General features: G+C 34.1%; 1 protein-coding gene across 1 annotated transcript; it reads right to left on the bottom strand.

The window, feature by feature from the left end:
• Positions 1-6,980: 6,980 nt before the first annotated feature.
• On the bottom strand, positions 6,981-37,215 carry LOC108368928 (protein rhomboid-like). Its single transcript, XM_017623896.1, has 4 exons — positions 36,007-37,215; positions 20,159-21,127; positions 8,773-9,202; positions 6,981-8,472 (listed from the first exon to the last, which is right to left on the bottom strand). The coding sequence occupies exons 2-4, from the start codon at positions 20,777-20,779 to the stop codon at positions 8,123-8,125; spliced, it is 1,401 nt and encodes a 466-aa protein (XP_017479385.1). The 5' UTR covers positions 20,780-21,127; positions 36,007-37,215; the 3' UTR covers positions 6,981-8,122.
• Between the last annotated feature and the right edge of the window lie 26,872 nt (positions 37,216-64,087).

Here is a 64,087-nt window from a genome sequence, read left to right as displayed (position 1 = left end):
AATAATACCCAATTGTTTATTTAACCATTTTTTCATCGCAACTATAATTGATAGGTCCGCCAAAAAACCCACAAAAACCCAGAAAAATGCAATAAAAAAAAATTCGTTAGCATTAAAAAATGGTTAAATAAACAACTGGCTATTATCATTGAAAGTCTCCTGAAAAGAACCAGAGCCTTCCGATCGAACAATATTGATTTTCAAGAATTCTATATCATTTCTACGAAAATTTTTATTTTTCGCATATAAAAATACATGGAAAACTTTGAGCGACCCCTAAATATTTTTTGATTTCGAAATAAAAACAATAGAGGTATACTTTTTTCGATATAGAACAATCCTAGGGGGTGAGAGCATTACAATTCCGACTTTACTGTTTTTGGACCACTCTAAGCTACATACATACATATCGTTACTTGAAATGCAAAAAGACGAAACAAACATCGTCGCAGAAATTCAAGAAGTCATAACTAATAAAAAATTCAAAATTCACTTTTTGATTGATATGACGGATTTCATTGAATTATAACTCCTAACATCATTTTATGAAAAAAAATAAAATATTAGTAACGACTTTTTCCATTTCATTTACGATGTTGTTACGTGTTTTTGCATTTCAGGTGACGATATGTACATATGAATTTTTTTGTTGTACTTAAAATATGTAGTCTCAAATGTGATAAATTTTAAAATAAAAGTCGTTTATTCATTAATTTACAGATACAGATCTGCTTAACGTACCATCAAACATTTGAGAATATTTTAAGTAGGAAAGTACAAACAAATTTTTTTTGGGTAAGGCCACTTCTACTCTCATGGCCTCATACATATGTATGTACATTACGATGATCCCTAAATGTATGAAGCAAATTTTAACATCAGATTTCCTAAGCCTCAACCCTTACGTCGATGCTGCTATAGCTGAAGATATCAAATATAAATTTTGGTTCCGATTGAAGTCGGTTAAGGCGTGTTGCACAGTGGTCAAAGTTAAGATTACCCTATGAAGCCGTCTTAACTGACTCCAATCGGGACCAAAATTTATATGTGATATCCTGGACTGTAGTTGTTTAATTGATGTATGTGGATAAAATGCGAGTATTTAGTATAATAAAAGGTCTTGGTAAAAAACATACAAAAACCGCGTACTTTGTGATCGTACTTGTACGCGGTAAGCAGATTTTAAGAGTTAAAGATGAATGCTATCTATTTTAATGGAGTCTATAGCTGCGAAATATAAACTCAAAGGCGTAGTTTCTCCAACTCAACTTAACTTAGCCATATTTTGGATTTAAGTCAAAAGTTAGCCTACTTTTTATTCAGCTTATTCTCGACTAAGTCCAAAAAATGGGCTAAACTAATTAAGTTGAGTTGGAGAACCAGCCCTAAATCATTGTTATAGTATGTTTATTAAGCACAAATAATTTAAAAACAATTTTTTGAGCGACAAGCTTTTACTGGTGGTTAAAGAAACAAATCGACCACCGCACCCCCCAGCGGATACATTTTTTGTTGAGGTATTTATTTCCAATTAAGTATCTAATATATGTCCTAAATATGAAACAAATCGGATCATAAACAAGGGTTTTCCAAATATCTCAACTCCTGCGCCACCTATCGGGTAAATTTGTTTATGTCTGTTATGTTTGTTATGTTTTTTTTTTAAGTCTGTTCATTAAATCTTCGTTTGTCATTTTTCGCGTAGTTGTTCTTGTATGGCATTGCCAAAAGGTTGTTATATTTTTATTATTCACATCGGCTGCCTCTTCAGAAAGTTGCTCTTTTCGACTACACTATATTGAAATGCTTACTACCTAAAAGCGGTGTAAAGTCAGTAGGGTCGCTCTTCCCAATATTTTTCAGCCGCCTCTTTTGGGTGCGAGCATAGCATGCAAATAATTTTTTTATAGACTAGTTACGTTTAATATGAAATTTTAAGAAAAAGGGATATAAAGAGAAAAGTAGGTAGAAGGTCCATATTCATCGGCGTAGCCAGAATGAAATTTAGGGGGGCTCGACCCTATTAAGCTGGCATTTCAGGGTACTATTTTATATACATATATATATGGAAAATTTGAAAGTTAGGGGGGACTCGACCACCCCCTGCCCCTACCTGGCTACGTCCATGTCCATATTTGTTGAAACGTTTAAATGCAAATACGAATGGGTGAAAATTGCGTTCGTGAAGGTACCAAGACTAATAACCTTGTATTTTGCTAAAAATTAATGGTTCTCACTATTTTCTTTAGCTAAATCGTAAAATATACCTGTTTCTTGCGTTTCCATCGTTTTTTGGATTTATTCAACACTTGAACTCAAAATATCGCGAAACTCGAATTGGCTTAATTTAAGCTCACTTATACTAGGTTCACATATAAGTAGATTATCCTCATTTTCGAGCTTAACATCCTAATCTGTAATTATAACAAGAGATTAGCCATATAAAATTCGTCCCTTGTTAATCTGTAATTATAAAATAATCTCAGATTTAACCGATAACTTTTCGGTGCCCATCCTAGTTTTATCGATTGCTTTTGCGAAAAAGAGGAGAAATACCAAATGTAAAAGTAAACAAAAATGTACGCTAGCAAGTAAAATAGGTTTGCAAAGGTATTTTTAATAAAATTTTAAGTTAAAATATATTTATATTGCTTATTATAGCAGAAAAACGTGATCACGGTGGCACAGAGAAGCAACATAACTTTTCTTTGAGATGTGAGAATAACAAGCACAACAAATTTGACGGCTAATAATCTGAGATTTGCCTGTGTAAACGGGGTGATTAAAAAACGAGCTTTGATTGAGATAATATTGATATGTGAACATAGTTTTAGGCTGCGTTTCTCCAAACTCATTAAAGTGGAAATTAACTTTTATTTAATTTATTGTTTAATTCTCATTTAAATTATTGGCCAGCGAAAGCTTTCATTAGTACTGAAAGCTTTCAAAAGCTTTGGCACGCTGTGTTGTAAAAGCAGGGCTGGTTTACAAGTAAGCAGATATACAATGATCAGGTGATTAAACGTGTAACACCTCTGAGTGTGGTTATTCTGATTTAATTTTTATTTAAGTGAAGAGCATAGGTCGCTTGAATCAAAATTAAAAACAAATTAAAATGGATGGGTGAAACCGAAAATTCGAAAATCAAAGTAATTTTCCTTTAAATGAATCTGGTGAAATTTTAAAGAATTCGTAAAGATCTCATCCGATTTTTTGCCGAATTTTTTAAAATAAAATAAACTGTGCACACTTCGTTTCTTTTACGAAATTTCGGAAAAAATTGGTAAAGCAATGAAAATAATGCTGCTATGTGAAGAAATTTTTCAGAATATTTTTCGTACAGAAATTTCTTTGCGAGTTTGTGTCAACCACTTCATATAATTTTCTTTGAAGGTTCGTAAAAAAATCTTTACGGAAATGAAATGCTCCTAAAGATTTCGTTCAGATTTCGGAAACATTGGTTTGCAGGACTGATAAAAAAAAAAAAACCAACAGTGAAAGATTTTCGTTCGATTTTAAAGAAATTTTCTGGAAAATTTTCCAGTAGTCAGATATAAAATTAATAACAATTTGCAAGTTCAATTTTTGATTAAAGAAATACATATCTAGAGTTTTAAGAATCTGGTATGTAAAAAAAAAACTAGGTGGAAACCCGGTTTATTCAAGATTACAAAAATTCTGGCTAAAAATGTTCAAAGAACCAGTTGAAACCGGTTTGGAAAAGCCGAGTCAATCAGACATGCACATGAACAGTAAGTGACGTAAGGCTTAGCGTTCGAACGCCCTCCGGACGAAGTACTTAACGTTGGTACCGGGAGATCGCTACAAAGACAGTAGGGGCTTAGTGGGTTAAAGTCTCGCACTGACGGGGTTGGACTTTCGATGCTTGCTCCTCGAAAAAAGAGAAACGAAGAAATATGAAACTCATTTTATAATTTGATTTCACTTTCCGTCAAATCTTTGGCCCTTGTACGATGCTTATTTGCCCGCATTAAAAAATATTACTTACCAAACCCGATATTCCGCTAAAAAGTAAAATGTTAAATAAAAGACAATATTTGTTTTAAACATTTAATTTTTTTTTTTTATTGATTTCATTGCTGCTGACAGGTGCGCACACATTTTTATAAAATGCATTCTTTTCACTTTTTCAATTTTGTGATGTGTTATTTGTGTTTTCTTCTTCTTCTTTTTATGGTATCTAATTTGTGTTTCTTGAATGAACAACTGACGGTATTTACTGTTTAGTTATTATATCATTCTTACGTATGAATGTATGTATATTTCTTGGTAACATGAAATTTTTTTTATTTTTATTGTAGTTAAATGTAATTATTAGTTTACAGATTTATTTGTTGGGAGATTTTTTGGCATTGTATTTGAATATAGACAACTTTTTATTGGTTACTTAGACTGTTATAAATACATATGTACATATTTATTTACACGGTTGAGAATGGGTGGTATGTATTGCGAGTTTGTTTTGTAGTGGTGGATTTTTTTGTTTTCTTTTATGATTCGCTCGTTTATTATTTATAATGGATTTGTGTGTGTTTGTTTGGTCCTGTTGCTTGAGTTTTGTGAACACTTAAGAAAATTTGGGTGATTTTTTCGTTTTCTGGACAAAAATAATTTTGGTAGTAATTTTGAAACTTTTTTGGGTGATTATTTTTTTTGTAAGTTTTACTGTTGTTTATCTTATTTTTTGTTTGCTCTTTGGTTTTTGTAAGTTTTCGTTGCGCTTTTTTGTGTGTTTTATGTACATATGTTGCCGGCCACACCTGATCTTAGGACAAACTAGTTTTGCCTAGGCTATACTAGATCAGGGGCTACAGTATTTTTGCGCAGAACACCTTCGGCCGCACTAAAAAAAAAAAAAAATAAAAATAACCCTCATCAGTCCAACTCCAGCTACGCAGTCGACAACTTTCTCCGCGTTGGACGGACATATTGGATCTACGCAGAACTAGTTTAGCCGAGGAAAAACTAGTTTGAACTAAGATCGGGCTTGGCCGATAACATATACATACTTTCATTTTAATTAAAATAGCTGTGTGCTTATATTAGAAGTAGTTATAACTACTATTTTGATTTTTATTTTTAATTACCTTTTTAACTACATAAATAGTATGCAAAAACACTATTGTGAGTATAATTTAAGTTTTAACTTAACAATAGGAATATTAAAAAGAAAAACATTTTTTGCAATATAAATAATGAAAGATATAGTATTACATACTAGGTAGAAAAGAAAATAATCTCGCAACAAATATTAGAAATATGTATATATGTACAAATCAATTTATATATATGTTCATATACATACATACATATGTACAGCTTTGTTTTCTCTCTTTTTTTTTTGCAAATTGGCGTAGTAAGGAAGCGATACGAAAGCCTCGGCTATGCGTGCGTATGTTATTAAGATTTTTTTTAATTTTGCAGTTTTAGTAATACAGGTTCTCTCCAGCAAGTTTAAAAATATATATTGCATACAAATTTTTCACAAAAAAAGTAATTTTGAAACTTTTTAACTTTTTCATTATTTGGATTTTTTTTTTTTAATTTTGAAAAATTATTTTTTTAATTTTCGAAAAATTTTAATAATACAGGTTTTCCCTGGTATGTTTTAAAAGGGAAACAAAAACAACTAAAAATTTGTTTGAAAATAATTTTGAAACTGTTTAATCTTCTATCATTTGATATTTAACTAAAAAACAACCATTGGAAAAACTAAAAAAAAAACGTAACCAAATTAGATTTTAAAATGCATCGGTTTCTGAGCTTTAAATTTTTGCAATATGTATTCAAAAATTATTGCGTTTTTATAATTGTGATTTATTTATTATCAGTATTCATGCGTATATGTATGAAGGTAAAACTTTCGATAATTTCAAAAATAAATAAAGAGTTTAAGATGGAAATGTTAATGAAAAAATTACTTTAAAAATGTTTAGATTTAAGGCGGCGTATTCATAGTCAAGATTAAGTCGACACTTAAGTTAGTTCGCATCCTTTTGACATAATTTTCAAACCCAATTTTCTATGATAATGTCTGTAAAAAATGCTGCTACTAAATTTATCATAATACTTTATTTCGACTATGAATATGCCCAAATTTCGTTTGGTATATTCTTCCTAAAAGAGGAACAATAAAAAAAATCAAACCAAAATGAAAATTAAATGTTTTTTTGAAATTTTTTAAGTCAAAAAATATTTATTTGCCATTTTTAAATATTTTGAAAATTTTCGAAAAATAATAGTTGCAATTAAAAAAAAAAATATTAATTTAGCGAATTTTTGTATTTCGACTATGAACATGCCCCAATTTCTTTTCTTTTATATTCTTCTTAAAAAATGTAAAAAAAAATTCATACCAAAATGAAATTTGAAATTTTTTAAGATATAACGAAAAATTATTTATTTGCAATTTTCAAATATTTTGAAGTTTTTCGAAACTTAATACCCATATTTTTTTGAAATGTTAACTGCGATTTAAAAAAAAATATGAATTTAGCGAATTGGTCAAGCGTAGACACATGTGAGCCGCGGTTTCGAAATTTTTCGAAGAAAATTTGGAAATTGAAATAATTGTACTTTTAATTAAAAAACTCTTAAAATCGCACAATTTTGGCTGTAATGAAAAATTTATCATTCGCAAATATTTATTAAATACATATATTGAAAGTTTTCGAAAATCCTAGGTTCGGAAAAATTTTTGTTTCAGTTGAAAAAATCTCAATTTCAGGTTTTCTGTTCAAGCGTGCAGATTTATGTTCGCACGGTGTGAAATTTTTAAAAATTTTGAAATTTTCGAACGCTCAATTTTTTTGATTAAACTTAAGTTTCAATTCACGAAACCTTACAGTTTTAGAAACTGAAATATTTTTCGAAAAAAATATTTTTATTTATTAGTGTCCCTCGAAAAAAACCTCGATTTCGCGCATTATTTTTATAAATTTTTTAATATGCTGAAAATTTCGAACATTAGATGCAAAAAAAAGAATTTGTTTTAATTATAAAAGAAACTGAATTTTTTATCCAAGTGTGCGCTCATTAGCCGCATTTCGGCTTTCGTCGCTCCCTTTGCCGGCCAATTGTCGACTGCGTTGTTTTTTTATATTTCATTAATTTTTGTTTTTGGTTGACTAGTGCGTTATTTTTTGTGAAAATGCGATTTTTAGCGTTTAATGTACACTTCAGTTCACATTTTAGTTTAACTATTATTACTTGCGGGGGATAACGAGGAGATGATTCCTAACTTTTTTCTAATACATATATGTACATACATTTATACAAACAAAGCGTTGTACATACTTGTATTCGCTTATATTTTTTTTTTTCGAAAAACCTTTAGGCTACTTCAGTTTGTATGTATTTACAAAAGTGCCAGAATGCACTTTAACCGCATTTACAATATTTGGTTTTGTATGTGTGTGTGTGTGTGTGACCCGATTGTGCATTGATGTTTACAATTTCATATTAAAAAAATATTTTAATTAAATAAATAAATGTTTTTTCTCTTCAATTCTTAATGCTATAACTAAATGTCATTCAAGCGTGCTTGAATGCACATTTGTGTGTGTGTATGTGTGTTTTATTTATTTATTTTTATTTTCAAAATTAATTCAGTCTTTGGTATTATCACAACATTTGTTTATACGATTTGGGGGTTTTATTTGCGTTCGATGCAAAATATTTGAATATGAAAAACAAGTAAAAAAGTAACGAAATCAAATGATAAATTAAACAAGAACTGTAACGAAAATATTTAGGTGCTTTAAACGTTAGAGTAATTGTTAAAAAAAAAAAAAAAACAAAATTAAATATAAAAAGGATTAACAAAAATGCGCAAAATAAATATATTTAGTAGGAGTAAAATTTGAAGTTTGCGATATTTGCTATTTTAACTTCCTAGCTGTTTGGTTAATTAACGCGCGCGCGGCACTAAATTCGAGCGTACTTTCATTTGAAATAATTTTTCCTTATTTTCTTCTGTGCTAACTGCATTTTTGTTAATCTCTCTTGCTTGCTCAGCCAAACTTTTTCACTAAAACTTTTTACGAGTTATTTTTTTTTGCATCCTCTTCGCTTAAATTGTCCATAATCGCAAACAGACTTTTTACGACACGCCCAAATCGTACAACAACTGCTGTGCCACAACTTCGCTACGCTCCTCTACCAGCTGCCCGGTCATCGTGTTGATCAGATTGAAAACGATAGCGAAGACAGTGAAGGCGCTATAGACGCCCAACGCCAGCCACCAAATAAGATTCTCATAAGCGCGATGTTCGAAATTCTTCAGCACCAGTAGGCCGATGGTGAAGCCCGCCAGCGCACCGGTCATATGAGCGACATATGAGACTGGTGGGGGATCGAGATTGGGCCAAGTGCGATCGATGTGTGTCGGCTTGATCGCCGCGTCGGCATCGAGATATTGTGAGTATAGCGCGTAACCCAGATCGCATGAAACTGCAAGAGAAGAGAGAAGAATAGAAAAAAGTGCGGAGATTAGCAGAAGTTTGTTTTGATTTGGGGTTCAGTTGCTTGAAGAAACTATATAGAAGTAAAAAAAAAAAAAAAAACTAATATGGGGCACACTAAAAAGCTTGTAGAATGAAATGTGCCCGTTGATTCAACTACACGCAACGCGTTAAGTAAACAAATCAAAAAAAGCTTACTTTGCTAGCTCTAATACCCATTGGCCCATTAGCTTCTTAGCCCCTTTATTAATTGTAAGTGAGAAAAAGAAAATTAGTTTTCTAAACTCACCAAATATCAACACCGACAACAATTGCGCCACCGCATAACGCATCTGCCTGTAATTGAGTGTTATGTTGGCCAAGTGTGCGGCAAGCATTGCGTATACGCCACCGCTGGCGCCCACCAAATACACCTCCGAGTCGACTACGCTGGTGCCCAGCGAACCGGCAAAAACGCCCGCACAGTAAATGATCGCCACACGCGCTGAACCGTGCATTACCTCCAGCGGGATGCCGTAGAAGAGTTGAATGACCACATTGAAGCCCAAATGAAACCAATTGGCATGTAGAAACATATAGGAGAGGAAACGCCACACTTGTAAACGACGATCGGGACGATAGATGAAAACCGAATCGGATGCGATGGGCATGTGTGGGATGAGTTGACGTGTCGTCGCCGTGCCCGGCACTGTGGCTGAGTCGTAAGCGAAAATTGCGATCTGTAAGGAGAAGAGAGCGAAGAGATAAAGAGGATTAGCATGTGTGTGTTATGAGTATTGATAAGACATTTATTACAGCTAAGATATGAATTTAGTTAGAGTCTATTTGTAAGTATAACACTAAAGTTTCAATAATACGAGTATAAGTTAATTTTTTATTTTAAGAATTGTACTGAAAGTAAAAAAGAAATCCTTAAAAAACTTTAAAAAGCAAAAACCGAAATTTTGGGATGCCGAAATCGGGCTTACGATCTCGAAATCCCGAAATTGATAAAACCCAAAATTTTGGGAAATCAATTTTAAGGTATTTCCTTAAATTCAAGCCCTGCATTTAATGATGTCAATAACGAAATTTCGGGATTCCGACATAATACTTAATCTATGTATCTCGAAATCCCGAAATTAGTAAGATTTTTTTTTTTAATTTTTAGTTTAAATTTAAATTTTTAAATTAAAGGAGGCCACTGCATTAAAAATATCTCAATACTTAAATTTGAGGTCTAAATTTATAAGAATTTCCCAAAAAAATATAATTCCTACAATAAACCAATCCCGAAATTATACCCAAAATATTCCGAACTTACAAAATTTATAGTATCCCTAAACTTCAGAGTCCTGATTTTTATGAATTTCCTTAAATTTTGAGTACTACATTGAACTACTAGAAATTATACTAAAAATATCGCAAAATACCGAAATACACATTCAGGTTCGTCTATTTTAGCATCCCCAAATTTTCTACCTCCCCTGCCAATTTTATGTCTTGCCAATGTTACTCGTATTTAAGCATTTTCCTGTCCTGCCAACAACCGCGCACAACTTTTTGCGTTGCTCATTACTCCTTCATAGTCTACGAATTTCACTGCTGATTAAAAAGTCAGCTAAAAGTCAAGTTTTTAAAACAACCATCAACTTGGCAAAGGAGCTAATATAAAAAGAGGGGATTATGGTTTTTGCAGGCAGAAGTTGAGGTGAAATTCATTTATAGAGTTCCTGTCCGCAGAAAATTCACATAAATTTTCTTCACATTGTGCGTTCACTTGTCACAAATGCGTGCAATGCAGTGAAGTAAATTGAAAATGCATGCTACGGTAGTAGAAAAAGAAAGGTATTCGGTGCCAAAAAAGCCAATACATAGTTCAGAAATGCAGCGTGACAACCAAGAAAGGCTATGCATTTTCAACGAAAAACATGTTTACTCGCAGAGACTGAGAATTATGAAAAATGAATAACTAAAAATTATAAAAAAAATTGTAGTCACCAGATTATATTTTTGTTTACTCTTTCTTGTCTTTGTAGTCTAATGCTTGTCAACCAAAAAGTTGTTTTCCACTTGTCGAGCGTGCAGCACAAACGAAGCGAAGTTGGTAGCGCAAGACAAATTGTTTATCCAAAAATTGCAGTAAAGTAGCAATGGGAATCTGCTTAAGATAGGGAAGCTCTGGTTTTCCAGAAGTGAAAGTGCGGAATTTTTGTGTTTTTTTTACAAAACATATTTAGCTTTACTGATAATGTTGATCATTAAAAAATGTCCGTGCCATTATGTTCACAAAAATGGTCATTATGTCTGTTTCCACATGACATTTTTGATCATTTCATTGCCTAGTGGAAATCTGGCATTAGTTTTCAAAAGTGATGTAATGCAGTATTTCCACAAGGCATTAATAAAATGAAAAAAGTTTTAATGACATAATTGGGAATTTCATCAAACATTTCAAAAATGTTTTCTATAATTAAAGGACCTTTGATTAGTATTCAAAATTGTTGTTATACCGCATTTCTACCAGGCATTAAATGACACAAGTTTTACTGACAAAATTGCGCATTAAAAAAATTTAAACTCGATCCCAAATAGTGTTTTTAAATCGCACAAATTCGTTGCTATTTCAATTCATATTGGAAATTCCGCATGCCAAATTTATATAAAAAAATTTAATAAGAGTTAGAAATGTTTTTTAATGTAACCCCAAAATTACTAAAAATTCAAATTCTTATGAAAATACTAGCATAAAAGATTTTTCTGAAGATAAATTTGTTTTTTTATATATGTGTTCAGCAAAAATATGTTTTTTTTTTTAACTTTATTAAATGTACTTTTTATTACTCAAAATAGAATATCAACTTTCTTACAAAAGTATTTTGAGTCTCTTGAAATCACATATAAAATTATTAATTTTCAGCCAACGACCAAAAAAATACCCAAATCTTAAACATTGAACCTAAAATTAACGGATTTTGAAAAACAGCTGCTATGTGAAAACGTGCCATAAGTAATTTGTAATCCGCCATGTGTAAAAGTAAAATATTGAAGTTAGTTTTTAAAAATATGTATACAAAATAAATTTATTAAATAAAATAATTTTCTTTTTATACATATTTTTAAAAATAATTTGTAACCCTTTAGCGTAGTAAGTTCCTCAAAAAAATCTTATAACAGATTCTTAAAAAAATAGTCATGTGAAAAGGAATTAAAGATTATATTTTAATCAGGCTGTGCAAAACTACGATTCAAAACAAAAACAAAAATTTCGAAAGATACTAAGAAGAAGAAAACCAATTTTAATCCATTACGTGTAAACGTAGCATAAAATAGATTTAAAAAAGTTAACAGAAGAACACATAGTTAAAAAAGTGAACCCATCTGTCTAAATAGCGCACATGTATTTAAAAAAAGATTTTAATTCATTAGGTGTAAACATAGTAAGATTTAAGAATAAATTGTAATCCACTGTGTGTAAAAATATCATTTAAATCCGGCAGTTAGAAAAAAATCTTTAAAAAAACTTTGTGATTCTTAAAAATCGAATGCCATGCTTTGATCTAAGTGTTAATGCAGTATTGGAAGATTTAAAAATAAAAATTTCAATTCACTTTTTCGAATGAAAATTTATAAGAAAAAAAAAAATTCATCCACTCAATGTAACGTAATGCGAGCCAGATCCTTATAATTAAAAAAATTCAAATATATAACGCACAATAGATTTTGGAAATGCTGTTTAATTTAATTCTAGAAAATAAATATAAAATTTGAAAAACTAAATATTTTGTCTACTTAGTGTGAACGCAGTATTAGGAAGTTTCAAAAAGTAACCTTTATTTTATGAAGTATTTAAAAAAAAGCTTTAGAAACTTTAAAGCTCTCCTTATGGTATAAGAATTATACAAAAACTTAGCACCGTAAAGGCTGGTAAAAACTCACAGTACCTTTTCTATTTTCATAACAACGACGCTTGGAATTTCGTGTGTGCATGCAGACTAATAAAATTACTTTTGTGGTTGCGGCAAAAATTTTCGTTTGAATAAAAACGCTAGTTGCCGGGGTGCTTTTTGCTATCAAAAAGGAACCGAATGCTAAGGACTAACAAAAACTGCCAAAATACAGTGCTGTTCATTAAAGAGAGTACAAGCCATATGTACTTGGCATGGCAAATATGTATGTATGTAAATGTAAATTCGTATGCTATGTATAAAACATTCTTCGCTACAAAAATCCTTGCAAAACTCGAATGAATGAATTGTAGGGGCGATACATAAGCTAATGCAAACCTTTTCCTATGTTCTGCACATGTAAGCCGCAAAAATTTTGGAGAACAAAAAACTAGATGGACATGCAGCTGTAGTTATTTTGCAAAAAAATAGAAATTGAAAATAAAAAAGCACTCACTTAAAAAACGACAGCAATAAGAATCGAGTCAAATAAAAACTATGAGAGTGGCCAATCTATTAGGACAAACAAAAAAGCAAAACAATAAAACTAAAAAACCTTCAAAAAAAAAAAAAAGTGTATGCAATTTTTTATGTCCCCTTGCTTTTTACTGCCATTCGCCGCTCCCTTTGGCTGAGTCACAATTGTGTGTTTGCATTTTTAGCTTTTTTTCCTTTCTCTCACTCAATATCCTAGTATCCCTTTTGTTTTTGCTCGCCCATGCTGTCATGCATACAATTTTCCTGCTACTTCGAAATTTTTGATTTTGGCATATTTTGAAAGGTCCTTTCCGCCTTGTCTACATTCATTGTTCGCATAGCAAAATATATGTAGCAATAAAAACACAAAAACAAAAAAAACTTTTGTTGCCGAGTGAATTGTGAAAATAGAAAAGTTTTCGGAAGTACAGTAAAATAAAATTAAAAATGGCAGCGCATAAATTGCACAGAAAAAGGTAGCATAGTTTATACATAGATAAAAAGGCGGCAAGGCGCGTGAGAAACACATACACGCAGAATCAAGCTCGGAACACTTTGACGACAGCAAGCGACAAGCAGCATCTGTCAAATTTTAAATACACACGTTCTTACGGACACAATTATTTTGACGACAGCACGACATCTTGGCTGCAGGACTGCAATTGTCGACGTCGCCAAATTAAATCTATTTCTAATTTTGCCGGCGACAATGAGTAGATGTAGTGCTGCAAAATTAAATTGTCGCAAAATTAATCACATATTCTTGATTGTTCATGTTTTTCTTATTTACTTAAATAAAAATACACAATTTGTGAAATAAATATACCAAAATGTCAAACTTTAAAATCAGCTGTTTGCTATGTCGCTGAGGTCTTCAAAATGTTTAAGAAGCTGGCTTCAAGGCGACATTTGTCGACAAAATGATGTCGCTGTCGTTACGTCGTGAAGTTGCAGTCGTCAAAGTGTTCCGAGCTTTAAGCTCACTAGACGGCAGGAAGTGTGAGTGTTTTTTTTTTGCATACATCCAATGCCACTTTTGTGACATAGACCAGCTAGTTGGGCACACGAGGAGAGTACATATTTTCAAAAACGTCCTCATCGTAATCGTTGGTGATTTGCTTTTTTCAATTCGTTATGGAATCGCAACTTTGTCTAGCCTTAGATATATAGCGCTACCAGTTAAATGCATACATACATATGTATGTATGTATTTTGTTGTTGTATTTTTTGTAGTTATATTTTTAGTAGTTGTAGCAGTGACATAGCAATCGTAGTAACTAGTTCAAAGTTTATGCGACTAGCAGTGAACAATTGGAATACTTTTATGCTTTTAATGTACATACATATGTACATACATACATACATACAAATGTATGGAGCGCGCACCCAATCCGCTAACTGAATAACTACCCAGCCGAGTCGGCAGACTCGAACGTGCCACAGTCAAATCTAGAGTCAGAGTTCTAGTATATATACATATACACACATACATATGTATATAGACCACAGCAGACAGTGTGTAATCGATTTTGGGGCGCCAGGCGACTCGTGCGCCATTTTTTTTTCCTTAGCTACAATTGTGTTGGCTTGTTAGTTTGGTACGTGAAGCTAATATTGTTATTGTTGTTTCGCTGACCGCCGTTGCCACAAGCTACGGAATACATATGTATGTATCTTCATATGTATATATGTATGTATGCACTAGGGATGCCAAAATATCAGGAAAATTGGGATTCCGAGATTTCGGGATATTTTGTTGGTAGTCCCGGGATCCCGGGATCCCGGGATTTATCCCGGGATTCAAATTGAGTCATAAATTGTATGAATATGAGTAAAAATTCAATATCTTAAAGCATTTAAACATACCATTAAATAAAACTATTTAAAATTAACGATAAACTGATGTAAAACTCATATATCGCTAGCTTAGACTGAAAAGTTTCTAACTTCACTTTTAATGAAAAATCATATTTTGATATAGGAGGCTAGATAAATTAAAATTGCATCGTTTCGAAAAGGGTAAAGGTCCTTGTTTTATGTTTTCTCGTTTATATTCAATGAAAGGAAAATTTGCTAAGGCCAAAAAAAGCTCCGAAAATTCGATAAGGCCAAAAAAGTTCGAAATCTTTTAATAAATATCGAATCCCTCCGATTCGTATGGAGTTTTGCTTTGCTTTAAACAGGCAAAATGTTGTATTCAAAGTTTTGCGAAATACTTGAAGAAAATGGCTATACGAAGTTTTTTCCTCTCCTGTACAATTTTTAAATTGGGACTTTGCATCTTTGCACTTTACGCCAGCGATATTTATTAAATCAGACAAATTTTAAAGTAAAATATTTTTTTTTAATTGTATTTAAAAAACCATGTGATTGAGGAACGTATACTTCACAAATAATAATGTAAATACCAGATACTTTTGAAAGTGACGATTAATAAAAAAACATAAAACAAAAATATACAAAAACAATTTCTCTAAACATGTTTATTCTACTCTACAAAAAAATGGCGAATGGAGAATTTTTTGCCATTTTTTTCGCAATTTACTAGAAATTATGAGGGTGTACGAGTCAAACGGATCTCAGAATCGGATTCAGCGGGTCGAAATACATGTTGGTAGTTGGGACTGGTTAAAAACACACACCCCTTTTGTTGCTGGTGTTGATATTATTGCACATAAAATGTTTTCGTAAGAGCAGCAAAGCATTCAAAGCGGAGTCTTCTAAGCTTGACCTGCAGTTTTTACATACAAAACCTACTGATGAAAAACATATTTCGGCATCAACACTTTTAGGCATAACTGTCAAAAGGTAGACATAATCCATAATGACGCCCATCTCATCCATTACAAAATATTTGAACTTCTTTTACCAGCACGTCGGTCAAATTATAATTTTTTCGATTTGAGGAAGTTTTGAGTAGATTGATCTAAAAAATTATCTAACTTTTCCTTAAAACTCGGTTTGGTTTACATGAGCGACGCTATGAGTAAATTCATTGAAATCTTCTTCAAAAAAATCTCAGACTGCAATTTAAAAGTACAGTTTCAAGCTTTTTGTTGATTGCAGTCAAAACGGCATTTTACAAAAATCATACTTCAAAATTCATAAACAAATTCTTACTATCAATTCGATATTTCAAAATTTTCGGGATCCCGGGATTAACGCAAGGAAATCCCGGGATTTCCGGGACGTCAAAAACACCGAGAATCCCGGGATCCCGGGATTGGCATCCCTAGTATGCACAAAGAGGTAAGTGTAGCTATAGTAAAAGAAAAACTACTTCCGTTTTTGTGTTGTGCCACTTAACATTGTCGCCGTTGCTGCTAACGCCATATTGATTGGTACGTACGTAGATAGCAGTTCGTCCTGGTGTTTGTATAAGCACATTTAAATACATACATACATATATGCACATTAGGGTGCCTCGTGATAAAAAAATTGCCTTTATTAAAAGGGGAATTACAAAATTCATACAGACCTATCGCCAATTCCATGTGAATAAATCGATCCCACAATTTAACATGCAAAACAAAAACAAATTGGGAAAACAACAACTCAAAATTACACGTTCGTCAGAAATGCGAAAAACTATTTCTTAGCACATGCTAATCATATGCTCCAGCTTTTGCTGAAAGGTAAATTAAAGCTATGTGTACATTTGTAGTGCATATATAATTTCAAAAATGCCAAATTCTGAGTTGTGCCAGTTTTGAAGATCGTGTGCGATATGACTCTTAAAATATTTCGGAAAATTTATATTTACGCGAGCTGGACTGATTTGAAAGTACACTCTAAAAATTAGTTTTTTATAAATATTTTTTTTATTTAATTTAATTTTTTTTCCAAAAAAATTGACTCAGATGGTAGCAGTGTTTAAGCTTAAAAGGTCTACATGAAATGGTTTAAAAATTTTATTAACCGAATCAAAATAAAGACATTTTTTGATTTCCAAATCGGCTTCTGCTCACTTATAACTTTTTTTTTTTCGAACTATTTTGGCAGAAGTCTTAAAATATAAAAAGTTTTATAATTCCATTTTTTTGTATGGACAGTGATGTACCCTTATATATACCAGATACATACCAGATACATGTGAGTGTATGGAGTTTCATTTCTTTGCAGCTGTGCTAGACCATTTATTGGCTGCATAATTTTTTTTTTTGTATGGACAGTGATGCACCCTAATATACCTACATACATACATACCAGATACATGTGAGTGTATAAAATTTTATTTCTTGTATCTGTGCTAGACCATTTATTGGCTGTATAACTTTTTTATTTACAGCATATGAGTCGTTTGCTGAAAAACTTTGTCACAGGAAGGCGCTGCTGGATTTTTATGAAAATTTATAGTGAAATAATAATTTCGGTTATTTTCTGTATTTATTTAATTTCTCACAGTTCGACGAGCACGATTTAACTTCGATACTAAGTATTTTGTTTTTTATTTTTTTGACATGTAATTAATGGACAATGAATTCACTGAAAAAGTTTTGGCATATTTTATTTGTTTGCGAACAAATTTTATTTAGAAATCACGCATTTGCGTGAATTTGTGGAAATTCCGTAAAATTAAAAATGCAATTATTTAGCTGAAATTATGATTAATTAGAAGCAGCGAATTTGGCTCGATTTGAATTATGCGGAAAATTTAAAAATAAATAAAATAAATTTAGCGGAAAATTTGCGTATTTTTAGTAAAGTAAATAGCTAATGCGTTCAATTAATCAAATTGTTAAAATGTCCGATTTGGTTTATGGATTCCAATGAAATGCGAAAATTGTGTTGGTTGGAAACGAAAAAAGAAACATATATATATAATTATGTGTGTACATATGTTGTTTTTATATTCCAAATTTTTCGTGAAATTTTCCAACAATTTAAACAATTTCAATTAATTGTAATCGAACTATTCTATGAATAATTGAGCAAATTGTAAATGAAAACAAATCCATTCCATTTGGTGCGATGAACTGTTAAACGGTAAAGTTTTGGTTTTATTAAGCTTGATTTTTTTGATATTTTCGGTGTACATACGTACATGCGTATGTAATATGATTTGCTTTTGAATAATTTTATTAATTTACAAAATATTTATCTAATAAAAAATCTGTAAAGTAAATAGTTGAGTAGTACACAGTCATACCTACATATTTTGTGACTTTTTAAAACAAAATGTGTAACAAATAAATTTTAATTTGTGACGGTATTAGAAAAAATACATTTAACCAAAACTAAACAAAACGCAAAAATCTAACAAAATATAAGAACATAAAAAATTAAACAAAAGCAAGAACTAAAAACGGCCAATAGAATTAAAATTACAAAGCAAAAATTTACAGATAAAAATAAAGAAAATTAACAATAACAAAATAAAGCAAAGTAGAATTAAAAAAATGTAAGAAAAAATAAAATACAACAAAAAAATAAACGAAAAAGAAAATAAACTTCAGAAATTAATAATAGAATAGGATATTGTATAAATTAAACAAATAAAAAATAAGATGGAAAACTAAGTAGTATAATATAATAGAAAACTAAAACAAAACAAATTCTAAATAAATAGATTGTAAAGAATATAAATAAAATAAGAAAATAAAAAGTCGAAGTAAATATATAAAAATAAAAAGCTAACTTAAACTTCAAAAATTTACTGAAATAAAACAAATAAAAATAAAATAACAAAAAAACTAGAAAGAAAAAAATAACTAAAAATATTTCAAATAAATTAAAATAATTTTCGCTATCTACCAGAAAGATATAGTAAAATAAAACGATAAAAATTAAATAAAATAAGGTAGTATTATAAAATAAGAAAATGAAAAAATTTAATCAAAAATGTAGACTAAAAAAAATTTACTTAATTATTTAAAACAAAATAAAAACAAAAAATATGGAATAAAATAAACAAAAAAATAAAAAAGGTTAATTTAAATAAAATACAGAATAAAGTAAGGACCGTTTTTTCAAAAAAGTTTTAAAATTTGTCTGCCCTTTAAACACAAATTTTCTTCTGAAATATGTGTTCAAAGGGCAGATAAATTTTAGAGACTACTTAAAAAAACGGCCCTAAAACAAATAAAAATAAAATAGAAAATTAAATTAAATGAGAAAATAAAAAAGATATCTAACAAAATAAAAAAGTATAATAAAATAAAACGAATAAAAAAAATAATAAGACATAAGTAATATTAAGATTATCTTAAAAAAATCAGGTAGATATAAAATGAGGCGTATTCTTGTTTTGATACGATTTGAAATTTTTAAACCCAGCAGCTATATGCGCGGAGGCTTAAGCACTGCGAACCAATTTTCGCATCTTTATAGCGTGGTCCAGATCCCGCCTTTTCAACCAGCACATTACTTCAGCAAAACTTCTTCTGAAAGGAATAAGTTTCCTTACTGCTGCGCATTTTTTCCGTTGATCTTTATGCCATTATTATACCCTCTATACTCTTAGATCGTTGCGTCATTCTCGTTCGCATTCCTAATTCTTTAGCCTAAAACCATCTCAAATGAGGAGTCGCTAAGAGAGGCTAATATGGAGCCCCTTGACATGAAGCCTCTAGACATCCGTAGACCTGGGAAAGAAATTCCCTAAGCGGCAGAAGCAGTTTGCCTGACAGACCGTGTAATACGTGGACATGAACAGTGAATCGGGTGGCCAAAGCAGCTCGGGATAAGCTGAAAGGAGCTCAAAGCAATTGCCAGAAAGAGAACCAGATAACACGCTGGAGTCTTTTTTTACCCTCTTAGTGTGGGTAGTATTTCTTAAAGTACCAGTCAGCAGATAGTAGCTACATAAAGGTTCCAGGGTCGGTATGAGTCTAGCAGACTTGCTCTCAACTACTTAAGCCAGCTTTCTTGTTATTTCCCTAGGTTGATTCCCATCTCTGCCCGTGAGCTTCGCCCTGCTTATTGCCTAATATGTATTCGACATCGATTTTCTTTCTTAAGATGTAGACGTAGGCTTTATGCTTAATAGATCCGCGCCAAGGATGAACCCCTTGCGCTAATGTTAGCTTAAGTGTGTCTAATGCCCTCAGAAGTATCCTACGTCAGCTATCGATTTCTTAAAGAAGTAACTTATAACTAAAGTCGCCAATATGTAGTACTACTCATTCTAGTGAATGGCATGCTCACTGTCTTGCTGCTGAGCTGTTACTCTCACAAAAATACATATAATTGCAAAATAGTTCGCTTTCTTCATAAGCTATTAGCTTCACTGTCAATTTAATTAATTACTGTTTTTTTTTTTTAGAAACTCACCTCAATGAGCGAGATCGCCAGCATGAAGAATGGCCAATGTAGCCTCAAATCATTCTTCAAGTACGCCGCTTCCGGATCCGCATTACAAGCGTATTTCTTCGTCTGTTGTTGTTGTTGTTGCTGATGCTGTTGCTGATGCTGATGTTGATGCCGCTGCTGATGGTGGTTTTCCTGCAGGTATTTTTGTTGTTGCTTTTGTTGCAATTTATGCTGTGCCTTCTCCATGTAAATGTGTTCACCGTGTCGCGTGCAGCAAGTGCTACTCGCTGTACTGCTATCGGTGTCGTAGGACGAGGACGAAGCGGACAAAGTGGCTGTGGAAGACAGCGACGATGCCAGTGGTACCGTCTCTGCTGCTGGAACAGTGGGTGTGTGGGTGTTTGTCGATGTAGGGCAGGATAATGATGTCGCTGCCGGCAGTGGAATGTCAATAATGGTTGCTTCAATGGCGGGCAGTTTGTCGACGATAACAACGGTGTTTGCTGTTGGAGTTTGTTGCTGCAGTTCGTGTTGTTCAACAGCAGGGATGACCTCGTCAATGGATTGCTTTTGCTGTTGTGGTTTTTGTTGTTGTTGTTGTTGCTGCTGCTCTTGCCATATTTGTGCCGCAAATTGCTCCATTTTCGTTTGGCTTGTTTTTTGTTTATTTTTCTTTAGTTTGGGTTTTTTTGCCTAGTCTTTATGCTTAAGTTTTTCTCGTCGTTTCGTTTCTTTGTTGAAAGATGTAAATGTTTGTTTTTCACAATTTTTCACGTGTTGTTGGCGCCGCTGTTGACCGGCGGTGTTTTTTGTTTGCCTTTCTTAATTTCGTTTTTTTTTTTTGTGCGCTTCTCGTGAAGCTGCTACAACTTTCTTCTTAGCGGTTTTTTTTCAGCTTCGCTTGTCGCCTTGTTCGCGCGTTTTGTTTATCTGCCAGACGTTAATTCACGCGGCGCTTGCCTCTTTTTTGTTCGCTTTTTTTCGAACTAGCTGAAAGAAGATAAGAGAAAAAAGAAAAATTAAAATCAGCTTGCAGTTAGCGGCAAGTGTGTAGAAAAAAGCGATGTATTAATGAACTGTGTTGCAGACTTTTGGCTGGTTAGGTGATCGGCACTCTTTCGTTGTGTGGCCGTTCCGCCACTTCCGACATCGCATCGAAGCTCACGAAAATTTTCAATCCGCAGCCAATCAATTGCGCTGATGATCAATATGCATAAACATGCAGTTGTCTATATGGCATACAGACAGAGGTGCAATTGAAATATGGCGAGAGTGTGAAAAACAGTATGCAGTGTTTTCAACACTCGAAATTCTTTTCTTTTGTTCGAAAATCTAGGCCAACTTGAAGATTTAAAGAAGTTTGGAGGTTTTAATGCGGTAGGTTTTGCTTTTTGTTGTTAATTTTTGTGCCAACCATGAGGAGGCAAATTATTCTTAAATGTTCACTTAGACTGTGGTTATTTGTTGTAAAACTGTTTGCAATAATTTACAAAAAAAAAAACATAAAAATAAAATGTCAAATTTAAATTTTTCAATTATTAGTGTAATCTATTTTTTTTAATATGGCGGCAACTCTGGTGGGATTTTTTTAAATTATAATCTTTAGCTTGGCCAGTAGGGTTTTATGAAACAAAAATGTATGCTATAATTTATCTATTGAAAAAATTTTAATTTTTCTAAAAAATAAATAACTTAATATAATTATATGTACATATGTATGTATGTTTGTTTTATTTCATTTTATGTTATGTAATTAAAAATCTGATGTTACTTTTACTTTGTTTTTGGTTTTATTTTTATTTCTTTAAATTAATTGTTTTATTTTTATTTTAAATCTTCTCATACTTTGTAATAATCTACTTTTTGGTTTTTACTTTTTTTAAATTTTATTCTTATTAATTTTATTTATGCGTACCGGTTTTCATTTCATTTTATTATTCTATTATTTTATTTTTATTGTATTTTATTAAATTTGATTTTCTTTAACTTTAATTGCATTTTATTAAATGTTGCTTTGTTTTATTATATTTCATATTATTCATTTTAATTTTTATATTATTTTGTTTTGTTTTTAAATTTAATAATTTTTTTATTTTATTGATTGTTATTTTTTCAATTTTATCAATTTTTTGCTTGAAAATATTTTATACAATTTATATTTTTATTTTATACATTTTTTGTTTTCAATTATTTTGTATAAGTAAGGCTTAATCTAATTTTTACTTGATTTAATTTAATTTAATTTTTTTTTTATTTTATGATAGTTTATTTTTCATTATTTTATTTTGTTTTACATTATTATATTTTATTTTTTTTGTTTTAATTTTTTAATTTAATTTTTTTTAATTAATTTTTTATTTATTTCAGTTTTCTTTATGTTATTTCTTTTTATCTTATGTTATTTTTTGTTTTATTTAATTTAATGTTTTTTTAATTAATTTATTTTATTTTTTCATTTTACTTTTTTTGGGTGTAGTTTGTTTTATTTTTTTAACTTATGTTATTTTGTTTTATTTGAATTCATTTAATTTTACTTTATTTTGGTTTAGTTTATTTTATTTTATTCCATTTCATTTCGTTTTACTAGAGTTATCTATTATTTTTATAATTTACAGCTTTCATTTTGCCAATAAAATGAAATTACTATTCCCATAACTTCAGTATTTTTTCTCAGAAAAATTTCTTTAAATTGATGATTTTTTTTAACTTTTTTGTCTGCTGGTGGCAACTGTGCCTCCAAAAAATTTCAAAGGTTTTCTGCTGAAGTGCTTTCACATATTCAAGTAATAATTTTGAATTATTAAATGGTTTTCAAAATATGTATGTAAAAAAAAATATTTTATTATTTATAATATAAATCAACATTCTTGTTGACAAGTACATTTGCAAGCCAATATCCAAAAAATTCCGTATCATTTGGTATCCATTTTGCGATATCTATCGACTGTAGTTGCCAAATTCCAGCAAACTAATGGCAACTCTGTTCGTAAAAAAATTGTATATTCCGAAAAAAATCGCTAAGCACCGTCAAATGGAAGCTCGTGTATTCAAATGCATAACAGTATGCCAGCGTATGTATGTATATGTATGTATGCATATGCAACTAAAAAACATGATGAAAAAAAATAATAAATTCGAAAAATTTTGTAATGTTTTTTTTATTTGTAAAAGAAAATCCGCAGTTTTATTGCATCACTCTGTACATGCAAACCTACGTAAGTATGTATGTACATACAGTACAGTAAAAGTGCATTCGCGTGCACCGAAAAGAGTTAAGCAAGCGTTAGCTTGCACTCAAGAGGTACTCGCAAGTTGCAATATACCATTTATGTACTAAACAGCAAACTGTATTTTTCGTTGTTGTACCTTTTTTTGTTAAATACTTTTAAACAGCAAGGCTTTAAAGCAGTGGTCGGATTCAGTAAGTGAGACTGTGTACGTTAAATGCACTGCTCTTCGTATACGTGTGAAACACACATGTGCTGAGAGAGCGCTCACTGAACTATGGCTCGTATGGCACTGCCGTAAAGGCTTACTCAACGGTAGCAACTTGAAGTGAGTTGTAGCAAGTTTTTAGGCGTTTACGCGTATTCCACTTAATGTTTGCACACATGAATACAGTTTAGTAACAACCAGTGCATACATACATACATATATATGCACATTAATATGCATGTATGTGGTAGTGCGTGCGTATGCCTTTTACAAATTTTATGATTGTCGTGCCCTACATTCCAGCGTAATTACATACATACTTAAAAATACATATGTACACATATGTATGTGCATATGTATGTAGGTAGATAGAAGCATTTCAGCCAAGTAAAGTACACTAACCCAACTTTACTGCCTACAAATTCAGGCATGTTGAGCTATGTAGTCCCTTGAGCTTTAGTTTCACAACAATAAGCGCACACCCTCGCATGAGCAAACGTTGTATTTGCTGTTGTTGTGCGTAATTTGAAATTTCCAGGAATAAATTTTAGATTAACTTAATGACCAATAAATTTGATAGCTAGAAGTATGTGTATACATACATACATACATACATACATATATGCTCTGTTACAATATGTATGTATGATAGTGGGGGGGGAGTTAAGATAAGTATGTATGTACATACATATGTGTAATCAAAAGTATGTTATTTATTTGTAATTAACCCAATTCCTACATGCCCACTCTGTCCGCCAAAGAGGTGGCTATTGGGAATTCCACTATAGACAACACGCAGAAGGGCAATGTGTTGTACTCGAGAATTGCTGAGATTGCAAAAGATTTCTCGAAAACAAATAAACAAATTTATGAACAAGCCTATGCGCATATATCTATACAGTTAGAAATTTGATTACATTGCCATACTGCATACAGACGCTTTTATGAACTAAAAATTCTTGGAGATTCCCCTTATACACTTCTGTTGCTCATTTATTTAATATACTCCTATGTTTGTGTATATTTATGTACAACAATGCGGCACTTTAGCATCACACTTAACAATAATTGGGGGAGTACTTTTCTTAATTTAATTCACTTCTTTTGTTTGTGCGGTTGTTGTTTCTTTGTTACCCAGCAAAGCGCTGTGTGTGCGCATCCGAGTTTATTGCCATTATTCGCTGTTGTTGCCGCTTCTTTTTTTGGGTTGCTGACTCAATAGCAAAAAAAATAAAATAAAAAATAAAAAATAAAAAAAGTACTGTCTGCACGCTAATATCTACATAATTATTATTCGTACATACTACATACATATTTACATACATACATACATACATGTGTATGTAAACACCTACATATGTGCTATAAATTTATGAGCATCCGCACAGCTCTCGTGGGTGGTGGCAGTTTTTCTTTTCGGTTTCACTTTTAAATATTAAACGTACAGATTTAGTATATATTATTTTATATTTTTAATTGTCTTTGACTTATCTATGAAATATGTTTGCCATTTTTTTGTGCTTTTCATGAATTGCCTTTCTATTGTTGTTGCTGTTTTTTTTTTAGATCTGTATGACTTTTATCGGCTGTTGTCGCCAGACAGGAGCCGGTTTTAATTTCGTAAATGTCTCTGTGGGGAAAAAGCTAAAAGTGATTTAGCTTAAAAATTTAATTTGAAATATTTTTAAATATTCTACATAAATTTATAGCCAACAACGAGAACACTACTAAACTGAAGAAACAAATTTAAGAAAATTTTTAAATTAACACTTTATTTTTTATTCGGTGAGCACATATTAATTTAATTTGAAAATTTAAGCTAAACATTTGATTTTCAACTTGTTTTTGAGGTTGCGAAAAGTTTTATTTGGTAATAGTAATAATTTGTAAAAGTTTTGTTGGTAATAAAATTGTAAATTATTTTTGATTGAAATGATTGAACTGATTTTTCTGCTGAAAGTTCAGAAAGTCACTAACTTATCAAATTGTCGGTATTTAAACATTTCCTATTTTTTTTTTCAAATCTAAAATACCCTATTAACTATACTAAAATTATGAGGGAATTTTATTTCATCAAACACCTCCTTTAGTATACATATGTACATATCTGTTTGTGTACACAAGCGTACATGTTTTTCCATACATATTTGCTGTAGGTGCTTAGCTACGCTAGAGTCCATTTAAAACATTATTATTGTCATCATTTACCCACAAAATTGTGGATGGTTTAGAGCTTCTCATACCCCATGTGCGTTTGTATGTTGTAAATATATACATATCTAAATATATATGTATGTATGTATGCATGGCACGAATGTATGCATATGCATATGTATATGTACATCCGTATGTAATTTCAAAAGCGCTGTTGTTAAACACTTTAGAAAATCTTCGCTAACAAATTGTTGTACAAACGAGAAAAAACATTTTTGAATTTTGCTACTTTATTTGCAGAAAATCAACATCAAGGTCTTATTATTGTTAGCCATATAATGTTGCTTTGTGTGATTATCTATATATGTATCTATGTATGTACAAACATGCATTCAAATACATACATATAATAAGTATCTAACAGATACTCACAGCATGTAATTTGACCAACACAATTATTGTGATTCTCCTCCACAAATGGGCAACGCTTAGTGGCACAGCAGCAATGGCAGTAGCAGTGATAGCAACAACAACAACAACAATGCATGCAATTACTTGCTGCTGTGTGACAACAATAATATTAAGTAAATTATGTTAATCGCATTCGTTTCAATTACAATAAGCGGGCAGAACAAAAAAAAAATGAAATCAGCAAAAACGAGAAAAGAAGAAAACAATTTGTTGACTTTGTTTTCTGGTTTGTACACCAGTGCGTATGTGTTTATGGCTGTTGCTTGGTAACGTATAGATTGTTGGTTGGTTTTTTGGCTGAATCTTGTTGCTACGCGTAGTACAACGAAATGTTAAATATTGCTTGTTGTTACTGCTGTTGTGGCAACATATCAGTCTTTTGCGCACGCGCCGCTTCGATTTGTTATGGTTTGTTTTGGTTGTACAGAAATTGTAGGCAGAAAGATGTGTGTATGAGTTATGCGTTAATACACCTACATGGTTACGAGCATAAGACATACATGCCCACATACATAAATATATATGTACATATGTGTACAAGTGTACAAAAAATGGCATATAGATTGTGTCATTTAATAGAAGTAGGCATTTGCTTTTATATAAATTTTGTGACTAAATACGTATGTATGTACAAACATGTGGCTACATAACGGAAGATACATCTGGCTCATTTAGGTTAATCGTATCATTTGTACGTAAATACATATATAGTATGTATATGAGCATAAAAAACTAGACCTAATTCAAAGGATAAAGCTTACGAAAAAATCGATGCATTCATAAAAAAACAAATAACAAAGAAAATTTATACATACATTGCCGGAAAAAAGTATTGGCATCGCGAATTTTTCATAATAAATGCAACAACTTTTTTTTAATTTTCTCCGCTAATTTTTTATAAAAAATATGGTTCATACTGCAATAAAATACATAAAAATATTGTTTCTAACATTTCGAAAAAACCAGGAAATTTCAATAAATAAAACTATCTACTTTCGATTCTGCCGATCCCAGTTGCTCAAGAATAAATGAATCGCTTAAAATAATTTTAGAAGTTCAATCTTCTAAAAAACCTAAATCTTTGAAAAAAACTAAACTTACAAAATTTTAAATTTACATATACGTACATGCATACAAATTTGGTTAAATAAAATCTAAAGCTTTGTAAATTAAACTCTTACTTAAAAATGTTAATAAGTACAACATATTTCAAAGAATTTTTCCTATGCATTTTTGGAGCTTTATAGTTAATTTCCACCAAGGCCTAACTGAAGTTTATGCCTTTTGGAAAATGAAGATTACAATTCGAAGGGGATAATTCAACCTATTAGGTAAAAGCAAACGAAAGAAAAGGGCAAAAATTAAATTTCATGGAACTTGCATTTCCTTTCTTTTATTATTACCTTACGTGAGCTCTTAACTGCAGTTAAGCCTCTGGTGGAAATAGGGTATTAAGCTTTCAATGATATTGTGAAACAAACTGGAAAAAAAAATTTGTTTGATAATATATATTTTGTTTCTCAAAAGTATTTAATTAAGGTCCGCTATGTATGTATAGAACATGTAAAACAAAATAAAAATCGGTTAATTACCTAAGGACATAACAGCATTTTTTCGATATGACAATTTTGATGAATTTCGGTTGGTTCAATGAACCTCTGTTGAACTGCATCAAATTCGCCATATCGGAAAAATGCTGACTTATTCTCTTGATTTCAAATATGTAATAAAATAAATTTTTTTTTTGTGAGATTTTTTGGAATTTATTTTTGTGAAGGTTTCTGGAAAAAAAATATGCGGCATTATATGATGCCATGAGGACCAGAGGAGCTTATCTATAAAACAAAAAAAGTTTAGTAATATTAGAAAGCAAGATACATATATAAAAAATAAATGCGGTCTTTTACTAAAAAGTTCATTGCACCTCAGGTGTGTGCCCCAGGCTACTACCGTTTCGATTCTAGTAATGCATTTTAAGGTGTACCTCATCTTTTTTTGAAATGTCAGTTAGGCTACTCTGGCCCTCAAGGCCCGATGATGTAAATTTCTTAAACTTTTTTCGCCCATTTGTGTTCATTGATTTTTACGATTTTCTTTTTGGTAAGGAATTTTAGCTGAATTAAATTTCTTTTGTTCTCAGAATATTATTAAAAGTTTTTATTATCAAAATTTGTGCATACCAATGTTCCTATGGATTTTGAGCTGTTTTTTTGTAAAAAAACGGTTTTTTTTTATTTTTTTTAGAAAATGATTTAAAAAATACAAAAATAGTTTATAAAGTCCTTAAAAATCGTAAGTGACTGCAAAAACACACACACCCACAGAACAGCAACAACAACACAGCAACCGCAATAAAGTTGATTTTCGTTAATTAATTAATTACTTCATTGAAATTGTAGAATCAGCGAAGCATTTGACTTTGCTTAAGAGTGATTGCGGGCAGAAGGAAAAAACAGCGCAAACAAATAAAAAATTTCACAACAATTAAAAACATAAAAATGAAAACCAACAGCATGTCAAATTTTTTTCGCAAAAAAGAGCTTACGGCAATATCTTCATCGAATTAGCAGCATAGAAATGCTCTAAAAACGCAGCTAGCGTGGCATGTTAGACATAAAAAGATGCACTTATGTATATATGCATAGTTATATACGTATATACATATGTACGTACATATGTGCATACATAGAGGCATAAAAACTTTGCACGAGCATGCCATGCTGCACGCTTGCGTGTCCGTCCGCTGCACCTCGTTGCCATCAACTAATTAATTCCAAACTAAACCAAATACTTCAACAACAATAACAACAACAAATGTGAAACCGCATATGCAAGTACATACGTACAGTATCGGTCATATCTATAGCACGCCATTTCAAAGTGATATTGTGTACAACTTATGTTTATTTATTTATTTTTGAGAATTTTCAATTAAAATACAGTTCTTTCTCTAACAAACCCCATATAAATCCAAATTTAACAATTTGTAGAAAACTTCAAAAAAGTGCAACAAATTTTCACCTAAATTTCAAACTTTTTTCTCAGAAGTGTTTGAATTTTTCTGAATACACAGTTTTATAGCCCAATGAATTTTAGTCTGATAATGTGCAAGTTTCAAGTGACTGAAAGTTACCGTTGATTTTTTAGAATTTTTTTCTCCAAAGGTGTTGCGGCTTTCCTCCATATACAAATAAATTGAGTTTATTCATTATATGGAAGCCAATGCGACAAAAAAAAATCTAAAAAATTAACGGTACTTCGTACCTACTTGAAATTTGCACATTATCAGACTAAAATTGCAGGGGCTAAAAAACTGTGTACTCGAAAAAAATCTAACACTTCCGAGAAAAAAGTTTGAAACTTAGGTGAAAATTTGTTGCGCTTTTTTGAAGTTTTCTATAAATTGTTAAACTTGGGTTTATATGGGGTTTGTTAGAGAAAGAACTGTATTTTAATTGAAAATTCTTAAAAATAAATAAATAAACATAAGTGGCACACAATATCACTTTGAAATGGCGTGCTATAGATATGACCGATACTGTACATATAAATCTATAAAAATATGTGTGTTGAAGCCATAAAAAATGCTTTTTTTTTTTTAATAATAATTGTTTCGAAAATCAGCAAAGCAACTGCAGTTATTCAAGTGTGCTCGAAAATAAAGTTATTAGAGCCAAAAAAAAATCATATCAAATAACAAAGATGTGCGCAAAAAGTGTACCTAGTATGCAATGAAAAAACTTTAATTATTACAAATATTGTTTTGTTGTAATTTTTGCTGCTTAAATGTTGCAACGCGATTTTGCACTTAAAAAATGAATGGGCTCTTGCGTTTCGTTAGTTTTCCACACTTGACGGCACTCACGCGCACATAATGCTGTGAGTGCAAAGATAGCTTTGATTCGAGTATTGAGCGTGTGCAAATGCGAAATAGTTTAGTGAAAATAATTATTAAATCATGAAATAAAAAAAAAAAAAAATTTTTTTTTTTAAACGTAAAATACATATTTCATTCTTGTTCTGATGGGTAATATTTCCACAAATTTGAAAAATTAAGACTGGAAGAATCAACCAACCCCAACAAATAACAGAGAGTTATTGATTGAACGATCCAGCTCTAACTGCGAGATGTTTTTTGTTTTTGCAAAAATCTGTGAAACCAACTGCCAATCAATAAAAAGTTTAAATAATAATTTTTTTTTGTCTCAAAAATTGACCAAATTACCCATAGTGCAATGGGGAGAAATCGTGCTATAGTTAGGTAGTTCATATCTCAGAGTAAATAACACCAGCTCCTTCATTCCAAGAAAATAATCCATAAGTTTTCATGTTCCTCAAAGGTTTATACTTTAAATTCTGAAAAAGAAATTTTAAAGTTAAACAAAATAAAAAAAACATTCAAGTTCTGATTTTCTCTACACAAAAAAAAAGCTAATCAGCGCCAGAAGCGCGTACGCAAATTTTCTAAATTTTTCCTTGTCCCGCTTACTGCAAGCGCTCACCCGTTTAACTCGATGCAATCAAAACCAAGCGAAATCTTGCTTGCAATTCTATTCCGTGACCTTCGCCTAACTGCATGCCACATATGCATGTACATATGTATATACATATGTGTGTGTAAGCCACCAAACAGCAATTGAACAACTGTAATGATAATTGAATGCACCAATTGTAGATATAGCAATTCTGGTTGTTGCTGCAAATTCAAATTAGCTGCACGTACGAGTATCTAGGAGAGTAAGCAACTTCCTGCTACATACGTACATATGTATGGGAGTGTATGCACCTGTGTATGTACAAATGTAGGCATGTGCACACATACATAAATGCAAAAATTGTGCTATAAATGGCAGAAATGGTTACCGCTAAGCAGTTGCACGTACATACTCGTATATGCATACATACATTTGTACATACATACATACATTTAGGCGAAAAGCCGCTGCATTTACCGGCGGCGCCGCCTTTGGCCATTCTTATTATACTATGCATAGTTGTTGTTGCCTTAATGAGGCGGCCAAACGAACGGTGGTCACTTAGTTACGAGCAATCTAGCCATATGTGTATGTATGTATGTAGATATGCATGGGCCGATCCACGCCAAATCGACGAATGATTGGAAAGGACTATTTTTGATTTGGATGAATTTTGGTCAGAACTTTTCTTTTATCATATAACGTACATACATAGCTCTAACAAAAGAAACAAAAAATTTCGGAAGTTAAAAATTTCAAAATTTCCTGGATTTTGAAAAAATATTATATTTACAAAAAGGGTTCTGATCTCTTAAAAAAAAAATAAAAATTACGTAATTTTGAAATTAAAAAAATTGTAAAAGCAAAAACGTATACACTTTTTGGCTAAATGTTTTAACACAACGCCTCCAACTGATCTTAAAACATCCTGTGTTTTTAAGTTAAAAATTGTTGAACTTTGTTAAACAAAATTAGCAAACTTTAAATAAAAAAAATCATATTAAATACAAATTGTTTTAAATAACTTTATGCAGAACTCTAAAAAAATTCTTTTTTCAACTTTCAAAAATTGATGGCTCTAAAAAAATACCTTGAAAATTTTAGGACCTTTTAAGAACAGTAGGAGATAATGTATAAAATGTAAAAAACTAAGCCAAACGTTTTCATAGGTTTTTTGCTTTTATGATTTTTTTTGATATGAAAACTCTTAAAATTTTTTTTTTTTGAACCATTTTTGTAACTAAATATAAGAGTTTTTGACATATTCAAAAATATAGAACTTTCAAAAATTTTGACATTTTACCATTTTTTTTAAATAAATTTAAGTAAAATAAAAGTTGTTTGACAAAACTTTGTGTAGATCTTCAAAAAAAATAGTTTTTAAGTCTCAAAAAATGATATCTTTAAAAAAACCTTGAAAAATCCGTTGAGTAGGATATATGTATAAAAAATGAAGTCAAAAATGTGTATGAGTTTTCATTTTAAAGATTTTTTAATTTCAAACTTTAATTTTTTAGATTTTTTTTTGATTTTTCTTGATTTACATTGTAATACTTCGGAGAAAAAGTTTCAAATTTGGGTAAAAATTTGTTGCATTTATTTGTAGTTTTGTACAAAGTTTTAAACCTGGGTTTTATGTGTTTGTTTTAGAGAATGAACTGGATTTTAATTGAAAATTTTTATACATAAATAAATAAACATGAGTGGCAAAAAACATCATTTTGAAATGTGGGTGCTATTGATACGATTGTGTGTTTATATAGACCAAATATCACCTTAAAACGAGACCATAACCATTTTTCTTATATACGACTTTTTGAGATACAGGTAAAAACATTTCGAATTTTCATAACTTTCGACAATTTTTAATTTTTTTTCCTTTAGGCAAAACTTTTTTATATTGTGAAAAAAAATTCTTCCAAAATTGATTCAAAACAAAAATCATTGCTCGATTTGACAAGGATTGACCCATAAGTATGTATGGAGATTACATACATACATATGTATGTAGTACGTATAAGTATGTTTGTATATTCGCGAAAGCAGTCCAATTGACATTAGTCGATTATTAGCGCAAAAATCGCCTGTATGTGTGTGTGTTTTCATTATCTGCCCCGGCTGTGAGAATTAACATTTTCATTATGTTTATTATTGCTTTGCGTCTTTTTCCTATACAAAAGTATTTACATTTTCCGCGCGTTACCAATTTGTTTTTGTGCACTCGCTCGCATGCACACACACAAATAACACCCATTCACTTGCATATACCTACATATGTACATATTTACAAATATTGGCGGAAAAACATAATCGTATACAACATTGGCCACTTTTGTAAAAGTCAATAAACGCATAATCGCTATTGCAGTCGCCGCCGTTACCATCAACGTTGCTGCCATCATCATTGTGCTCAGTTGGGTCGATTGGTTGAATTCATTTGCATTCACATTCTTATTTGTGGCGCTCTTCTTCTTCTGCTTCTTCTGCTGCTTCTACTTCTTGTTGCACGCTGCAACTCAACTGGAAAATATTGCCGCTGCTCATAAACACATTTGTGACAGCTTTGTGAGATTGCTTGCATTTATATGTACATACCTACATACATATCGATGGCTGAGTGGAAGATCGACCTATCTCGGCAGCCAGTTCGAAAACGCTCTATCTCAAAAAACTTTTCAAGAACGCCCTATTTCAGAATTTAATGGAAAAACACCCTACCTCAAAATTCGGTTCAAAAACGCCCTATCTCACTTCAAAATGTATTGAAAATATACTGATATAGGGCGTTTTTGAATCGGCAGCTGAGATAGGGCGTTTTTGAAACGAATTCTGAAATAGGGCGTTCTTGAAAAGTTTTTTGAGATAGAATGTTTTCGAACTGGCTGCCGAGATAGGTTGATCTTCCACTCAGCCATCGATATGTACATATTTTTATAGCAATAAAAATTTGCTTGTAGGCAGCAAAAACAGCTCGCTGCTTGCTTGTCCCCTCTTCTGCGGCGCATATTTGTGCGCATTTTTTTTTATTGCCTACACTTGCTGCTATAACGCGCTTTATCGAATGTCAACTAAGCAGGTGGGTTGGCTAGCTACATACATAGCTGGTGCATAAGCAAATCGGCATGCAGCAGCGGCCGTTGGCGTTGCCAATTGCGCGCTTAATGTGCAACACTTTTGATTGCTCATCAACACAAAAGCGGTTCCCGGCTCTGTCATTAAGGGCAACTTTACATGCAACTAAGTAATGTTAAAATATCAAAAAAAAAGGGGGTAATGTCTTTCTTTTAATTGTGTATGCAGTTAAGGTGAAATCTGGATGCTTAGAAAGAAATTAGTAGCTACGTGTTTTTTTTGTTTTTGTTTTAAAAAATGGGACAACATTTTCAAAGCTCTCGGCTTCATCGAAATCCGTTTGAGGCAACAAATGGGATTTGAACCCAAGGATTGTACTTATATATATATATATAGTCCAGCAACTATGTATATCCCAATAAGATCATACCAAGGAACTGAACCAAAGCAAACCCCGCACGAAATTCCCCAGTCGCAGTAACCGAATTTCAGGAGTGAGCTGGTACTTAGACCGAGATTGCAGGTGCACATATTTTCTCAGATAGCAAGGTATAGCATTTCAGTCTTCCGCCTTTTGCTCGGTTAGGTCGCAACTTGTCGCGAACTGTAGCGGGTCGTTAGCCTCAATTTATGTTCAGTTCGAAACTACCTTTAAATGTACCCTAGGGCAGATGAACAAATACGGGAAATAGACAGCGGCTCGGCACATTGGTGGACTTGGACGCCTTGCGCTTCAAATACAAATATTCCGATGAATTGATAACAGATCAGAGCAAATACACATTTAAAACAAGAAACAGTTTTATTATCAGCGCTCGTCCCTCGGCAGCCAATGACACACCTCCGAGTGCATTTGTGACTTGAAAAAAGCTTCTAATAAAACTATTCGCCGTTCGGAGGCCGCGTAAAGTTGCAGGTCCCTGCATTTCTTTTTTATATTACGGTGCATAAGACAAATTGGAGGAGAAGCTCAGCCAAAGAATAAGCGAATGTGTAAGCACCAAATCTTTATTTTTTTAATATGTTAGTAGGTATCTATATAATTTTTTGATTAAAATTTTCTCACAAATTTTTTTAGTAAAAATTGTATGTTTTCGGGAGGTAAAATTTTAAATTTTTGATTTATTTGTTTTATAAATCTCAAAATAGAAAATTTTCAAATCCTAACTTAAGTCATTACAAATGCTTTTTCGCTTTCTTGGAAGCATATGCGTTTTTAATGCTTTTAAAAATACGATTTTCTAAATTTTGTATAAATTTCTGAATGAAAATTCGAAAATTTATAATAACCCACTGGGAAAATAGGTAAGCACCTTACGAGGTAAGCCATGTTTTCTTTCAGTTTTTAGTACCAAAATTGTCATCATGACCAGCGTAATCTACTAGTTAAGCACAAAATGAACACCTCCGGCGACACATTACGTTGTCAGTTGCAAAATAACGTGCAGCCGAAGTTATTTCCAAGCACCGAACTACTCCGAGCGACTGCTCTGTATTACACGTAACTTACTTTGTAAAGCGACTCAGAAGTATGTTTGATAGCAAATGTACATTCTAAATTCCTACTTACATAAGGCGGCCATGCCTTTGTAAAAGTAAGGGACGTTCGGCAGGGAAATGGTAATGACTGCCAGGTGAAGAGTAAGTTGCTAATAAGGTATTATTACGTGCTCCTAATTCCCACTGGGAATCTATTTAGTACAATTTCTGTTTTAAAGTCAGTCGAATCTCAGTAAAAAGCCTAGCTAATGGGCTTTATCTGTTTTCAATTATTGTTGATGGTTTCAAAATAATTGAAAAAAAAAATCCAGGAAGGGAATTTTATATTTTTGATTTGAAAGTTGCTCACTCATCCTTTATTAGAGGATAGGAAAAAGAAGAAATTTTAAAATATCTTTTTTACGATTATTTTATTTTAGTATGTATTAAATTTTTTTTTTTATTGAGCTGGAAGCCGTTATTAATGAAATATTTATTGTGGAAATGACAATAGCTTACAATAATATTTTTGACTATGATTAGCCCAAAAAATAGCAAAATCGTTTTTTTTTTTATTAAACCCAAAAAAATTTTGACATTAGAAATTTGCGTAATTAATAGTTTTTGAAATACTTTATGATGAATTTAGTTTCTAACTTAAATTTTTATTTAATTTTGAAAAGAAAAAATCTTTAAGTTTCTATGTCGCAGATTATAATCGCCTGTTAAAATTTTTCTGCATTATATCAGCTCAATATTGTTTTGCATTAAATTCAAACTCACCTAATTATTTAAAGAAGTTATCTGCCTTCTGCTTGCTGTAATCCAAAGTGTGCTTTTGCAGTTTTTTTGCCAATTTTCATTCGCTCGAATTTATTTGGATATATTTTTCTCAAATTGGTTTATTTTTCGCCAGCACTGTTAATTTTAGAGCGCTTCCTTACACTTATTTGTGTTTTGTTTTTTCTTTTTATCGGAAGCAGCCTTTTTATTATTTCTCACTCAGAAGTTTCTTTACAACACTTTTTCGACACTTCTTTTTTAGTTCTGGCAACACAATAGCTTACTGCTTGCCTTATTTTATTTTATTTTTTTAATTTTTTTTCGTTGCACTTTTACGCTGACGCTGCCGTTGCCACACAATGCATTCTCAAGTCCTTTGCTGAATAGTGTTTCTTCTGGGTTTTTGTTTATGTTTTTGTTGCCAAGCAATTATTTTAGATTGCGTGCCTCAGAGCTTCCGTTGCTGCTGTTGAATGCACCCCGTTGCCGCTGCCCACCACAACTTGCTGGCGCATAATTCAAAATTCATGAAAAAGACGGCAATTAAAGTATTCACAAAATTTAATTTCTCACTTTTTTTTTGTGCAATAATTTTGTTACTATTGTTGTTGCTCTTTTGTGAATTTGTTCGCTTTCATTTGCTGGCAGAATTCGTTTCAGCTTTTTTAAGCTTTTTTTGCTAATATTTCAGTTAGTTTATTTGCACTTTTAAATAAATTTTTCAATACATACAAACGCTAGCTAGCGTATTTATTCACGTGGCTTTGTCATTATTAGCTTTGTTATTTTTAATTCTGATTTGATATTCTTCTTTGAACGGGATATTTATATTTTCTTTCAGAATTTTGTTTTTTTGTTTTTTTTTTTCTTCAGAATTTTCGTAGGCGTAGTGAAAGGGAAATCGTTGAGTAAATGTTGTTGTTGTTGTGCGTTTGAGTGAATTAATTGTTCAACAATTTTTAGTTAAATTTATTTTACGTTATTTCGCGCTAATGCACATTTTTGTTGTTGTTTTTGATGAAATTTCGTACGCTCACACAAAATTTTGAGTAATTTCATTTGGCTACACACCACCAATCAACCAATCCGTTTATAAATAATACATAAATCCACTACGTAAACTCGTTCGCGTTCCGCACGCAACTGTTTGTGAATTTCATGTTGCCGGCCCTCAAATACCAAATCGAAATCCAACTGTCTAGTATTGGATGGTTGCTTGGTTGCTTGGTTGGTGGTTCTCTGTTTCTGCCTCTGTTCGGTTGGTTAGCTGGCTGGCTGATCGGACGTCCAATTCGGCGCGTTCGAGCGCGATTCATACAGAATTTCTTTTGTATCTTATAGCTACTTTGCCAAAGGTAAAACAGCTGAGCGTTCCATACATGTTGGACGTAGATGGTTTTTTTTCGATTCTGCTTTTGCTTTGGATTCCGATATGTCGCTGGCTATTGCACCTTGCTTGCTTCCGACCCATCTGTGAACGTCGTCGCTTCATACCTTTGCATTGCATTCAATGCACTTTATGAACTAATACCTACGTAAATACATATGTGTGCGTGTGTGTGTGTGTGTGTGTGTTTTTTTGCTGCTTCGCTTGCATGCTCAAGTGTTTGTACCATATCCGTTTACATGTTTTGGGATACTTTAAAAGGCACACTCCAAACGGCAGCTGTTACCTACCGACACCAGCTGCCTTCCTCTTGGCCTGTTCTGTGTGTGTGTGTGTGTGTGTGTGTGTGTGCGCGTGTAGTCTTCAAATAAGTTGTAGTTGCAAGCGCATATTTACCGTTGGAACGGAAGGAAGTCTACGCACACAAGCAGCTTCATACAGCCATGCATACAAGCGCGCACTAACACACACATTGATTGATTGATTGATTGATTGATTAGGTCCCGTAGATAGAAAAGATTAATAAACATAAGAGTGCAAGTGGAAATAAAATTGATTTAAATACTGATGACTTATTTTTTGCATAGTTTATTTTCTAATTATTTCATTTGAATTTTAATAAATTGCAACTTAATTGACTCCATTATTTTTTGAGTTCAAATTTATGTCGATATTTTGATATAATACCGATACACTTCTTCCTATATACTAGGTATGTTTAAATGTGCATATATTTCCACTGAGAATATGTTCTCTGTTTCCACCTATAAATATATATATGTAGACAAACTTAAGTATATTTTCTTTGCTTTTGTTAAATGCTTTCAAACATGTTGCAATTTGAGTTCAACGTTGTTCGATTTATACTATAGAAAAACCGCCGTATAAGAGTTTGGTTTAAATTTGTATGAAGAGTCGTCCCAAACTGGTATTGTGGGGCAGCCCCAGTTGAGTAAAAAATCATTGCAATGTGCGCTGTCTTCGTGCTACGACGCATAAGTTTTAAGTAGGCGATTTTATAGCATCTAAATGACTAGAGATTTACGTATTTTAAGTATGTGGTATTTGCATTCTGAGATTAATAGAACACCGCACCATGTAAACTTACTCACTTAAGATAGAACGCACAAAGGTGATGACATTTCTATATATTGAAGGCGCCAAGTACGAATTATTGCTCACAGCACAAACGGCTTTATAAACCGACTCGCCTCTGGTGACGCACGTGGATCAAATAGTCACATGCTGGTGCTGCGGACAAAATTTGCAGTAACCTCGTTAGGAAAATACACTTTTTTTAACCCAAACTAAATCTCCTACCGTCCAAGTCCCGATTCCCCCGGTGCCATCGTCAAGTCTTTCGTCGTCGGGAGTTGGTTTGAGCACAAGGCTCCAGTCCGCGCCTATACTTCGAGTGCTTGAATTTCGAGACCGCACAACCTAGACGGCTGGAACGGCCTAGGAATTTTAGGTTTAAGATGCGGGCTGGGAGCACAGGTTTCTAAGCCGCACCGCACCTCCTCTTCGGGTGCATGAATTTCAAAGCCGCACTGTCTTGGCTGCCGGAGCGGCCTAAGTTCCACTCCGCGTCTACGTTTTGGTTGGTGAACTTTGTGGTTTGGTTCCAATTCGCGGCTATGCTTTCAGTTGGTTTAATACGCCGCTGTCTGTATAAGCTCCTCAGTTATTTCAGAACTGAAGCTAGTATGTCGCTGATTGATGCCCATTCACTGGCTCCTTTCATCATATAATCGACTAGTGACTGTGGCGTTAACACCACTCTAACAGTTAGTCTCAATTGGTTAGTCTGCTGGCTGAATTGAGGGCACTCAAAGAATACATGGCGGCGTCTTCTTTCACGCCCCTTCCGCAGTAGTCGCAGTATGGATCGTGCTCATGTTTGAATTTAAACAGGTATACCTTATAACAGCCATATATGCTCAAGAACTGACTCGGGCAAAAATCTACTTCACCACGCGTTCTATTAAGCTAGGATGTCAGGTTTGGTATGCATCGATAGGTCCAACTCCCCTTAGTCGTACTATCCCAGTTGTTTTACCACTCCGTAATGCTGCTTTCTTGGGCTCGACTTGGGTCTAATTGAGCTAGAGCATGCGGCGAGGATGCAAGGACCATGGATTGTCTCGCCAGTATATCTACGGGTATCATACTGGCGATTACGAAAGCTGCTTCGTCCGACACTGCTCTGAAGGCGCTGAAAGCTCGAAGCGCACACTAACGATATGTAGAGTTTACTCCACGGAAGTATGCTGGGCACTGTGCTGCATTTACCAGATTAGGCCAGCACTATTCGCAATAGTCCCGTTTTCATTGAAGTTGCTTTTTCTCTCCTATAGCTGAAGTGGGCGCTGAAAGTAAGATGCTTGTCTGGCTCCTATGTATTTCATTGTGGGTTTCCTCATAAAGATTTGCGCGATTAGGTATTTCGCTCGTCATGCGCGGTGCTATCTTCTTCATACGGACATCAGCTTGAAATCTACTGCTAAGCTGAATGGGAAGAGAACGGTTGGATGGTTATGAAAGGCTTAGCCACCAGAAATACTTTTCTGCAAACAAATATGAAAGTATTACTTAGATTAGATTAGGCGAGGTTGAATTGGCTGCCTGCATACAGTAGAGGAGAAATAAATACTTGGGCCAAAGGTAGAATGATATGTATGAGGTTGCACCTATTTGAGTTCATTTGGCTACTCAATCATAAATATACATATATAGCATGTGGTTGCCTTTGTTCGAAAGGTGATTGAAAGGAAAAGCGCAGAATGTGTTTGTTCTTCCAGCAGGTGGTGCGGGGGTTGAGCTGTCCTAAAAAATTGACTATTATTCGATTACATGGTATTGTGAATGTCGATTTCTCGTTCAATAAGCTATTCTCAGGTTCACTTATTGAATGAGAAAACGGCGTTGAAAATATAATGGATAATCGATAGTCGACTAATAGTCGTTTATCTACTGCTAGTCGACACTCGCATGATATTCATCAAATCTTTCTCGATTTAGGGTGATGATGTTTTAAGCAAACAATTATGAGTATAAATACATACTTCTAGGATTAAAAATGTCCACGGGATAATTATATTTTTACGAAATGATGAAGTGGAAATGAAAAAAAAAACACAATTTTAGTGAGAAAATTTCATCACTTTACGAGTATCTTTTAATTATTCATTTAAAGCTATCCTTTGATCATAAATGTCTTAATTATGATAATTTAGCAACTAACTATTTCGTAATGTTTTGTGTTTTTTGCTAATGGCAAAAGTAAGTATCCATGTATTTATATGCACACACACATACATATTTGCTCGTATGTACAAAGTTTATGAGAATATCCTCAGCCTTTGCTTTTGACTTTGTGTTTGACTTTACATTAATGAAAAAATGCCAAAAGCTCCAATACCAAAGTGTGCTGCTAGCCACTAGGATACTTTCGACCCAAGTCAAACTCAACAATAATAAATATGGGAAAAAGTTGTTGAAAAAGGAAACACTCCAAACTATTGCACACATTTTGCTTTCCAATTTTGCAATGCTGTAACAGCACTTTCATGCGTTAGGATCTGGTCCATTGGCTATAGACACGAATCAGCCTTATTATTTGAGTTTGTCGCAATTTTTGATGCATACATACACATACATGTACATACACCTGCGTTCAACTAAATAGAAACAAAATTCAAAATGATCTTGTTTGCAAATTATGTTTATTTTTTCATTTAAAATATAGTTCAATCTGTAACAAAAACCACAACAATAAGTTTCAAAGCTTGCAAAAATATTAATCAAACTTCAAAAAATTGTCATCAAAATTTCCAAATTTTTAATCAGAATATCTATCGGGTATGCAGTTCTGTAGCCCATTCAATTGTAGTCTAAGAAATACCAGGTCTCCAGTCTTGAAAAATTACCTTTGTTTTTTAGATTTTTTTATTGTGGAGGGTGTTGAGGATTTTTTTAATATTAAAAAAAATGATTATGTGTTATATGGATGAAAATGCGCAAATACGAGGTTCAGCCGATTCTTTGACAGGAGCCTTGTAATCGACGGATTTGCGCGTTCCTAATTAGTTCGGCAGGCAATGGCAAACCTCCGAGTGTTGTATTTCTGCCTTCTCATAAAATCCATTTGCCATTTGGAGTGGTGATGTACAGAACTGCGGAATCGGAACCGTAGAACTGAAAAACGGCACTAACGGAACCGAAACTCGATTTCAAAAGAACCGAAAAACGTTTCAATAAGAACCGAAACCAGGATCCAAAAGAACTGAAAAAAGGTTCGGACGAACCGAAACTCGATGCCAAAAAAAAAAAACGAAAAACGGTTCCAAAATACCCGAAAAAGGGTTAACAAAGAACTGGAAAATTATCTCAGAACAACAGAAGAGATAAATAAAAAGAACTCATTCATCAAATAACTCGTAAGCATTCCGGTGCAAAGCCGAGCTTTGGATTTTGAGATCCTTAGCCAAGCTTATCTCTTCGGTCATAGAAGTAAGTGCGGTACGGGGCAAGTGCGCAGATTAGTTAACCTGAAAATTAGCTTCCCTTAATCCCCAGACCCCATGTCTATTTCTCGCGATTCAATCTGCTTCCTTATATCCCAAAATACCACTCTCCCCATAACCAATAGCGGACTGAGGGTAGTATGGACTCGCGAACCCGTGCATCTTAAAAGATTCCATAAGCTACACATTCAACCTCACTGTAAAATTGTGTATGTCCAATCTTTCCAACTACGAAAAATAACACAAACATAAACTAACAACTCGTCTCACTTATTGGCCGCTGGCATAGCTTAGTTTTTGACCCAGTTGCACTCCGCCGCGAACTGAATTTAATAAGTGACAAACATCACTGCCGCAGGACGCTACACGGCAAGCAGGCCGGCAGGGTACTTCACTGTAACTAGCCCAAGGAAAGAAGTATTGCAATTTCCTGCACTCAAGCGAAAGGATCTGTTTGCGCTGTGGATATTTGCTTGATTGGTTGGTGCAGAATGGCCGAAGCGTCGGCCATGTTGACATGTGTAATGGAAACTATAGCGTGATATGTAAGTATGTACAGTTGCACTTAGCGCCATCACCCATAACTTAATGACTTATTGGACAACTGCGGATGCTTATTGTGTGCTTTCGTGTGTGGCGTGATAAGTGAAAAGTTGAATGGCAAAAAGAGCGGAGAAAAACAATTTCTCCAAAACGCGCTCATATTGAAAAGTTCATAATCTGGCAAACAAATAACAAAAAAAATAAAAAAAAATGAAATGCGGCCTGGGTTTAATGAGTAAACTAGCCAACGAGCAAAGTGTCATTTAGTCAACTTGGCATATTGGAGTTTTAATTACTGTGGCAAGTAGTTAGTTGCAACTTTGTGGCATGTTAGGCGCCGGATGCTACTGTGCTGGCTGCTACTAATAAGGCGAAGGCAGAAGCGTTGAGTGTTGCATGTTTTGAGCGCTGAGTGCTGCGGATACTAATGTGGCAATAGTGACCACTTACACTCACCCACGCTCCCTACTCCCGCGCCATTACTTATTCCTCTTGATGTAAAAGCGCTTCTAATGGGCGTTTTATTACGAAAGTTAGACAGGAAGTTAAACTTTTGGTCATAATCTCCAGTTAATTTTTTTATTTTTCGAACTTTCAACTTCACTGGCGAGTAGGGGTGCACAAAACAGCTTTTTATCCAGCATAATTTTTCAAGCTTATAAAGTATTTATTCAGTGATTGAAACTATAAAGTTGGGGTCGCAGAAAAATTCAATTTGGAAAAAATGTTTAAAAACTACCAACCAAGTAGACGGACGTGAATGAATGATTGCATGCTCACAATGCCGATTATGCCAGTTCTATGTTTTACTCTGTGAGCTACCGCACCAATGCCGCCGCCGCCGGCTGTCTGTTGCATGCCACTACTCCAACTTGGCATAACCCCCAGTTAATTTGCGGTTTGTTATGCGTCTAATAATTCAAATGCTGGCTAGGTGGGGGTCGAGTTGCCAGCTGCCATGTCTTTTATTGCGCCATGTCTGGGTGTCTGGCGCGTCCGGGTTACCCACCCCCATCTACAGTCTCTTGGTCAGTAGAAAATACCAACTTCGCCGAAGTGTGAGTGCAGGAAGCGGAGTTGGCGAGTGAGTTGCATTTGTGCGGATTCGGCGTGAACTTAGTCTAACGAAGCGTGTTACAAGCACGGTTGTGGGTGACATCTGCTGTGATTACATACACGCACTGCTCGCTGGAAACTACTCTGCAGTATGGCAGCAGTTGCAGTCGCTGTTGGGCTGTAATCCTGATTACTAGTCTTTCTCTCTCTTAGTATTTTTCACTTTCATCCGAATAGCTAGCGATGCCCGCACTCGATTGACTGCCTTCAGTCTGTTCGGTCAACCCTTCCAATGCAAAAGCATTTTATTTTGCACAGGAACTTCCCAAGTACTCTCCCCAAAGTCGCATACTGTCCACAGTTGTGCGAGACTAATGGCAGACATGTCCGCAAGTGGCATTTAGACATATTTACCTCACTTCAATTGCGCTGCGTATCCCAGGGGTGGTACTGTACTATTGGGTATTAAAACTCATGCACAACATACACACAACAACACACATCTGTAGCCTTACTAACGGTTAAGATGCAATGACATGTTGTGCACTTGAAATTCGAAACGCGCGAAATTGCACTACCGGCTTGCCTTGACTGTCTTACTGTTCAAATCCCAGACTTATTATTGCATTTTTTGTCCCCCCAATGGCTATTGGTAGGCAGTGAGTGAGTGGGTGGTTGGTTGGTTGGTTGCGACTGCTGGCTGTCTGTCTGTCTGTCTGTATCCACGAACTCTTGACATAGTGAGAATTGATATGCGCTTAAGATATCGTCTTACAAATGGCATTCCAATATGACCCTTAAGCCAGACATCCCATTACTCCTTTCTCACTTTTTCACCTCACTCCCTAATCTTTCTCATTTAACGTTGAACCAATTAATTGCAACGATAGTCGGGTTCAGTTGAGTGTTGATTAATGCATTCCTTAGTTTGGTTGGGGAGTACTTTCAGCTTTTAGTTTTGACATTGCAGAGTCACTTTATAATGCACAGGGTGTTTTATCGAAGTACATATTTTCTAATGCATATTTGCTTATGACATGACAATTAAAAAATTGTAAACTTTTAATTGAGGTTGTGATTAAGCAGTTCAATGGACAAAATCTATGAACACCTTTGAGATAAGAATATGGATAAAAGTATACCAAGGCCGAACTAACACAGTGGCATATCGATTTTGTTCAGTTTTCGAAATAAAACCATTAGACCTTACTGATAAACCGCCCAAAAAAAGAACAGTCCAGCGCCTCCGTCTTGGTCTGCAGGCTGTATCGGAAACACAGCCGCTAAATTTAAACGTAGATTACGAGGTATGGTAAAGAGCACATCCAAGTCAAAAACGAAAGCACATACTAAGAAAAAAATATTGATAACGAAAGCGATAATAGTATCGATAGCAAAATCGATAACAAAATCGATAAAAACATTGATAACAAAATCGATAAAAATATCGATAATTATATTGATAGTAAAATCGATAGAAAATCAATATCAAAATCGATAAAAAAAGAGATAAAAACATCGATTACAAAATCTATAAAAAATCTATTACAAAATCGATAAAAAATCGGTTAAAATATCGATAACGAAATCCATTAAAATATCGATAAAAAATATCGTTTATTATATCGACAAAATCCGAAAACATCGATAGCAAAATCAATAACAATATCGATAAAAATTTCAATAACAAAATCAATAAAAAAGTATCGATAACAGAGCCGGTATAATTTCGATTATTATATCGATATGTTCCGAAAATCTCTAAAATCCCGAAATAATCCCCCGATTGAGTCCCTGTCTATATCATTTTCTCTATAATTATCTTTATTTAATCTATCTTCACCTTTACTTTTATCGGTATCCTCCTCCTCATATTTTCGTTTATATTTATCTTTGTTTTTACTTTTATGTTTATTATATTCTTCATCTACGTATTCTCCTTCACCTTTGCCCTTATAAAAGTAAAGCGTTTTGTTATAAATATTGCATCATCTGTTACTCAACAGCCGAAATACCTGCGTATAGGTATATTTTTGTCCTCTTATCTCACTTCCAGAGCATGCACGTGTTTGTAGAATGATGACGAAACGATTTTGTATGGAAAATCATTTATGCCCATATATTGGAATAAAATAAATATACTTACAAGATATCAACCAACGAAAGGAACGAAGGAAAACACCTGATTAAAGAGAACAAAAACAAAATCGTTGGAGCATTTTGGAAATTCAGTGTGGCATTGAATAGCAGAATAAGAATCAAGCTCTTCAAATCTCTCATCATGTTCGTCCTTTTATGTTTAGTAGACATTCAAACGAAAGTAAAATTCAATCAGTGTAGATCTTAAGCCCGAACTAAACCTCCTACCGTCAAAATACTGATGCCCCGGGTTAAAAGAAAGAGAAGCAGCTACCCCAGTCGGTAACTTTGTACTCTCCCGCTGTGCCATGCTCACCTAATTTTCTATGCTTTCCACCTTCTCATCTTAGCTGCTGGTATATCTCGGTTATTGCGGTGTTTGCTAAATCCCAAGCATGTTTCGACGTCAACATGCCATCAGCTATATTTTTAGGCGATAATCAGTGCTGCTCGTCTGGCGTGGTTTTATATGCGCATGCGACTAACAATGCACAAAGCCTGTGGAGCGCCTCATAGAGACGCCGCTAAGAATTTACTTCCATCAATCTTGCCCAAATTGGGGCTGCATACAAAAGTAGGTATTAATGTAACTACTCGCGCCAATAGAGTAAGCTGTTTTCTTCGAGGTTGACTTATGTTAGGTAGCATTCGTGAGAGGGCACCATATATGTATCCCTGAAGCCTTCGTTGTCGTAATTCTTTCGGCGATCATAATACCACGATATATATTAAAGGGCATAATTAGGTAGCCATTTACATTGAAATAGGCAGGTTGGTTGCTCTCTATCGTAACACTTTTTAAGGATGTAAATTTTGTTCCGGCAGCCAAGCAGCTATCAAGGCTATTGACTCCTTGACGGTGCGTTCGAGAATGGTGAAAGAGTGTCTGACTTCCTTATTGACCGCATCGGATCACTTCGCTGTTAAGCTTTTTTGGTTCCAAGTCACAGCAAAATCTCTGGAGACTACATGGCCGATGAGCTGGCAAGACATGGAACGCTTGAGGAATTACATACAGATATATCAGGTCTGGGAGTTCGTCGCACATCGTGCGGTCTTCTACTGGACAGATGGGCGTTTAGTCAGCTCAGCGAGTGCAGGGCGAATACCTTGGAATGCAAGGTGGCAAAATCCTTCGGGCCACGTGTAGACCGAAGGCGGTCTGCGTACCGCTTGAGGCTAGGTAAGTTATATCTCATCTAGTTAACGCGACCGAAGCAATTTATTATTACAAACCTCTATTCGACTACACGTATTACTAAGAAACCTCGCGTGGTCTTTGTTTGAAAGCCAGTTAGGTTGTGGGGCACATAATGTGCTCTGCTGTTTCCTGTTCTTGGTTCCACAACCTACACTGATCAGAGCCTATGTTTAACAAATGTTTCATTATCCTGGAGTAGCCAGTCAGATAACCTAAAATATTCTTACTTCATGCCTACTGAGGGAAAAGAGTTCTCCGGTTATCCTTCTTGATATATGCGGTAGACCAGTAAAGGGTCCCTGCGCAGTCCCTTTTTTGGCGAGAATATCTCCCACTTCATTGCCCTTGATTCCACTGCGTCCCAGTACCCATACTGGGTATACCCGATTCTTGGAAGCGATAAGTACTAAAGGCAGTCTTACACCAGGTTTGAGGTGACCTTGTAGGCTTTAAGAGCGAGGAGCGCCGCCCTGCTGTCCAAGGGTATTTAGATTTCTGCTTGCTCCACTTTCTACATACTGCCTCAGACATAGTTGAACCTCGGCCTGAAAGACTGAGTTACCTTTCCCCATCCTTCTGGAAAGGAGCCGTCTGTGTTGTATGCCGTACACTGCTGCTCCGACGCTGTGGTCAGTCTTGGGGCCGTCAGTATACCAGAAGTGTCTGTTCTTCCAGGGTTTAGGTCATTCGTTGTCCCAGTTGTTCATGCTAGGGAAAAGGACCTTGAAGTTGTGTGCGTAGTTAAATCTCGTAAGACAGAGATCCACAAAGCTAATGCGCAGCCCATCTTCTTTTCTATAACCCTGAGGGTGGAAGGATGTAGAAGCTTCTTGTCCTCTACATTATTCCCTGAGTTGAGCCTTGCTGTGAACACAGAAGAGCCTCTTTCTTGATTACAATATGTAGGGCAGGCAGGTCAAGAAGCACCTCGAGAGACGCGGTTGGTGATAGTCTCATCGTGCCAGTGTTGCCCACGCAGGCAAAACGTCGTAGCTCACATTTGCCTTGTTACACCACACGGGTGCAGCATAAGTTAGAATGGATTTGGAAATGGCATCACACATACACCTAAATTACAATTAGTTGGTAAAATTAGTTTCAAGGTACCAACGATTTTATTGGTATCTTTATTTGTAGTGTGGAGATTTACTCATAAAGGTATCACGCTGTCTTTTGCAAGCATAGACACTCTATGCGATTCTCCGAATTTCCGTGACTTTTTTTCTATGATTATGTGCTACGGTTTATTTCGAAACATTGCTACGCGTTTGCAACAGGACTCGTTTTTTTCACTCAAGAACATACATCTGTTCGAATGCGAAGCAATTTCCCATATGCGCGAAAACCACGTACGTACGTACACTTTGCACATATTCGCATCTAAATGTTCACAAGTTGTTGAGAACCAATAGAGGTTTAAGGTCTGATTATGGCAACTTAACTTAGAACTTAGAAAATCAACACGAAACAGACTTCGACGTGGCATTAAGTAACGTTAACTTTCGCTTGTGCAAATATAAGCAACATCTATTTAAGAGAATTTTTAAGTGACAGCCTCTAAGTTAAGTTGCTATAATCAGACCTTTTATGTGTTTTACACGAATGGATGTGAAAAGGATTTTGTTTTTGTTCTAAGTTCCGCTGCATATAAAACAGTGCCGCTATGTATGTGTGTTAATGTACCTATGTACATCTCTTCATGAATTTGTCTGCAGTCTTGTTTTCCAACTGCATTTACAAATTGCATTGAACAACGAGAAAATTGCTTTTCCGCAAGTGGAATTCAAATGAAAGATTGCAATATTGGACTTTAGTAGTCCCACCACACACATGCACACGCATTTGAGGTCCATATTCATGTTGTGAGAAAAAACGCGTGAGTAAAATCCGCGACACTTTGTAGCACTGTATTGAAGGATCCCGGCTTGAATTGCAAGGATATAACAGGCAGTGTAGTACGTATGTACTCTACGCTGCTCGCACACTGCCTTCGGGCAGTAGTAGTATGTCAAACAACTCAAGTAAGGAATTTCCAAATATTGTCGCGTTGTGCGCTTCACAGCCAACATGTGTACAACATATGCCCGTCAGTTGGGTGGGAATTCCCTCATTGCCGTGTCGTCGTCGTCGTCTCCTTTGCTGATCTCTTATTGTCCCTGAACACCTGCGGCGACAGCGGTGGTTCAGCGGCGGTTGACAAGTGTTTTGGCAGCACACAAATCGCTTACAAATGGGTAATGTATTTACAGTGCACGCTGACACAGTGACATACATACATACATGGAAACAAACAACACCGTTTAAGCCATTTCGCTAGTAAATTTTTGCATGCGTCAATGAGATTTTCGAGAAACCTGCAGAGGTCGGTCGTGTTGAAAAGTGCAAATACAAAATATTTGCACGTAATGACAAATTCCACGTCGTGCATGTGAATGATGTGCAATCGGATGGTTTCGCATTCGGAAATTTGCGGAAGCTGCAGAAGATTACTATTTGCTAAATAAGTACATACATATGTATGTATGTAGGTATGTCCGTACATAGTGGTTGATTTTTACACATATAAAATCTACGAATACATCTTAAAGGCACATACAAACGTGTTAGTTTTACTGTTTATTAGAATACCTGTGGATAGTGAACTAATTCAGAAACCAGTTAGTGGTACATTGTTTTGCTACGATGGCTATACAGTGGCGAAAATATAAATAGGGAAGGAAAATTTTAGCATACTTTGGCTATTTCACTTTCGACAATTTAGTGTTTATTATTTCTTTTTGAAAGTGGACAAACAAAAACCATGTAAGACAAAATTTAAGACTTTGTATAAAAATTAGCAAAATTCGACAAATTGGCGTAAAAATTTTGAGCTTTTAATTACATTTCTTAGAAATACACTGAGTATGCAGTTTCATAGCCCATTCAGTTTAAGTAAAACAAGAAGCTCGGTTAAACACCAACATAGCCTTTTGGTCAGCTGATTAAGTTAAGTGACATGTTGACCAGGTTTGGCTATTTCTTTTTTGTTTATTTAATGTTTATAATTTTCCTAAAGAAGTCTAGAATATCAGATAACCAGCAGCACATATGTAAATCCACATTTCAAACTTTGTGCAAGAATTTTACAAACTTTAAAGGCAATGTCACACGATTGGGCATTTGCCCAAAATTTTGGTGCAAATTGTATTCCAGTCGTGTGAATGCACAAATATTATCCCAATTAGGAAAAACAATTTGTTGAAATTGTTCAATAGAATTTCCCCGTATTGTACAATCGTGTGACCAAAAAAAAAAATGTCGTCCCAATTTTTTTATTTTGTACCAATAGCCCGATGTAAAAATATACAAATCTGTTCAAATGTACCAATCGTGTGACACTGCCTTAACAATTACACCCAAAATTTTGTAACTTTTTATATAAAATTTTTAGAAAAAATTTAGGTATGCAGGCAGGGCCTCTGCCAGGTTTTATTTTTGGTGGAAAGGGGGGAGGGCGTGGGACTTCTGACAAAATATTTTTTTATTTTCACTTTTATTTCAACATATATTCATTAAAAGAAAAATACTAATAAAAATAAAATATTTCACACAAACAGGATTGAAATTTTGAAATTCCTGCCCGTATTTCGTTTGTAAGTCAAATATTAGTGGCATTGTGCTAGAGTATTCAAAAAAATTATAGCCACACCAAATTTTTACCTGTTATAAAATATTATTTTTGTTGCTATTTAATTTTGGTTAGTTTACAAGTTAAAAGGCAGTGCCACACGATTGGGTATTTGCCGAAATTTGGTGCAAATCGTATCCCAATTGTGTGGATACTTAAATATTTTTCTTTATCCCAATCACGAAAAATAATTTTTGGAAATTCTTCAATAGAAGATTACTGTATTGTACCAATCTTTTGACTAGAAAACAAATTTGTCCCATTTTTTATTTTGTACCAATAACTCAATATAGAAATGCAAAAATCTGTACAAATGTACCAACCGAGTGACACTGCATTAAAAATTTGTTTTTTTTTTTTAGTATTGCACAAAGTTGGAAACTTGGATTTACGCGGGTTTTATTAAAGAATGAAATATATTTTTATAAAAAAAATACTAAAATTAAATAATAACAAATATAATACGCTAAAACTTTGCAAAAAATGGTTCGGCTATAACACCTACGGGCTCCGAGTTCAATGTTTTTAGGACTGAAAGTCCTGTATCCATGCGAACGGCAGTCCCTAGCCAGCGCAGCTGCTGTATTTTAATTCACTAAACTCATACAGCTCATCGTTTCATGGTTTGCAATACTCGAATACTCCAAGGGCTGCCTCTTCGGTTGTTGCTGTTGCTGAGTACGTCTGGACCTTTTGCCTTTTGATGTGCCTTGGCGAGGGCTCTGCCGAAAGCAGGTATCTGTTCGGGTACTCACGCCTGTGGGACCCTACGGCTTGCATAGCCTAATGTTGTGCTCCCCAAAGGGGAACATTTGATGGCGTTCCGGTGATATCAGAGGGCATGCCGTGGCTGTTCGGAGTGCTGTATTCTGACAGGTCTATAGCTTCACCCACTGCATCCTGCTAGTCCCCGGCAACCAGATGGGCGCTGCATATTTTAAAACCGGCCGGCCGATTACCTTCTATTTGCCAACCACGTTTCTTAATCTTTATCCCAAGTGCTACCGGCTAGCGATGTGAGCACTTTTTTGCGGCTCTGTACTTTACTGACAGCAGCGGTTTAATGCGCCGAGATGGCTTTGGAAAGTGACTGCAAGTATTTTTGGATTGTTGACAGTCGGAATATGCACGCCATCCACGTGTACACCCAGTTGTAGCCTGTCCTCTTTCGTCCAAGATTCGGCACGGGCATGATGAGTGGTTTATGGAGTGCGGTTTTCCAACGTGCAGCGAGAACTTTAGGTCTCAATTGCCTACTCAGTCCTACGTAGCAGTTGTTGGCAAGGGTGATTCCGCGTTGGATTTCAAGATGTACATTTGTTATTATCGTTAGATTAGAGGACTGTCTCCTTGGGTGATCCCGTAGCCTAAATTTCAGGTTGATGTATATTTATTTGCAGAATACACCTCCACCTAGCTTCCCATTCAGTTTCGATGCATCCGCATCACCCAGATCTCCTATGCGATACGAAGCTGATCCCGCGGTAGTTGCGCGTTTATCAGTGTGGGTTTTCTTGTAGATTAGGACTTTAATTAAACTCGACAGGCATGCGTTCATCGGACTTAACACCTTATCCACTCCTCGCCATACCTCGTCGAAAGAGGGTGGTGGGACATCAATTTCCCTCAAGTGGAGCTCAGGTTCATTTTCATCACTGGTTTCTGTTCTATTACCATTCCGCTTTGTAAAAGTGTTCCCTCCTTGTTGAAGTATGTTTAATACATCGGTCATAATGTGGCCGTGGGTGCTCTTATAGGAATTCGTCCTCTTAAAACCTTCCGTAAGTCGCGAAGTCAAGTTAGGTACTTAGCGCTGACTCTTTGAGTTCGATGTCCCCCACATCCAAGTTATTTAAAAATAAATAAATATTTAGCGCCAGCACTTTTGCAAAGTATTTGGCCTAGCTCCTCCTCCAGTTTGTGGTATGAGTTCTGATGTTATAACACAAATAGAGTTGCCTTTGCCTGCCGAGTGACGACCGCTGTCAAAAACAAGTTTTTATAATTTAAGATGCTACCGAAGCCTTATGGTACTTAACTTTCGAATAAAATTTTCCGGCATTTTTCCTATCGCCTAGCATTTCAAGCTCTTCGCACTGACGTACATATTTCGTCCTCTCTCTTTTTATTACGGAAAATACGCCTCGATTCCCTCATTATCTACGATTGCAGCGAGACTCGGAGGTACATTTGTCGGATGTAAAGGCTATTGTCTTTTAAATCGGTAAACCCAGAGTATTCTTCTCGGTTACACGTCCAACTTTGGTTGGATGAGTTTGAAAGGATTTGAAAGACTGAGACTTTTTAAAAATGGAATTCATAAAAAAATTGCTTTAATTCTAGAAAACTACTTTTAAAAAATTTGCGTGTCGGAAAAATTTGCTTGTGATGCAGGTCTACCGTCAAAGGACAATTATATGGACTTATACATAAACTGTGTTAATGCAAAGCTTTTCCTGCAGGGGTTTCAGCCACTTCTATTTAAGTAATGTATTTACATAGACGTATATTTACATTTATGCGTGGGAAATATTTTCTTGTACGTGCAGAATACAAAACAATATTTTCAAGTTCACAACCTTAAAGTGCAACAATTTATTCGGAATTTGTTTATGTTTTCCCAAATAAAGTAAAGTAGTAAGTTAGCCATATAAAAGAGCAGTAAGAAAAATGCATCACTATTACCTGATTTAACGTGAGAAACGAGGATTTACGTTTGGCTGAAATCTATAGACAATTTTTGCTTTTCCTGTACGTTTGTGACAGTGATTTGCCAAAAAGAAAAGGCGAAGTCGTTAGTTTAAAGATATCGCGACACGGTGTATTGATGACAATAATTCGTGTTGTCTCTTAGGGCTGTTTTCCCCATACCTAGTTAACGCTAACTGGAGCTACGTCCTTGAGTTAAGCACATCGACTGCTTTATCCATCACATGTTATATGCTGGGTGTCGATAACGTGGATAACGATGTTTAACTGGGAGTTAGAATTAACCAGATATAGTGCAAACGGCCCTTAGGGCCAGTTTTTCAATGTCTGGTTAACACTAACTGCAGGTTAAACACCGTTATCGTTGGGGTCGACTACACAATATATAACAGGGAGTCGATAACGATGTTTAACCAGCCGGGTCCTTATACACCGGCACTTGCTTTGTCTTCTATTCTTGAACCGTCCGTGTACCAATGTCCAATATCAGGAATTCTCAAGTATTAGAATATAGTTAAGCAATAGACAAGTCGCGCGTCGAGAGAAAAAGGACTTTTCTCCTTTTCTTATTTTCTTTAACAACAGCTCACTTTCGGTTGCCATATCAAAATTTATAATTATGCCATAGGGGTATTTTGAATGTGAATACCTGCAAGTACCTAATAGGAGATATGGGTTCCGATTGAAGAAAGTATGCACGCATTGCAAGTACTTAAATCCAGCACCATTACTTTAAAATTATGCGAATTCAATTTTGAGCAGTGAACAATATTTTTAAACTTAACTCGGATCAAGCGAATATTCGATGACAACACTGACGAAAACTCAGAGAAAACAGAAATATTTGCCCGTTCCATTATTTCTTGAGGAAAGAGTGTGGCAACAGGCTGTGAAGTATCAAAAATGTCAAAATTCCTTGGACACACACACACGAAATGATGAACATTTTTTCTTGACCGTTTTCTTGAGAGCTGCATACAGGGCATGGTCAGTGAAATGACCAAAAATATTTATCAAAAGTTCTCGCGCTGGCAAAATTATGGAAATTACGAAAATTTACTCTTGACTCACTATTCAAATCGAATTAAATATAAATACCAGAAAATATGGTTAGAGGAAGTGAAAGTGCTCGGTGGTCGATAAAAACTTAAATGAAAAGAGTGAATAAAGTTCCTGAAAATTAAAATTTATATTTTGTTTCTGCTGCCGCAAATAAAAAATTTAAGGAGCGACAAAAAATTCCTTAAGAAAGTAAAAAAGTTTATCTTACAGGAGAAGGAACATTAAGGGTTTGTTGAATGAAGAAAGCCACCAAAAATTTTCTTTGGCTTTTTAATTATGGACGAACACGCATTGTGGTAATGTGGGACGATGGCATGTCACTGCCAGCGCTCATAAATACTCTCAACAAAATAATATTCAATGCTCTTCAATTTTAATTTTTATTGCTGTGACAAAATTGGAATGAAAGTGGAAAATTTGCGGCTACAACGACGACTGCGTGCTTATGTACATATCGATGCGTGTGGCTGCTGTGCATAAAATAAAATTTATAATTGAATATGCATAATAAAAATGTCAATCAACAACTGAACTAAATTGAACTGACCAATGTGACCGTAGGAACCGAGCAAATGGCTTTGCACTGCAAACAAACGTTAGTGCCGCCACATAGACCCGCTCGGCTACATGCCAGAAGATGCATCCCATTGAGTCCTTGCAGTTGTTGACAAAGTAAGTGAAAAGAATGCCTTGCACCACCAGCAAATAGCCAGCAAATGGTCAACAAATGGCAAAAGAGAAAAAAGGTCAATATAATTGAACATAAACATTGCATTTAAATTGCATTACAATTCGATTTCTATCTTGTCTGTATGTATGTACATATATGGCTCAAATGCGCAGTAAGTATGTATGTGCAAACAAATGCTGGAAATGTCCAAGCACTAATCCTTATCAGCATTATAAATGAAAAGAGAGGTAGCTGGGAGGTACAAGAGAGTGAAGGCGAGAGGACCATTCAAAGTACTAAGACACAGAAATGGTTTGGGGTGCTTTCACCATAGAAGACTACGCATAAGTAGAAGAAAGTGCCAAATACATTTGTTGGCTATTGGCTTTGTTGGCGTTAAGCAGATTGTGCATTTCATTTTCATTTCAGTCAGTTAAGAGAAGTATAGAAAACAACATGCGTCCTTGGCAAGTAGATGCAGGCAAACAAAAAGCATTTGCATATGTGAGCCCATTTAAAAAAGTCCATTGTGCCTTTCCTTTTAAGACACTGCATTCTACCAGCTGTCCTTTTTCGAACCAGAAGGCTCAATTATATACAAAATATAGACAGTAATTCCTTAAATAAATGCACCAAATCGATATACGATCACCCATCTATAAGTACACCCTACTGACATAGATCGATAGGAAGTATTTCGTCTACATATATGTGTGTGACGATTTCACTTGCGACCTTTCCATTGTAAAGGTAATAATTAAGAATAATTCTCGACATGGAAGTCATTTCTTTCTGCACCCACGGTTCTAAGTCGGGCGCTGATATAGACTTAGGCAACTACTTCGAGGAACTTAGGGTGGATTATCAATTATAAGATTCAGAACTCGTTACGAAAGTTCTTTCAAGCGAGTTATGAATATTTCAGAGTACGTCTTCCCGTTGGGTCAGTCTTGGTGTCAGATTTTCCATTATAGTCAAATCCTGGTACCCACCAGAGGGTTACCTTGTTTCATTAGTTCTTTTAAGAAAAAATTAGTTGACGCATTTGCCAATTACACGCTCACAATATCCTCGGATTTCTTCTGGAACCTACTTCCAAACCTGTCGACCATAGTATTATCGGGCTTGGTTCCAACAGTCTTCCAAACTTAGAAGCCTTTAACAATAATTTTTTGGCTTTTATTTAATTACTCCTTAAATAACATTATTTTTGATTTTTACCTAAATAGTCTGCAAATAACAGTTATTTTTGATGTTTAAATTGTATATCTTAGATAACAGTTACTGAAGAAAGTCATCAATATAAATCAGCCACTGACTTTTATTTTTAAAATTGTACTTATAAAAGTCATTTGTATAAGGCTTAGTAGACTTTGGTTTTCCAACACCTCATGAACTGCGAAAAATGATGATTTTTATACGTATGACTAAAAGTCGGTGACTGATTTTTATTAATGACTATTATAAATAAAAGTCTTGAATAACTGTTATCTAAGACATATAATATAAAAATGAAAAATAACTGTTATTTACATATTATTTAGTTAAAAATTAAAAATAAATCTTATTTTGGATTTATAAAATAAAAATAAAAAATAATTGTTATTTGTTTTAATTTTACATAAAAATTACAAATAAAAATTTATTTTCAAATTTAATTCGCGGTGTCTTTTTTCACCGACTGGTATGTATCACATAATTGTAGAACACTTCCTTCATAGTGTATTTTTCAATGACAGTTTTCATCAATAACTGTTATGTTCGGTCCCTGCCTGAAGGGTATCTTAAGCAATAACTTCGTTGGCTTTGTGTCTGGTCGTCGGGTCAGCGAGGAATGTGTACTCTCAAATCCCAGTTAAGAGAAGACGAGCGTCTAAATTAGGCGGAGCGTCAGGAATACCTGTGACCTGCGCTGTAATTATATAATCGTAGTAGACTGCCGCAGATCCTTTAGCAAGTAGCTGAGCAGTTCGTTTCTCACTTGGTATGGTATAAATATGTATACGAGCAAACGATACGGTTGGCGAGGCATTAGAAAGACCGCTCGTTACCCGTAAGAATATTTCTTGGGAACTACATATACCTACACATCTTAAAACGAATACTAAATGAAAAATATGAAGAGGCTGTCAAGCAGAGAGCCACAAGGCGCAAATGGAACATGGAACGGTCACAGGATCTTTTTTCGTTGAGATGGCGAATCCGAGGACACGGCAATAGTTTCGATTTGCAGACTGCATGCCGATTTGGTTGAAAGGTATTATGATTGAAACAACCCAAACTACGGGGTCATCCACCTAAAATATAGCTAACAAAACTTTTGTTATAGTGAAGCGTGGCTATTTATGTAAAATATTGTAAATGTAGATGATAACAGAAGACTACAATGAAAAAAAAAATTACTACATTAAATTTCTATCGCTAAAAATCTAGAACATCCAAAGGTTAATCAAGTCAACCCAATACCTCAAAACTAATAAATTTACACATTCATGCTTCTGGCATAAGGGTGACGATATATGTTTTGATTTGGGAAATTGGTGCCTGAGAGACTCGATATGTCTACATTAAATATAATCTCAACCAAAGCTCGTTTTTTAATTATCCCATCTACACAGGCAAATCTCAGATTATTAGCTGCCAAATTTGTTGTGCTTGTTATACTCACAACTCAAGGAAAAGTTAAGTTCTTTTTCTGCTTTATTAAGCAATTTAAATTTATTTTAACTTAATATTTGTTTAAAAATACCTTTACGAACCTCTTTTACTTACTAGCGTCCATTTTTGTTTACTTTTTACTTTGGCATTTCTCCTCTTCTTCGCAAAAATAATCGATAAAACTAGGTTGGATACCGAAAAGTTATCGGTTTCATCTCAGATTATTTTATAATCACAGATTAAGGAGGAACGAATTTTGTATGGCCAACTAGTTTTTTTTTCTAATTACAGATTAGGGAGTTAAGCTCGAAAATGACGGCAATCTACTTATATGTAAGCCTAGTATAAAATAGTGAAATTTTAGTCACGTGAGTAAGAGAAGGTTAATTTGAAATTATTATTATTTTTTTTTTCAATTTAACCCCCGACATTTGAATTATAAAAATATGACTTCGTATTCGTAAGCGACCCCAGCAACGCCTAACTGCCAGGATTAAAGTAAGCCACTAATATTTATAAAAATTTATCTGTCACATAAAGACCGGCATTTTTAAGGGTAAGAAAATATTCTCAAATTAATGTTCAGCTACCCCTAAAAGACATCTGGTCTGGCCAAAGAACCTTCCATCGATTTTTGTTTGTGGTCCTGTGTAACTAGTTTAAGCTTTTTCCTGATTCGAGACGGCGGCAGACTGACCAAATTTTTTTGGGTAAAGCTGTAGTGCAAATATTTACTGTTCTAAGATTACCACTCGTGGCAGTAAATTAAAAATGCAATATACCACTGATAACGGTACTTAAATTATTAAGCGTCATTAAGTTTTGAATTTGTTTAAAATTCTACTTTGGAGTGAGACTTCTTGAAGTTAAGCAGCTCGGAATCTTTAAGGGTTCACATACTAATACATATGCATGTACATTTCGGAATTTATAATTAAGCCACTTGCATTAGAAAAGTTTAGAGCAGCCAAGGAAAATGAACAAAAACAAAGCAACGGCAATTGAACTCATCTACTGTTAAATTATTAGCACGCTCAGATAACCATCAGCACGTTACTAATGATCGCTGCTGCCGCTACTGCTGCTACTGCCGCAATTGCATGAAACCCTAAAGTTACCTGCAAGCAAAGCAAAAAGTAAGAAAACAACGCTCCACCTGCTCACTGCCTGATAGCGCGCGTGTTCAGCGCGGCGAAACGGTCAATGAAATGCGCGCTCGCGATTGCGCTCAAACTCGCGCATGCGCATGCGCACGCGTGCCTGGTGCTTTACTTTTCCATCCGATCAAGATTGGTGGCCGTTGATCATTCTCTGCTTGGCAACGCTTCCGCATCTGTGCCACCATTTGGTAGCTAAAACAAAAGCATAATGATTATCCAGATACACACACACACACAGCAGGGGTGAGGTGAAGGCGGTTGAGATGGCCCATTATTAGGTGGCACGTCGCGGCAACGATTAAACAGGGAAGTGAGCTATTTTGCCGGCAATTATTGTAACGAACGCTTTATGCACTAAAGTAGCTTAAGTACAATATACATCTGTACATACATATGTATGTGGGTAAGCGCATGCTGGCATGCAACAGTGTGGTATATGCGAGCTCAATTCTACTCGTGGTGTGTGATTAGAAAGAATCTTTGTGTGCTGCAATAGGGCGGGCTGACGTGCAGCTTATTATCACCATCATTGCTGGCAACATTGTTTACTTCGTTGCTCACAAATTGACATGGCTTCATATTTGCGCCTTTTGCGCCTTTTGTCCGCAAATTGTGTGCCGCAAATTGTCTGCACCCTTCCACATATAATTTTAATTAAATGCAAAGTACTTGGCAATTGTAGCTAGAATTAATTTAGAAAGAAGTCGATGCTGAAAGGTATGTTTCTTAATAAAAATGATTATTTCAATTAATTAGCGGAACTTTCATGCAGATGCAGAGTATTTAAGAAATTCATTTCAGCAAAATACGATAGTATAAGAAGAAACATACATACATACATAGTTTTGGGATACTTAAGCATCGTGGCATCGTTAAGGGCATTCAACTTTTGAATGTAAAATAAAGGTTAACAGGACAATTCTGGCAAATGAAAGACAAAAGTCTTTCGTAAGAAAATTGTCAAATCTGGCAATAATGTGGAAAGCTCTTTACTTTCTTTCGAAAGACTAATTGAAAGATCAGCTAACGAGGAGGTCTTAGCTTTATGATCTTCGCCTTTTAGCAACAAGTTCTTTAAAAATTAAGTTAAATTAAAATAATACATATTTTTCTTTTTAAAACAACAAAAATTAATCAATAAAAAAATTATATTAGAAGAAAGAAAATAAAGCCAAAATAAATGAAATTAAAAAATATATATGTTAGGGCGGGTCAATTGGTATGGCAGATTTTTTCGACTATACGCGAACAGAAGAATTCTATATGTAATTCTAAGAAAAATTTTCCCACAGAAAAGAGTCTAAAATTTATTTGAAGTCTGTCAAATGTGCGAAAATGGGTTTCATAGCATAGTAAATAAGTGCTTAAATTTTGTACAAAAACAAATTGATTTTTGGCCCACTTTTTTTCGGAAAATTTGCTTAGAATTACACGTAGAATCCTACTATGCTATACCCGTATAGTAAAAAAAAAATGTACCCACTCTAATATATGTACATACATACATTGTACGTATGTATATCTACTTATATTTTAAACACATATATCTATAGTTACATATAAGTTTATTTTTTTTAAACAATAAAATCTAAAAACTAAATTAGGAAAAGAAAAAATTAAATGAAAAACGAAGAAAATAGTACTTAAAAAAATAACAAAATCTAAAAATAAAATTTAAAAAAGACAAAAGGATAAATAAAATATATTTGTGTTTTAAGAATACAAAAACCTAACAATTAAGAAAATCAAACTAGCAAACGAACAACAAAATAAATTTAAAGAAATAATAAATTAAGTTTTTAAAAACTAAATGAAAATAAAATTATTTTTTCTTTTTTTAAATAAAATCTATTGTTGAATATAAAATCTAAAAATTAAACTAAAAACAAATATTTAAAAAAGCAAAAAATAAAGTTCCTAAAATGAAAAAAAAGATATTTTTTTAAAAGAACAACACTTAAATATTAAAAGAAAATTAAATTAAAAAAAAAATACGTAAAATAAGTTTCTACAAATTACGCGTGATTAAAAGATATAAATTTTTCTTAAAAAAAAAATAAAATCTTAAAATTGAATTAAAAAAGAAAAGAAATGTAATAAAAAAAATACGCTGCCCGATGACTCGCACTCGGATCTCTCGAGTGCCATGCCTGCTGTTTGTTCACTCAGTCGTTGCAACTGTTGGAGCGACACGAGCTAAATGATATAAAAGCGCTTTCTTTCAAAATATGTAGATTCTCACCACGAGTGGTGAATGGGGGAGCTAGAATAACAAAAGACTTTCTAACTACGTGTCTTTCATTTGTTTTCCGAAAGACTTTTTTCTATCTTAGCCAGAATTGCCCTGTCAGACTTTAATTTTGTGAGGCTACTTTAACAAAAACTTGTGACTCCCTTATTTCGATAATCTTTTTCAAATTCATTACTGAACGGTAGTGATAAAGTTTTCAGAGGCATAACACAGTTTTATAGGAATATTTGACTAATGCAAGCGCCGACCATTTCGAGTTCACAATATCAAATTAAGACATACATAGGCCTCGTTACAGCACAAAACATTTTAATATATCAAATAAAATGAAAATGCATTGGCTGTCAAATAAATTTTAATGTTTTCATTCGGTGAATATATTTCATTTGTGTGGTCCACTTATACCAAAATTTATTAGCGATCACATTTAGACGCTTACCTATATACTTATGTATGTACATACATTCCTATAATCAAATGCAAATACCATTGCCTGCATTGCCATTTTCACAACGAATCAGTTTCCCAAAATTTCAAATATTAAATTGCAAACTATCCCAAACCGAATTGGCACAGAATGCAACAGCAGATTGTTTGCGATGAAGTCGCATTGTCATACAAAGGCACAGTGGGTGGTGAGCCGCGCAGCAGCATGTTTGTGAACTATTTATATGTGAATGCACATTTTTACCCACGGACAGACATGCATTGTATGGTCACGCGTTGCTGCCGTTTACATAAAAAAAAAAAAACAAAAAACAAAAACACCAAACGTGCTAAAACCAAATTATATATTACGCACAATGTATTACGATGTCATGGTGCGCAACGGACATTATGCGTACGAGCAAAACAAATAATCGCAGGACAATGGCGCTGCGTAAAGGATCAAACGAATTTAGCGAATGGCAAATCGGCTTTAAAGTGATAAATTGGTAGCAATAGAATTGACATGTTCATAGCCTTAAACCTAAATTTTATGCTGTGTTATTGTTAGGCATTGTTGTTGTAGTTTTTTCTGATTTTCCTTTTTCACATAATGCGCAAACCACATTAAGGGCTGATGTATGTACATAGATGAATGGTTTCTGATGAAACCCACGACCACCCAAAAGAAACACTTGCTAATAAAATGCAGCCATTTTCGATAAGTGTAAATTTGTGGACATTAATTTTATTGCGTGCTGTTAGCCAGCCCCTAATACTTATTTTCAAAAATAAATTACAACTTAACAATTAACATTACTAAACATATCAACCTTTTTCTGCACTATGGTTTATGGTTTAATCAGACTAGTACCCTCCTTACCTTACCAAAAATCCTATTCTTAAGTTTTGATTCCTCCATGAAAAATTCACTGCTTCCTTCCTCAAGTCATCCCGCCCATCCGGCGACCCCATCTCATAACAATAGCTTCCCTGCAGCAGTAATCCTTTCTTCAATGTTTAGGATCAGACCTAAGCAGTTGATTTTGTCAGAAAGCTGTAGCCGAACTGCTCCAATGATGGTAAGAGCCGCAACCGGGATCTTATATTTTCTAGACCAGTTCCGTATTGTTGGGTTGACGGCGAGGCAGCTGTTTGCCGTCGACTTAGTTCCCAAGTCTCAGTAGTGCCCAGTAAAGATTCCCACCCACTAGGACTCTGAATCCGACATTGCTAGGAAGGAAATTTGCGAAGAGGTAGGGACAGTTCATACTACTTAGTTCGCTTGATTTGAAATTAACATCTTTGGGACCTGGAACCCATATTAATCTGGTTGTATATTAAGTTAACACGTATTTGATCTGTTAGCGATAATGTTGCGCCTTCAGATTTTGTTTCGCCTCTGTCAGCCATAGCTCGGCTTACTTCATGGTTATTAAAAAAATTTAGCTTTCTTCCAAAATTCTAAAACATCGTAAGAACTTTTACTTTCAAGTTTTTTTTCAGATAAATCTGTATTTCCGCATTAATGCCTTATTTTTGGTTAAAAAAGATACGTAGAAATTCACAATATTTGCCCCTAAGTAGTTTGGACCAAACTTAAAACTCTTCTCATGATCCCCTGGGATAAGCTATGGGAGTTTTTTTTAGAAGGAAAAAGATTTGATTTGATATATTTTAAGCTGTTCAAAAAGTATATGGACAATGTATATAATAATTGTAATTGAACCTACAACTGTTCTTACAGAACTACAGTAGTCTCTAAAATGAAATAAGCCTTGGAAATGGTAACTTTTCTGCACATAGAGCGCTGGTAACTTCTGAAAGTAAGGTATAAATATTTATATTAGGGTCTGGTTTGATACCAAATGAATCCGATCTCACATCCATCCGCAAACCTTTTGAAAGCTTTAAAGCGGTGATGGGCACCGCCTTGCCTGCGGGCAAAACTCTTTTACGCTTTCTATACATTTTGTATAGTCGCGTGCAGATTAAAACCTTTCTCTGCCCATCGCTGCTTTAAGGGCATGGAAGACAAATGAAAGACAGATGTTAAGATAGTTCGAAAGACTTTTATTATTCTAGCACAAAAGTCTTAGAAAAAAGCTCTCTCATCTACAACTCATGGTTAAAAGCTAAATAATTTGGCTCGCGTCGCCCCAACTGTCGCAATGGCCGAGTGAGCAAAGCACAGGCAAGCCATTCAAGAGCATTGACTTCGAGTCCTCGTGCAGCGGAATTTTTTATTTAAATTTTCTTTTAACTTTTAGATTTCATTGAGTTAAAGAGAAAAATATATATTTTTTAATTTCATTTAATTTGTAGAAACTTACTTTATGTATTTTTTACTTTTATAATTAATTTTTTTTTCTTTAATGCTTAGATGTTATTGTTTCAACAAAAAAAAAATATTTTTTTTTATTTAATTTAATTTGTAAGAACTACTTAATTTTTTCTTAATTTTTTTAATTTGATTTTTTATTTTTATTTTTAATTACAATTTTTATTTAATTTAGCTTTCTTTTAATTTTAATTTTTTGTTGCTTAAAAAGAAGAATATTTTTTTAAATATTCCATTTTTTTGTTTTTATACCCGAGCGCACTTGTGCACAAGGGTATATTAATT

Source organism: Rhagoletis zephyria, unplaced genomic scaffold (genome assembly GCF_001687245.7).
Source record: "Rhagoletis zephyria isolate East Lansing unplaced genomic scaffold, Rhagoletis_zephyria_1.1 Rzeph_scaffold_03394, whole genome shotgun sequence".
Classification (NCBI taxonomy): domain Eukaryota; kingdom Metazoa; phylum Arthropoda; class Insecta; order Diptera; family Tephritidae; genus Rhagoletis; species Rhagoletis zephyria.
This window is presented reverse-complemented; position numbering and strand designations above follow the sequence as displayed.

Coding starts and splice junctions, on each gene's coding strand:
- LOC108368928 (XM_017623896.1), bottom strand. CDS start 20,779: ATGGAGCAATTTGCGGCACAAATATGGCAAGAGCAGCAGCAACAACAA. Junction 9,203..20,158: donor TGGCGATCTCGCTCATTGAG/GTGAGTTTCTAA, acceptor TTCTCCTTACAG/ATCGCAATTTTCGCTTACGA. Junction 8,473..8,772: donor GTTGTCGGTGTTGATATTTG/GTGAGTTTAGAA, acceptor CTTCTCTTGCAG/TTTCATGCGATCTGGGTTAC.